Source organism: Rhipicephalus sanguineus, chromosome 10 (genome assembly GCF_013339695.2).
Source record: "Rhipicephalus sanguineus isolate Rsan-2018 chromosome 10, BIME_Rsan_1.4, whole genome shotgun sequence".
In the NCBI taxonomy this organism is placed as follows: Eukaryota; Metazoa; Arthropoda; class Arachnida; order Ixodida; family Ixodidae; genus Rhipicephalus; species Rhipicephalus sanguineus.
The window spans coordinates 24,845,323-24,917,053 of record NC_051185.1 but is presented as its reverse complement, the minus strand read 5'-3'; the positions used below and the strand labels follow the sequence as shown (position 1 = coordinate 24,917,053).

At 49.2% G+C, this 71,731-nt stretch overlaps 2 protein-coding genes across 2 annotated transcripts; both read left to right on the top strand.

Moving 5' to 3' along the window:
- Positions 1 to 18,610: 18,610 nt before the first annotated feature.
- On the top strand, positions 18,611 to 40,767 carry LOC125756138 (microtubule-associated serine/threonine-protein kinase 2-like). The gene is made up of 6 exons (XM_037674163.2): positions 18,611 to 18,870; positions 21,222 to 21,489; positions 23,350 to 23,515; positions 27,569 to 27,741; positions 31,373 to 31,443; positions 40,268 to 40,767. The coding sequence occupies exons 1-6, from the start codon at positions 18,627 to 18,629 to the stop codon at positions 40,765 to 40,767; spliced, it is 1,422 nt and encodes a 473-aa protein (XP_037530091.2). The 5' UTR covers positions 18,611 to 18,626.
- Positions 40,768 to 44,674: 3,907 nt separating this feature from the next.
- On the top strand, positions 44,675 to 53,188 carry LOC119407273 (uncharacterized). Its single transcript, XM_049419951.1, has 5 exons — positions 44,675 to 44,799; positions 47,733 to 47,859; positions 48,235 to 48,383; positions 50,708 to 51,058; positions 52,823 to 53,188. The coding sequence occupies exons 1-5, from the start codon at positions 44,722 to 44,724 to the stop codon at positions 53,171 to 53,173; spliced, it is 1,056 nt and encodes a 351-aa protein (XP_049275908.1). The 5' UTR covers positions 44,675 to 44,721; the 3' UTR covers positions 53,174 to 53,188.
- The last annotated feature ends 18,543 nt before the right edge of the window (positions 53,189 to 71,731 follow it).

Below are 71,731 nucleotides of genomic sequence, written 5' to 3'. Positions count from 1 at the left end.
GAGATAAAGAACGAGGTACCGTACATACTCGCGTAATGTCCGCAGGTTTTAAGGCGAAATTAACGCCTTACATGCGTCATCAAACGCGAAAATTAACCGGCGTCCCACGTCTGCAGCGTCGCGCCAACACGAGTGATGCAAAAAAAAAAAAAAAAACCCTCACGTGATGGCGTCACCATATGAAGTCGTCATGACGTCACGGACAGCCAAAATTTGTGACGTCATTATGACTTCACTATGTCATCATGATGACGTCATTGCATGACACCGTCGCTCGGTCAAAGGTGGGCCGATCACGGAGGCAGTACATAAACCAGGTGAGGTGCAGAAAGCTTGCAATGCCTCCGATCTTGGAGGCAGCGGATACTTCTGCACGTTAGGTGCAGAAATATCTCGGAGGGGGGCGGGGGAGGATCAATACATCTACTGAGAAGAAAAAGAAGATGGCTTTCGCCTTCGAGTCGTCTGTGAGTTTTTTAAGGGGGACTTCTTTAACAAAGTTCTGGGTGCTGCTTTTACATGGGTGCGGCCATTGCGCGAGTGTATACGGCATACATATAGTTCAATGCAAGGAACCTTCGCAGAACGGCGCGCTGTGTTTGTCCTCGCCTAATTCGCGCGATCGCCTTAATGAACAAACGCTCTCGCTTGCATCTCCTTTCGACTTGAGGCAATTTGTTCACACTGCCCCACGGTTATATAGCTTATATGCGGCGGTATCTCGTTCATCTAACTATATAAACGGTTATCGCGCGGTAGTATACACACCATCAAAGAGCGGATGTCTTATGTGGCTGTGTTTGCGTTTTGCGGCCTGTGTAATCAAAGCAATCTTAGGGCGCGCGGTTTTGTAGTAGAGGGAGGCCTGCGCACCTATAGTTGTCTATTCAATCTCCATGATATTTCATATCGTACAACGCCGTGGTGCGCATTCGTTCATTCTTCAGATAGCGCGATATGCAAGCGACAACCGCGCAGTTCTTTCTGCACGTTTTTCGCTTCCGAGAAATTTAATCTGAAGTATATACCTACAGTTTAATGATAAATGAACGCTGTGAACAAATCTATCTTACAGTAATACAATGTATGCAAGATGCGCTTTTTTTTTTATTGACATGATGTAAGGAGATGTTGGAGTACAAATGAGGCCCCGGCTACTCCTTAGCTGTTAGAGGTGTCGGACATAGATCATATGTGGTCCAAAGTTTCTGGACATGGCAAATCCGCAGCACATACAGTATACAACTTGAAGAACTCCATGACACTATGACGCTGGTGTTTTGCCATAAGATACAGTGTTGAAGCCAGGCGGGTCTTCTTTTTCTCATGAGATTGACTGCTTCGAAAATACTGTCGGACAGCAATCTTTGTTCAGTGGGGATCTTATAGCAGGCAGTCTACCTCATCCCCCCCCCCCCCCCCCATTTGGTGTCGCAATCTCGCATTTACGCTTCTTACCTTCATAGACAATGAAGATCACGGGCGTAGCCAGAAATATTTTCCGGGGGGGGGGGGTGTTTAACAGCACTTTGTGCATGCTCGTGCGCGTGTTTGTATGTGGCGTGTGCATATACACATGCAAACTTGACAAGTCGAGGTGGGAGCCGACGGATGGAACACAAAGTGCGGATAGGTTAAATAAGCAGGAGAAAGTGCCTCAGACAGGCTGGCCGACGTTACGATAGGAGGACATACCTTTGTCAAAGGCGCCTTGTCATCCTTGGTCTGTTACCTTTAAGCGGGTTAATTGTTGGTGTCATGTCTCGTGGTGTGTAATCGCCGTCTCGAAAGAAGAAACCAGTAATCTGCTTTCCACTTTCTTTCCTTCAGAAAGAAATGAAGAAAGACCCGCGCACAGAGGAAGTGCACGAAGAAAGTGGCACCTCCAACTCACTTTACGGGACTGCATCAGAGCCGCTCCACTCCCTGAGAAAGACCGAAACGGGAACCACACTTTACTTTTTACGACGTCGTTACTCATTCCAAGGCAGTGCTGCGCCTTCGCACTCCCATCTTATGTCTCCGCGTTTCCGTCTCAGCTTTGCCTGTATTCTCATTTCGGTGGTCCGCACGCGGTGCTACAGTGGTTACGGCGCTCGTCTGCTGATCTGAAGGTCTTGGATTCGATCCCGGCAGAAGCGGTCGCATTTCGAAGGAGACGAAATGCAAGAGGCCCGTGTACTGTGCGATGTCAGTGCACGTTAAGGAACCCCAGACGGTCGAAATTTCCGGAGCCATCCACTACGGCGTGCTTCGAAATCATATCTTGGTTCTGGCATGCGAAACCCTAGAAATACTTCTGAGTGTAGTCTCAATTTATGTTTATCCGTCTTGAAGGTTATCCTGAGGATTAATAAATGCTTAATTAGATACAAAGGCGTGCAAGTCTTCATCGCTCAAAGACTACCGCTAGTAGAGTACCGAACTAATCGTAAGTAAATTAAGTGCTCAGGAACCCGATAATCAAAACAGGTAACGCCAGAACGTTCGGGAGGACGCGAGCCGGTTACAACGTAGCGTATACTCTCGCGACTGCAGGCAAATATTAAACAACCTATATGCCTATTCTCGCTGCGGAAACTATGTTTTTCAGGCCGACTATCCAGCGCTCCGCGGTGCGGCTAGCTATATTTACGTATGACACTGTAATTAACTCTTGTCTGACCAGTGTGCAATGTGTTTCCTGCCTTGCACTGCCATGTACACAAGGGATATGGGAGCTTTGTCAAGCTGCTTTCTAGCAGCTTTTACTCCAATATGCCTCACACATGTATGTAAACATGCTTGTTCGAAAACTAAACTAAACTAAACCAAACGCTGACGACTGAAATCAAGAACCGTGTCATTTGCACTTGTCTGACGCGCCAGACTACATACGAGAATCTGGGAGGGCATGTTACGTAACCACTACGCTAGTGCACAAAGAAAAAAAAAACAAAAAAAACAGCCTCACACTTCCCACACACGACTCGCTACCTGGATGCCATTTCAAGCAGGGGCTGCAATGCTGCTCTCAAGACACCCCCCCCTCCCTCCTCTTTCGTTTTGTAGCCCCTTCTAAACAAATCCGCCCCCCCCCCCACACACACACACATCTAGCACCGACTGTACTCCACCCCCGGCCACACCACGCCCCTCTAACCACCCCCCTCCCACACACACACACACACACACACACACACACACACACACACACACACACACACACACACACACACACACACACCACACACACACACACACCACACACACACACACACACACACACACACACACACACACACACACACACACACACACACACACACACACACACACACACACACACACACACACACACACACACACACACACACACACACACACACACACACACACACACACACACACACACATCTAGCACCGACTGTACTTCACCCTCCGGCCACCCCACGCCGCCGTCATCAATCCCCTGCCCTCCAGCGCAGCATCAAAAAAAGATGCAGGAATCTCCCCAGCAGCCCGCAACCGAAACGGTCGTATGAGAGACCGACGCTACTGGCGTACATAGCCGTTCTGCTGCTGTATTCATGGTAAGGGGCGAGCGAGACACGGAATCTTACGAGACAGCTGGGCCCATGGCGGCGGCGGCGTCTGTGGAGGTTCGCGTTGTTCAGGTGGCCAGGGACTCAGGGAGAGAGAGCGGGCGGTACGGAATAGTTGGCATATCTCGTCGCGCGTGGCAGAATGGGACTCTGAAGCAGACCAGGAGGAAGGGGAGAGGAAGAAGAGAGAGAGGGTGAGGCGCCACTTCTGTATGCTGCTGCGGTGGAAGGTGATGCCGAGTTTGGAATGTGTGAACTCTGGCCGCGACGTTGCATCCCTGTGAGAAAGTGTGGCTCTTACAGAGAGAGGAAGCCACGCGTTGGCTTTTGCCGCCTTTCGGAAGAATACGGCTGAGGAGAACCCGACCATTTAATAGACGCCGCCACCACCCCTCCTCCCCGCCTCTTCTTCTTCTCGTACTCATTCAAGTGCCCGTAAGGAGGAAGAAGAACGGGTCGGTCATTCAGTTCTTTTTTTTTTTCCTGCATGGCTGTCCCGCCAGGGGCTACACGTGAGAGAGCAGTCGCCCACAGTGAGATACTTTCGGGGAATGCTTTCACAGTGAGAATCGTAACGCGAAAGTGGCTAAAGGCCGTGTCACACGCAGGGGTGGCACGGTGGCATTTCTTGGCACGGAGCAGGGGATTATTGAGAATTTCGATTGCTTGGTGGTGGTTGAGCGGGGGTGGTAGTGGTGGTTGTGGTGGTGGTGGTGGTGGTGGTGGTGGTGGTGGTGGTGGTGGTGGTGGGGGGGGGGGGGGGGGTGTTGGTTTGGAATAACTTTTTGGTGCGTGTGCAAATCTTTCAGGGATAGAGGTTAAAGGGATGTTGGAAGTGGGGTGTATAAATCCCTGGCACGGAGGTCGCGATTTCGATTTCCTACCGCATACCGATAGGACGCAGTTTTATAACACTCGTTCGCTTATAAACAAGACAGAAATTCAAGACGGAAGCTTGAACGGGCGTCAGAAACAGACCGCGAAGAATGTGTTGAGTCTGTCCATCGGCGTTCACGACTGCAACCCGCTTAATCCGAAGGCGGAAGCTGTCAGCAATGCATGCCTGCTTTCCACCGCGTAGGGTGCCTCGATGCGCGGAGCGCGTGGTCATTCAGGCACCCTACCACCGCGTTGCCTGCAGCGCCACCACTGCCTAAAAGCGGCCACCCATGAGCAACCGGAAGACGAAATGTCCGAGCTAATAAACGACAGTGGGACAACCCCCCAAGGGAACATCTGTTTCCGATCAGCTTGTAACAAGAAACAGACCTTGGGCTACAATCTGCGTCGATTACGGTCGCAGAGACGAATTGAAAACGGGAGCGCCCGAAGAAGCGGGGAAGGCGCGGTAGAAGGGGGGTTATTTCGCCTAAAGAGCGTGACAATCAGCGACAGGCCAGCTAGGCGACCGAGGGGCCACCATGATGGCGGGACCCGGCAGGCTGTAGCTGTGCTTATTTTTTTTAACACTCCGCGAGAACATCGTGTTTTCACTCCCAGCGTCGTTGTTGGTTGTTGACGCGTTCCTATCCCCCCCTGGCGGCAAGGTTCGAAAGTTCGATAACGACAGGGTCGCGGTTCACGGCCGAGTTTGCGAATAACGACCGGAGCTTGGAGGCGGGAGGGAGGTGGGGGTCAGAGTTCACCGGTTGTTCCTGTTTGAGTTCGCGACACGGCCTCCCTGTTATCTTATCGCAACCCGAGTGCCTTGCAGAAGTTTCAGTTAGATAAAGGCGCGGAACAGGAAGCGGGGAGGAGGGAAGCTGTAGACACCATCAGCAGAGTGTAGAGGCACGGCCGCTGGATGGAAATGCGTTTCCATTCAGCGGCCGTGGTAGAGGCGACGCGGTTTTTGTTGTTGTGGTTTAGGTGTATGCTGTACGAATTTCGCGTGCTCCCGGGAAACCGAAACCGGGTGTCAGTGGAAGTAGCAGCTGGAAGTCCTGCGCGCGCACTGCTTCCGTCCTGTGGGTCTTCGTGACTGTGTGCGTGCTTTGCTTTGTTTTTAAATCCGTTTTTATATCCTGCGGGTTATGAATCAGAGAGTTCAGATAACGGCAGCGTGGCGTGAGAACTGGTGATAGTGCAGCTCCCCGCGAAAGGAGGAGCGTAGTAGCAGTAGTAGTAGAAACTATATCAAAACGACTCCCCTAAGTGTGTCGTTGAGTGGCCCCTTGAAACGGTACAAAAGCCCACATGACCTACGTCACTGATGACGTCATCATGTGACGACATAATGACGTCACAATTCGCATAAATTTGAGACGTCATTACATGACGTCAACGCATTGCATCGCCGCTTGGTCAAAAGTGCGCCGATCCCGGAGGTCGTTCCATATATACCACGTGAGGGGAAGACATTTCTGCGCCTTATAGGGACCCTGCAACACTTTTTCATCATGGTCAGAAAACGCTGCCGATCGGTAGTCGAGGCTCCTCAGAACACGCCAGCCAAACGTCACAGCGAAGCACGCGGCCTGAAATTTGCAATTAATTCTCAAAATCAGCGAGAAATCGTTCCCTTGTCTCTCGACAAATGACGCCATAAACCGAAATGAGGGCGCCATAAACCCAAATTCCACGGCCACTGGCTGATTTGAGCATAGTGAGATGCTTAGTTACCGTGGCCCCCGCGGGATGCCGCCACGTACCAGCGCAAGCGCTCATGATCACACTCAAAGTAAGCCACGCGTTCGAAGAATAAAAAAAAAAGAAAGAAAGTGCTCAAGTTCATGACGGGCGCTGAAGAAGGTACGCATCTTCTTTACCCCTTGTCATCCCTCTCCCTGCGTAGCTTTCAGTGCTCTCGCTGGTGCGAAAGGAGAGAGAAAGCGCGTGAAGCGTGCGACAAATCGCGGTGACTCCGCTCGTACTTGACGGATTCTAAAAAAAGTTTTGCGGCAGTCGATTCGTGAAGCAGTAAGCTCTTTTGATAAAGCCACTCGACGATTACTTCGAAAAGTGTTGCGGGCCCCTTTTTTAAGCGTCAGATGGTGAAGAACAATGCACTCGACTGAGAAATTGAAGGTAATGTAATGCGTGTGTCTCACAGTGCGGCTCATTACGCCTTGCAAGACGTCTGGTCCACAGTTGTAATGCATTACGAAGTGTGCAAAAGGCTTTCGCCTTCAGGGGTTACAGAGTGTAACGTCCCGCAGAACTTTGGGGTATTAGGACAAGGGTCGGTCGTGTTCGAAGATAAACGTGCGTACTAGATGTGTACAAAACGTACCATGTAGTTGCTATACGTTAAGAAATACAGGCCGCATATATTCTCATGCGTCATATTGGTCGATTAAGGCAAATTTTAAAATCTTGCTCATCGAAAGAACGGAACGTTGTAAACAGCACCGAATGCTAGAGACAGGCATCATCAGCATCATCCTTCTCAGCCTGCTTTAGTCCACTGCCAGCCGAGAGCCTCTGCCAATGATCTGCAGTTTATTCTATCCTGTGCGAGCCGATTCCATTCTATTCCTGCGGAATTCTTAATTTCGTCACTTCATCGAACTCTCAGCCTTCCTCGACTGCGTTTGACATCGCTTGATAATCATTCTATTGCTCTTACTGTCCACTGGCTATCTGTTCTACGCATTACATGACCCATCGTTAATTCAAGATTCGTGAGTCGTTTTAGGGCGTTAAACCTCACATACTAACCTGCTACTACTACCACTACTACTACTACTACTACTACTACTACTACTACTACTACTACTACTACTACTACTACTACTACTACTACTGCTACAACGACGACAACGGCAGTAACAGCGCGACAAACAGCACAATGATTGTACTACGCGAAGGTAGAAAATTACTGCTTACTTCCTCTTAACTGTGGACCTTGATCGCTTAGTTTCATTGCTCCGAGCATTCAAGGAGGTGGTTAATCGCGCGCCCCATGCGCTTACTTATCGGGGCACAGGCTCAAACAATAGGGGGACTAACTACGTAATGTCGGGCAGCATTTAACCGCGCTTCAGGCCCTGCATCGATCATTTTTTGCCGTGCTGCAGGCGATTACCTCCGGCTTCTTCTTCCGCTCTAGAACACAATCAACCCCCGCCTTCTTTCAACCATCGCACTGTACACGACGCACTCGCGTGCGCATTAAAAGCTCGCTTCGGCATTGCTCTCAATCACACTCGCTCGAGTCCCACCCCTTGCCCACAGCGGTCGTACGCGTTCTCGTTACGATAGCCTCCGGCTACAGGGTCCCGGAAAAAGGCACGCAGCCACTGAGCATTGATTGCCGCCGACTAAACTACGCGTCACTCCTCTTCCCCCCCCCCCCCTCACCCCCCATTTTTTTTTAAAACAGCGAAGCTCTATACGATTTTACGTAAGAGATATAGGCGGCGCCACCTTGGGCTGCTAAACGAATGTTTTCTTTTTGTTATACACCGTGGCGTGAATTAATAAGGGTGCATATGGGCTTCATTTTCATCTGGACATGCAGTACACTGCACTGCTTAAGTGAACCAATCGCGTAGTGGGGTCAAAACTGAGAGGAGGGGGGGGGGGGTTGAACTCGACCGTCAATTTTGACGTATGTAAATATACGCACGAACATATATGAAGGGTCGCCCCCCATCACCCTCCTTCCTCTAGAGTACTTTTCTGGCTACGCCCGGTACTGACCTTACGCAAACTTTCCAAGTTTAGATCACAACAACGGCATACTTATTCTGTGTAGCTTCCTCAATTCGCAGTTAGTCCAGCACAGGAAGGTGGACTCAGAACGGAAGAAAACTTGTGTTTGACAAAAACTTGTCTGATTGGAGATTATAGCGGTTGAAAATAGAAGACACCAACCTCCAAGAAAAGTTTTCTTTATCGTGGTGAGCTCCGTTATCCTTTACCAGCTAGTGATGCATTATTTGGGTGCATTGACATTTCACCTTAAAAAATGTAATCATTAAATAGAATTCAATTATGCGATGACAGTAATGACAGAATGCATCGGATATGGTCGTCTATTCAAATGAAGGCAACTGAACCATTGCGATTGCCAACGTCAGTAACGGCACGCTTCCCTGGTAATCGTACTTGGCGTCATTCAATAATTTTGTATCATGTCTTTCATTATGTTAGCTCATTTAACACCGATTTCACGTTTCTGCCGCATTCACCGTGTAGTTACAGGCTCCAGCCACTTCCGCATGCACGAAGGTGCAGTATTGCTGCGCCATCTATCTGCGTCCAGCGAAGACACCACATTGAACAAGGGAACAGTCAACCATACCGAAGAAAGCATAAAGAAGAAAGTTATAGGTGTGGTTATGAAAGCAAATGTTGCTGAGGTCTCACCTCTTTCCACTAATTAGGTCTTAGATCTAATCAGATAATGAGACCGCTTTGCCGAACGCGATCTAATTAAATGGTCTTAGAAAGGTTGCTTTACCAAAACTTATTTTGATCGCTTAGAACAGAACTAAGTTAGACTAGAACAAAATAGACTTAGGGAGCTTAACTTAAAATGGAATAAACTAGTTTAGAACGAGGTAAACTTAATTAGATCACTCTGCGGAAACTGATGCGGTCTAGACTGCCAAAGCCGCTCTAATTCACAAACATCAGCCAGTATACCTGTAGTTACAGTGACAGTCTATTTGCACCTCAATAGCTCGTGGTCACGTGACCTGATCATCTACGTCACATGTGACGTCAGCGGTTGAGCGGCACGTCACTTTCGACTTTGGCAGTGGTGATGCTGGCCTAAAGGAGTACTGACACGAAATTCAAATATTTTCTGGCTGTTGCTCTAAATAAAAACACGGGTATTGAGAACCATAAAAAACAGTGTCGTAGTGCTTGGGAATGCATTGAACATATTTTTAATGCCGCTACCTCACAAAATCAATTTCGGTTTCGGTATCGATGGGGCGGCATCGCAGCGACGCGTCGACACAAGTTTGACGTCACGGGAAGACTTCAACTCGTGACATACGAGTAACAGCTGCCAGATTGCTGTCAGTCGCACGCGGTTCACGTAAGCAACGACATCGTCCAGAGACTCTGACAGCGATTTCTGCGATTTAGGCTACATGCAGGACGCAGATTTGGCAAACCCAGTGGACTGTGTTGACTTGTCGTGATAATACCCATTGCGATGGGGCTGGCTTGCAGATGCTGGGCGACGAAAACTTTAAAATCAAAGTAAAATATTTTATACGTATTGTCTGGCCGCGGTTGGTGGAGAGCGTTGATAGTGCATACCATAGTGAAGGACTATGTGCATACTAAGGAAACGAAAAATGTCCCTCTTGGGGTGCGTGAAAATCGTGTCAGTACTCGTTTAAAACAATGAGAACCGCGAAGCCGCACGGCGTAGGTCATTGGCCCTCCTTAGCGACACAGGCCAACCAGTGACGCTGGTAGAATCGCGACACTTATGCAGTGCCAGGCAGAACCGTCTCCTTTCATTCAGGTTGTGCGGCGGTGGTATGAACGTGACGTTCCTACTCTGGTCACGTGACCCCGAGCTGTGGAGGTGGAAAGAGTTACACGATACCTCATGCATTTGCCCAACATGACTCGAAGGCGAATGCCATCTTCTTTTCATTCTTTTAAGTGTGTACCACTTTAGGGGCCCGGCTTGTCGTCCATCCGTAGATCTCACGTGGGTTGATGACGCTCACAATGGAGTGGTCAATACGGACCTAAAAACAAGGCTAGCAATGCTCAAAACTGGGTTCGAATAAACGAACAAGGTCTAATATAATGTAATTGACAGAAATAACCAAGAAGTAATCACAATGATTAACTTAAAATACCTAAGAATGCTTCGGCAACATAAGGCTGACACCGAGCCGCGCAAGAAAGGGCGCCACCGCTTCAGCAAGCGCGCGATTGCTCCTCCTACCGGCGCTTCTCCGGCGCTACATCCGAAAGGAGAAACAACCTAACGGAACTCGCTGCAGACGACACGTATCTCAACTGCCGTCACAATCAGGAAGTCAATAAAGCGCAGCAAAAAGTAGCGCGCGCATGTCGCACACCGCGCTTGCGAATCTCCCTAACAAGATTCTACTCGTGCTGGGAAAATCCTACGTGCTTACCTCAAACGTTGACGTCATCGACGGTTTGGTAAACGGAGCACTGGGAACTCTACGAACGGGAATCGCTGGGTTTCCGTTCTACGCACTTCCTCAGGTTTCACAGTAGAGGAGCCGCCTTTAGCACAGGATTTAGAACTACGTCAGTCGCTGCCCAATTTTTTTATTCTTTCTTTCCAGTCGATTATACTGATCCACCCTCCTCTCCTGATAGCATTTGCACTACCTTCGGGATTGGAGCTTTTGGAAGTTTTTGTGCACGTCACTTGATTTTGCAGTGGCCCCGGGATCGGCCCACATTTTACCAAGCGACGATGACATGTGATGAAGTCACCATGTGGCGTCCCGCTATGTATACGTTACATTGACGCATGATGACGTCACAAGTTTTGGAGACCTGTGAAGCCATAATAGCGTCAGAAGGTGACGTCATCACATGATGATAGTTCGAATCACTTGGTGTTGACGCCGACGCCGCCGACGGTCACCTTCCACGTTTGTCGAGGCATTCAAATAGACTGTCCCGTATTTCCACCTCAACCCCGCGTCGATCTCTCCCAGTCGGCGGGTTGTAGATGCGACGGGGCCCTTGCAATATCTCTGTAAAACGCGTAGGCAAAGCGGGCGCATTAATGACACCCAGAATTGTTGCTCACGGGCCTCGCGCTTTCCAACCAACGATGGGTGTGTTCCGCTCGGTCAGTGCCTAGGATCATTAGTATTGGCTTCCCTCGCCGTTTCCGCAGTCGCTGCTACCTACCTGGTGGCCCTTCTCGCAGTTCTCGGTCATACGGGGCGTGTACCCACACCCGCAAAAACCTACAGGGTATCGGTTACAGAAGGCGTTCGGCTTTCGTGCGGTAGCTGGAGGCACAGAGCGCGGTCTCTCCTTGACACCTTGTGGATGACAGGCAGAGGCCAGAAGAAGGAGGAGAGGTATTACCGCAAACATCTGCACATTGAAAGCGTGTTTATAATGGGTAATCGGGATGTAAGACAGCCTGGGTTTAATCTCCGATGTGAATAAAGATCGCACGTGGTTAAAGCCGTAAACCATAGGTTGGTTTGTTGGTATAGGTTTACGGTAGTTAACGTCCCCAATGCGACTCAGGCTATGGGAGACGCAGTAGCGGATGGCTAAGGATAATTACGAATACCTGAGTTTACTTAACATGTACCGACATGGCGCACTGACCTTCTTTTTCCCTTTTTTCGCTGAAGGACTTTATGCGAATCAAACAAACGTGTCTATAATTGTGGTTGCACGAAGTGTCATGAGATATCGACACCATCGTCCGGTAACCCGGTATTCCGAAAAGCCCTTAGCGTATACCGGAACACCGGACAATATGATATAAAAACATCTATTACGGTATACCCATGGCGTTGCACGCGAATACGCGTAAACAAACGCGACCCTGAACCCTCGTAAAGGAGCACTCCTTTAACGGAACTCCCTTTTCACTCCTCTTCTTTTAAGGCGACAGCCTTAAACGCTTCACCAAACGCGAAAATTTGACCGTCGGCGTCGGCGTCCCGCGGCGCCGGGAACGAGTGACGCAAAAAATCATCATGCGATGACGTCACCATATGGCGTCATCATGACGTCCAGGATCGCCAAAACTTGCGACGTCATCATAAAGTCACAAACCTCGGCGTGACGTCACGTGAGGCGACGTCACATGATGCCGTCATCACATGACGTCGTAGCTTGGTTTCAAAAGTGGGCAGATCACGGAGGCAGTGCAAAACCGGGGGGGGGGGGGGGCGTTGCCTCCGATCCTGGAGTCAATGCAAAACCATGCTAGGTGCGCAAAGCTTTCTGAGGGTGGAGGGGCAGGATCAATACATGGACTGAAAAGAAGAAGGAGATGGCTTTCGCCTTCGAGTCGTCGCAAGTGAATGCATAAGGAATCCTGCGAGTTTTTGATTCTTCCTTTATCTGGCTGTGGGCGAAGGCAGCGATAGCCAGTCTCTCTGACGCGTTTGTGTGGTTGTATTGTTTTGTTTATTTGTTTCTAGACGAAACGCCTCGACCGACATACGGGCGTACAGGGTCACGAGGAGTTCTCTTTCGCTCGCGAGCCGCTTGTGTTTTTACGTCAGTGAGTCGTGTGTACGTGCCCGCCTTATTATTATTGTTATTTCTTTCGTGAGGAAAGTAGCCGGGTCTGACCGTACTTGACACCGTTTTGTCAGAATATCAGTCACACAGTTTCCTCGATCTCACGCTTGCAAGAAGGCCCCCGCCGTATACAGGCATCTACGATGAAAGATGGCGGGAGGTGCGAAATAGAAAATAATAATAATATCTGGGGTTCTACGAGCCAATAGCTCGATATGGTTATGATGCAGGCCGTTGTTAGTGGTGCGTGTTGTATTGGACTGTCTTGACTCATCCATATACCCGGCCAATCTCCACCGTAGTGGGTGCGAGTCTTTCGATCAGTAAGGAAAACAAACAAGAACAATGCTTAAGCTAACATTTAAAATTTAAACGTTCCATGATCACTTTCTTTGGAGGCCTCGGCCCTCGAGCCCAGCGACAGGGTTGCAGCAGCCTCTTGTATAATCAAACGGATTTAGACTATGGAATCAGACTCCACTTTCTCCTTTTTCTTCTAGCAAAATTGTATATTTCTATTTTAATTGATTTCTTTTCGTAAATGTATTTATGCGACCTATTTATCCATTCCATGATTCCCAAGTTCAACGTTCATTTTATTTCATTACACTTCGGCTTTCGTAGTATTTACGTCCTGTGCTAAAAAATGTCGTAGAGACCGCCCCCCCCCCTCCTCCTTGTTTGTTACTTGCCACTCACCTTCCTTTATTTGTATGCAGTAAAGGAAATGCCTCACTTTCCCTGCAGAATGCTACACAAGCTGCTTTGCAATATTTGAATGCAATTGAGGTACACTTAAGCCAGTTGCCCTACACTGCACTCTGCATGTGACGCTTGAGTCATCCTCATATACATGCTTTCCTTCTGTCTCACTCCCCTCCTCGTTCCCGTCCCCACATGGAGTGTAGGAAACCGGAGAAGGCCTTGTTAACGTCCCTGCCCTTCCTTCATCCTCATCTCTGACAAGCCATCGGGATGGCAGACCAACAGGACATCTCGGCATACGTCGTCTTGAACACCCAGGCGGCGTGTCACAGGTACGCCCGCGAGCAAAAGTATACGCGGACCACGGTAGCGCTGAAATTGCCGCCTGCGCCGTCTAGCGGCGAGTCGTCTGCTGTTGAGAGCATTGCGCTGTCGAGGGCATTGCTCTGGCTAATACGGCCTGAACAATACTCTCAACAGTAGGTGGCTGGTCATGGCTGGCCACTAGACGGCGCAGGCGGCAATTTCGGCCCTGCCGTGGTCCGTTACTTTTGCTCACGGGTGTACCTTAGAGGACCATCACCGACGAAGTCAGCCGGAATTCCGGGACCTGAACTAAGCCTAAATCTAGGCCTGTTCTGGCGCCCAACCTATACAGGCCAGGAGAACAATGAACTTGCCCATTCCTTAGCTCGAGAACTTACCGGCCGAGCTCTGCACCCATGGGCCACAGGCGATATACACACTCCTTGGAGATCCTGCCTACAGAAGAGGGGACACGACAACCTAGAGAAACAGCGCCTGAACCGCAGAACTGTATATGACAATGCCTCATGACAAAACTCACTAAGCGAAAAGCGTCGTACTGAGGTCAATTACCGACCAAGACATATTCTCACTTGCACAAACTTCACAAGACATACCCAGACATATACATGGACGTATGCCCCCCATGCGGAGGAACACTACTGCATATAACGTATATCTGCTCGGAGATACCAATCTTGGTCGACTCTGGGAATACACAATAAATACGAACGTGGTCGCGGGAGGCGCGACTTGCCGATCTGACCCAGGGAAGACAGCTGGCAACCTTGTGTCAGGCCCGGCGAGCTGCTGTGGCCAGCGGGGCCCAGGAAGAGTGCCCCCGCCAACGGTGATTCACTTATCAACTACCAACTATCCTAACAACTGTCTACATACCAACTGGTCTAGCTTACGACTCTTTCGATCCACGTACTGCTGTGTTTCATTAAAGTTTATGCGCTCTCTGTCTGTCTCTCTCTCTCTCCCGCTCTCTTCATAAAGCTACGCATTCCTTGCGACTCGTGCTCCTGTGTGTGCGTGTCATTAGTTTCTGAACTCTACACATCTACAGACTGGTACCGCCCGACACTCTGCAATGTTTAACTCTTTGAGATACGCAAGAAAACAAGAGACTTCCCACCTGCGTCAGAAACGGCGCTTCCGGTGAAATTTGCAAGGCATTGATGCCGACAAATATACAATGTTCTGCTAAAGCTAGCTTAAACGAGTCACATGTGCAAGTTATACGTCCCTCGACGAGGTAGTTCTTTAGATACACCTGATTTGGTCATGGCTATTCATAGGGACATATGTACCCCGTGTACCTCAAGGAGTTAAAGAACGAATTGACTCTCGGCTCATCCCTTTAGTGGGTACGCGCCACAACTCTGCCTTAGCATCATCATCATCCTCGTCAGAGAGCTGTCGACCGCGGAGGCAGCGCGGCAGCCATCGAGGCGCGCTCCGTGCCGATTCCCGTGCTTGGCCCGCCGTCGGTTTCCCGAGCCATCGGGGCCTCCGCGGTCTCGAGACCGGCACGGTGCACCGTGGCACCGCCGGAAAGGGTCAGCACCCTCGAGCATCGTCGTTGAGAGGCGGCGCGACCTGCCCGGGCCGAAATCATGGCTGCTTCCGCCGCGAAGTCCCCGCCCGTTGCAGCGACCCCGGCCGCGGCCGCGGTTCCCGAGGGTGAGTGGGTCTGCCCCGAGGGCGCTAATTGCCGTTGGTGCATGATGACGTCGACAATCTTTAGACTCACTCTGCGAAGAGAACCTAATGAAACCAACAGAAAATGAATCTAAGGAACGTATGGGGAGGCTTCGCTTTTATGTTTTAACTGTGATAAAGCTTAGAATAACAAAAAGCTGAGCTAATCCGGAAACAGGGGGTGGGTGCTCGAGCCGACGTTTCGAGAAGTCCACTTGTCGAAACGTCGGCTCGAGCACCCACCCCCTGTTTACAAATTTTTTCATCGCAAGCAATGAAAAACGCACTGCGGTTTCATGGACGGAGCATAACGTTTCTTAAGTCGTAAACCGATTGGATCGTGCTTGTAACTCCTTGTCGTTAACAACTCATGTCCAAGTCAGAAAATGCCTCTCGATGAGCCACTCTTAAAGGGCACTGACAAAAATTTTAGTGTGGTGTTTTGTTCTTTTTTTTTTTTGCTCCAGTATGTTGCTGGAGGCCTATTAGCCATAATACGGCACATCGCTTGCAGAAGCGCGCTGCAGATAATTGATTGCAGTCTGTTTATTACCGACCAGTTTCGGTTTGGGAGAGCTCCGAGATCGACAATCCTCCCTGAGCAACTAACGCCATCTAGCGTGTGAAACGGCACACAACTGGGACGCACCTCCGCGCTGCCTGCATGGTCTTTCGCATGCATCATGTGCAGCGCGATGTCGTTGCCGTCACCGCCATGATCGTCACCTGGTGGCAAAAACTTTCTTGAGGCTTCCAAACGTTCGCCGCGGGCACGGACTCGCAAGCAGCCGCCGAATAGTGGCCTTCTGGCGCAAACGCGGCAAAAGCGCAATGGCGACTATGACGTCATGATTTAGCTGGACACCTCGGAGCTCGGCCGCATTGGTGACGTCGCGGAAGTATTGGGGTCCCCTTCAGGTCGCTTTGTGTTATGGCAATGTCGCGAGGTGCGGCGTGCAGCGTTAGATCGGGCATGCGAACTTCGAAATTCATATAAATTACCTTCCAAGCTGTAAGGCGGAGGTCAAAACTCGCGCCTCTGATCAATAAATGTATGAACGCTAGTGCGCTGAAGTATGTGTCAGCAGACGTAATTAGATGCGAGTATAAAAGTGAGCTGACCTAAGGCTCAAAATAATCCTGAGGTTGAGAAGACAGGACCATAGGTCGGCCAAAAATTCGGAGCTCACTCAAACTCACTCAAGAAATATATTTTGCGATTAGGGTTCACTAGGACTCAGACTCACCAAGATATTTTCTCAACCGGACTCACTCGGACAGAAACTCACCAGAATGTCACTCAGGTCGACTGACCTACACTCAGAATCGCGGCTCGATCTGAGCCTGAGAGAGCCTGACAGAGTCGACTTATGAGTGAGTTTTCCGACCTATGGTCAGTACCCCTTTAAGAATTCACACTTGGAAAACCAGCGCGAAAACAACGGACGCTTAGAAAGCACACAGGACGAGCACTCGTCCTGCGTCCTTTTTCTGTGTCTCCGTTGTTTTCGCGATCGTTTTCCAAGTATGCATTCGTAAGGATACAAGACGAGGGCTCGTCCTGTGGCCTTTTTTCTGTGTCTCCGTTGTTTTCGCGATCGTTTTCCAAGTATGCATTCGTAAGGACACAGGACGAGCGCTCGTCCTGTGGCCTTTTTTCTGTGTCTCCCTTGTTTTCGCGCTTGTTCTTCAAGTATACATTCGTAAGGACGCAGCACGAGCGCTCGTCCTGTGTCCTTTTTTCTGTGCGTCTCCGTCGTTTTAGCGTAAGTATGCATCGATTCCAACTCGCCGACCTTTCTACATTACTCCTCTTAAAAGGATATACTGACACGAATTTTAAATATTTTTGTATTGTTGCGCTAAATAAAAGCACTGGTGCCAAGAACCTTAAAAAGAGTTGTGTGGTGTCTGGCAATGCATCAAATATTTTTTAATACCGCTACATTAAAAAAAAAAAAACTCTTTCGGTTTCGATATCGAAGGGGCGGCTTCTCAGTGACGTGTCATTGAAGCATGACGTCATGGGGAGACAGCAACTCGCGACGTACTAGCGGCAGATCTGTCATTTGTTCGTGATGCACGTTAGCAAAAATGAGTGAATTGTCATCCAGTGACCCCCAGAGTGACTTCTGTGGTCTAGGCTGCATGCAGGACGCAAAGTTCGCAAACTCAGCGGACCTACGTTGACTCGTCGGGATAATGTCCATTGCGGTTGGGCTGGCTTGCAGATGTCCAGCGACCTGGATCCCTGACACCAAAATTGAAACTTCAAGACGTCTGTGTTGTTTGATTGTTCCGTATACGTGGGCACTTCTGACCGATTATTAGTGGCGGGCGTTGCCTTTAAGATACTTTAATTTGATTTTAAAGCGTGAGTGCTCATCTCAGTTGGCCGTACCTCGCGACATCGCCACTGGTATGACGTAGACCGAGGCCGCGCGTGACGTTCCATGAGTAAAGCGAGTATTGTCGACGTCAGAGATTTGTGGGGCGCGCACAAAACCACGACTGGCACCCGGCTAGGAATATTGTTCGTCACCGCTCTCGCTGTGTTGTGGGGCTGCTCTCAATGTTGTCCTGGCTGCTTCGGCGAGGAATGTTTTTTTTTTTTCTGGGGAGGCGGGGAGTGGGGGGGGGGGGGGACATGCGCTTAACAATGCCGAAGCACTCGCATCGTTTTATTCTTTACAGCACGCGGGACCCCGATTTGAAAACTGCGCTTTCAACGACACCAAAACTTGAGTGCACGTGATTTTAGGCTATCTCCCGCTGTGGGGCGCTAGTTTCTTATCGCATTTAGGCGGGCGTTTCGAACTGACGCAAAATAGTTCTCAATTAACAACGCTAGCAGTAATTATACGATATGTTAGGGCATTTGCGATCCATTTTCGGGATTACCAGACACAGGGCTACAAATTACAGTAAAAAAGTCGCAAACAAAACTTTCGCTGTCAGGGGTCCTTTAAAATCGAAGTGAAATATTTTATACGTGTTGTCTGACTCCGGTGTGTGGATAGCGTTGACACTGCGGGCCAAGGAAATGAAAAAAAAAGTCCCTTTTTCGATATCTCAAAATCGTGTCAGTACGCCTTTAAAAAAGTACGTGTCTCTGTACGCGCTGCCACAGTCGACGCCATGGAGGAAAAGAAGCGTACGGCGGCCAAGATCGTCACCTCGCTGTTCCCGCGCATCCCGAAGGTTACCACAGTGCTGCTGCAGTTCTACATCACGCGGGAGGGCCAGCTCGCACTGGATCAAGAGCCGCTCATGTTCTTCTGCCGGGAACAGGTGCTGCTCGCCGCGCAGGAGATCCTTGACAAGCTGAACAAGCAGGTGATCACGTACCAGGACGTGCGAGACATCGCCGAGAACCTCATAGGTATCCTATGAAGCTTGTCCTGCAGTAGACGGCAGCGTCGGAACAGATAGCCTAGCGCGTGCTCTAAAGGTCGACCCACGTGGAGCGATTTCCCAGCGAAAAAGCAATTCAGCCAAAGTTCCACGCTGTCGGGCAGCGAAGCTGAAAGCGCGCGATTGTATGCGATTGGCTAGAGAGATCGCGTGGTGTCGTAAATCCGCCGCTAGATTTAAAATGCGCGCGCGTATACTTGATTGGGTAAGGTGAAATCACGTGATCTGCGAGCTCGGGCAATGGTTCTCTGCAGACGCCGACTACTACTGCAGCTACTACTACTACTACTACTACTACTACTACTACTACTACTACTACTACTACTACTCCTCCTACCACTACTACTACTACTACTACTACTACTACTACTACTACTACTACTACCATAGGTGTGCGCAAGGTTCCCCTTCACGGGGGGCGAAAGCGGGCGAAGGTTCATCGCAGTCAATTTATGGGACAGGCTTTGCCCCCCCCCCCCCTCTTAGGTGACTAGGGGGGGCGGCCGCCCCTCTGCCCTCCTCCCCCCCCCCCCCGGCGCACGCCTATGACTACTACTGCTGCTGCTGCTACTACTACTACTACTACTACTACTACTACTACTACTACTACTACTACTACTACTACTACTACTACTACTGCTGCTACTACTACTACTACTACTACTACTACTACTACTACTACTACTACTACTCCTACTACTACTGCAGTAAAAGCTCATTAATTCGGAAAATCGCATAATTCGGACGGGTTCCCTGGTCCCGGCCAGCATACGCGTTGTTTAATGGCATCAAACTCTCGTTAATTCGCTCACATTCGGCCGCAACCCGGTTGATTCGGACGATCGTCGGAGCACGCCTAGTGCGAAGCGACGCAAAGGAACGAAAACGGCGACCGCCGAAACGGTCGTGGGCTTTGTGAAAGGCGTCGTCGCCGTCCACTATCCCGTTCTCGGCACGTATATTAAGACATGGGTTCAGAGCCCGTTTCGGCTTAAGACACGGGGGTCTTGAGCTGCGGTCACACTGGGAAATCGCGAATGACGAAGATTGCGGCTTACGCTGCTCTTTCGCGAAATAGACCCTGTATTTACGTATTCCCCAAGAAAATGAAAGTGCACTGATGTTAAAGTCCTTTATTGTTACTTGATACTTTTAATCACTGGGCATTCGGTTTATTCGGAAAGTCTTCCCGGTCCCGTGAAATTTGAATTAAACAGCTTTTACTGTACGATCGACACAGGCTAGCCTAAGACAGTTTCGATGTAAAATACACGTTCAAGCAGTTGTCCGAAGTTTTGCGTATGAGGGTTTTCTTTTCTTCTCTTTTTTTTCTTTTTATTAACAGCGAAGTTAAAGGGACACTAAAGAGAAACAATGAATCGGTTTAGATCGATAAATTGTGCTCTGAGAACTCTAATGTCGTTAATTTCGCCATCATAGGTTTATTATAGAGAAGATCAAGGTCAAAGTTTCATTTCTAAATTTCGCGCCGAAATCTTCCTGCGTGACGTCACGGATTTCAAAGTGTATTTATCGTAATTCGGCGCCATTGGCTCAACAAAATTACCCCAAAACTTGGTATGTTAAGTCTATGGCCCCCTCAGAGGACAATGTATACTTCATTTTTACCGATTAGGAACTACGCAGTCCCTAGTAGGCACCGTCAATCAAAACATGTTACGTAATGGCAAATCGTGTGCAAACTTCAAAGTGGCGTCGCCACCCACATTTTGTTTTTGTGCGTTTTCCCGCTTACTAAACGTCTTCTCGCAGCATGCGTAGTGTTTTTGGGGTTGTGAAAGAGTACTTTACTAATATGAGAAAAAATCATTTTGCTCTTTAGTGTCCCTTTAAGCTTTTCGTTTGTCCGCGTGGACCGTACAGAAAACTCGGGCGGCTATGCGCCACAGCAATTTGGGCAAGCCCCACTCCCGAGTACAAGCATTTATAGGAACCACATGAATGCGCTGCTGGTAAGAAAGGGAAGTGGGGCTGGGGAGGAGGGAAAGGAGTGGGAGAGGGTTAAACATAGCATAGCCATACATAGCATAGCGACAGGCGGGAAAGGAAAGTGAGGAAGAGAAGAAGTGATGTGAGAGAGATAGGAGGAGGAGGGCAGATGGTGAAGCATAGGATATATACTTGTTAGTACAGTACAGAAACATGGTAGGAAAGGGAAACGACGATGAGGAGGAGAAAAAGGAGGAGGGGAAGACCACCAGTTCCGCTGTCTCCTCCGTCTTCGCACCACAATAGAGCGCAGTTGCCCCAATTTTTTTTCGGTTCTAAAATGAACACATCTCGCTGATGCATGGACAGGGTTGCACAACCTGGCCTACAAGAAGAGTCCCGAGATCGCCAAGGTGACTGGCGACAACATTCGCAAGCTGATGATCATCGTGGGCGAGCTGGCCACCTCGCTGGAGAAGGTGTCCGAGGTGCCGCCCACGGACTGGATGGGCATCGGCGACACGGTCGTGGCCAAGACCGCGACGCTGAACATGGCTGAGGTGGCGCCCTTCTACACGTACATTCCAAAGATCAAGGACTTTCTTTCAGTCAAATTGCTCGGTGCCGGCGGATTCGGGTAAAACACTTCTCCTGGTCCCGTCCTCCACTCGCGCTCGCATTAATTTCTTTACGGGTATATCAGGCCACCCAAACTCACCTCAGCTAGCTGTCCGCAGTCACGAAATTTTCTCCCGATGGTCCGGTATGATGAAGGTTAGAGCGGGGGGGGGGGGGGCGATTTTAGCATAAGTGTCAGCGCTAATGTTACCATTTGACAGAGGGACTTTCCCATGCCTCATATATGGGTAATTACTGAAGAGGATTTGAGGTCGGGTTGCGAGAAACGTGCCGACACTGATCTCGAGAATGACTGAAATCTGCAAATCTAGACGCCGATCCTGAATTATAGAGTTCTGTTCCACGGTTGTGTTTTAGCACATGGTGATGGGATCGGGTGCCTCACGAAAATAAATGCTTTAGACGAGTCGCGTCTGTGTAGGTCATGAAAATACTTATTGCGAAAAATGATACGTAAATAGTCATGTGCGGAACTGGTCGCCAGTGAAAGATTCGCGGGCTGAGTGTTTGAGATCCCTCATCTATATCATAATTGGCTACACTGCAGTTAACGACTATATTCTTTAAATGCAGATATTGTAGTGAAAACGGACACTTGTATACAAATGTTCGCTTTCACTGACCTTCGTTACACCTCAACAAAATGTTTCTGTCTGATATTGTTCATTGTTTGAATCGTAACTACCCGTGCGTACTGCATTGAAATGCGCAATCTGTTTTATTTGGCTGCTATGAAGCCGTCCGTTGTGTAAAGGTGGCCAGGGTCACCTCAAGCTGCTAACTGCAGCTTTTATTGCCTGGTCATCCTCTCAACTCAGTGGCAAATATATTCTATTCAATTACATTCAATAATGTCCCCTATATACCTGCCTCGACTCCATTGTATGTCGGATTCAACAGGTTAAACCATAGGCCTGCGTAAGGTTCTGCATTAGTGGGGAGGGAGGGGGGGAGGATGTCTTATATGACAGCCTCCTCTGAAGCTACTAGCTCCTCGTGTTCGTGTAACATTTCCCATCATGCTCCTGTTTCATTTTCTTTTTTGCTACGCTCATGGCAAAAAATAAAAAAAGTAAACAAGAAGTGACAAGCGCGCGCCTAGCGTCCACAAGCCAACCTCCTCGGACCCCACCATGGCCTCCGAGATGGCGGGCGCGCGGCTCGCCCGCCATCTCGGAGGCCATGACCCGCACTCTTCCTCACTCTCCATGCGCTGGTCACAATTCCCAGCATGCTTCTTTTTCATACTTTATGGCTGCGCCTCAAAATTTGCACCTGACGCTCCCTCCAACTTTTTTTGCCTGCGTGCCTGAGACGCTTGATAGGCCTGATTGTATTATTGAGTTCTCATCGGAGGTAATAAAATTGAGGTCGCGTAAAGTACGTTTGCAAAGACGTGTTAACGGAGAGTGCAGATGACGACGCACTGTATAGTTCACAAAACGAACAATCCGACGCGATCTCGAACTCGGAGTGGATATGGTGGCGCCATCTAGCAAAAGCGCGTTAAGACGCTTCTTGCTGCAACCACGAGTCCCGCGCGCAGTAAATTACCCGAATAGCCTTGAAGCCCTCAAAATGCTTCGTATAAACATCAAACCCCGGTCGCACGTATCTCATGCGTAAAAGCGCCCGTGTTTGATTTATGTTTACAGTATTACTAGGGGTGGATAGCGCTAATTTTAGCCGTTCTGTAAATAATTGCACAGGCAACAATGACAGCGGTAGTGTAATGGCGGTGTTCCGGCCTGGCTTTTCTTTTAGAGTCTATGCTAACTCTATGGCTACTATGGCTGCACGCCCTCCCGGAGGCCGTGCCCGATATGCGCTAATGCTTTGGGACGATCATCCGTCGCAGCGCTGTGTACAAGGTGACCTACAAGCCGACCAACCTGGTCTGCTCGATGAAGCTGGTGCCGTGCGACAAGTTCCAAAGGCACAAGCAGGCCTGTATCGACAAGGTGTGCGCGTCCGTCATCGGGAACCCGTTCCTTGTGAAGTACTACTGCTGCTTCGCTACCCGCGTAAGTACACGTCACAGGGACCCCTGTACAAAGCCCCGTAGAAGCCCTGCAACAAGCCCTGCAGAAAGCCCTGTACAAAGCCCTGTAAAAAGCCCTTAAAAATCCATGTAAAAACCATGTAAAAGCCCTGCAAAAAGCCTGTAAAAAGCCACGCGAAACACGAAATACAGGGTCTGTTCGTAAAGTAATGAGACTTGGCCTGGTAAAAAGAATCCATTAACTCCTTAGATGCCTCATCGAACGCGAAAATTGACCGTCGGCGGCGTCAGCGTCCCGCGGCGTCGGCGTCAACACGACTGATGCAAAAAAAATCACGTGATGGCGTCACCATATGACTTCATAATGATGTCACAGATCGCCAAAATACGACATTTTGGCGTCATGGCGTCACTATGACGTCACATGATGACGTCATCACAATACATCATCGCTTGATCAAAGGTGGGCCGATCACGGAGGCTGTGCGACAACCGCAAGAGGCGCAGAAAGCTCTCGGAAGGTGGCCGGTGAAGATCGGTATATCAGCTATATCGACTGAGAAGAAAAGGATCGTTTTCGCATTCGTGTCGTCTTGCGCGAATCCATAAGGGACGCTGGGTTTTGATCCGACAAGTACATATGTAAATTCTTAAAATTGTTTTCTTGGGCGTCGATACATCGATTACGACGCGGTTACCGGCTGCAAAGACCCCCTGAAAGCCAACTGCCATGCTCGCAGACTCTATGACAGCCCATTTGGATGGCGGGGGCACCGTCGAAATCATGACCTTTCTGGCTTCTGTTGAGCTTTGAAAACAGGAAGAAAGTTAACATGAGTGCTGATGCAGTCCTGATACAGCCCTTTTTATAGGCACTTAGGACTTGGCCTTTCACTTCACGCAAAGCAAAAAAAAAAAACAAAAAAACTGATATATCATGTCACTAATATTCAAAAGGACACTAAAGTGAAACAATGAATCACTCTAAACATAAATTTTTCTTTGAGAACTCTATTATCGTTAATTTCGCCTTCATAGGTTCATCAATACAAGTTAAAATAAAGCTCATATGTTCATTTTTAAGTTTCACTCCGAAATCTGCCCGTGAGAGTGTCAACGTGACGTCACGGATTTCGAAGTGTTTTTACGTGGCGAAGACGCGTAAAATTTGGTGAAACTTGGCACATTAAGTCGCTGGCCCCATCAGAGGACAAGGTACCACATTTTTGCTGATTAGCAATAATATGTAGGCTTAGGCGACGCCGTCACAATCTACGACGTAACGGCGGGGTTCGTGCAAGAACTTCAATGTCGTGACACCACATTCCACGCTTTCTCGCTGACCGCGTTTCTTTCGCGTTTTCTCGCTGAGCGAGCGCATCTTTCCGGTAAGTGCTGAGATTACGTTATTTGGAAAAGGTAACTTACGAATAAGGAAAAAGAAAATGAAGACGCTTGCACTCGACCGCGCAAGACTTGATAAGCGAAGCTGGTCGATTATATTAGGAGGCTCTATCGGCTAATGCTATATAGGTCACCTGGCTAAGGCCCGCGGTTTCAAATTTGGTTTAAGCAAGGTCATTTTTCAGCTTTTTATGGCTCTTGGATCGACCACCTTCACAGTTACCAAGTTTTGCGCGGCCGAGTGCAAGCTTCTTTATTTTTTAACACGAAAGTGTTTTATGCCAGGGTCCACCAAGTACTTCCGTTACAGGATATGACGATCATGAACGGACGCCGAGGGGTGAGAAAGAAAAAAACCAAGAAAAAGATCCGCCGCTGGGAATCGAACCCACGACGTTGCGACCGCGACGGTAAGCGCTCGACGCTAAACCAACTAAGCTACCTGGACACTTCACGAACGCGCCTTATATCTTTCACACATTCTTTCTCGCACGGTGCTCTCCGTTGGCGGTGTAGGTAGGCGGGGCGGAGCGGGGCGGTACCGCCGTCCGTGAGAGGTGAAAAGAAGTAATGCGTCACGATCGACACTTACTTGCGCTCACTCCGAGACTGCGCGCGATATCGGAGGTCATGGTTAAAGCGTCTAGATACCAACAAGGGACACTGGCCGCGCTGGGGTCGCCGAGGCACCCCAGACGCAGTTACGTTCTTTGCCTTTCGTTTCGTGTCAGCGTGCGCCGGCTCATCGGAGTAGCGCAGCTTCCACATGCACCAACGGGATTTCTCCGCCGCCGACTACTTCGATTGCGAGAGCACCGACTAACAAAACTGCTGCAATACGCGTTGCAGAAAGGACACGATTTCGACGGGCGAATGTCGCGCCTTGGTGGAGCGAGACAGAGGCCAGCGGGACGCACGCGTTTGCGGCTCAAGCTAAAAACCTCTACCAACTATGTGTCAACATGGGTGCATCCACGCCAATCGGTGCTATAGCTGCCAAACACGAATAGACTTTGTACAAGCTCTCATATATCACTACATGATAAGCACTACTACTGTGTAGACACGTTTCACTTTCGTGTTATACCGATTCCTATACAGAGGGATCAGCCATGTTTTTTTTTTAATACTCGGCGCGGTTATACTTAGTCATTTCGGTAGCTTCGACGCGGCTCCTCCGCAGCTGTTACTCTAGCACTTGCGCGGCTTGGCATGACGCCACATCAGCTGTCGTGGCAGCTAGGTGCAGCGGGTTCCTTTGAGAGATCGGCTTGGAGGTGGCTTCTCCGTTGCTACTGCTTCGGCGCTCGCGCGGCTTGGCATGACGTCACACCAGCTGGCGCGGTAGCGAGACGAGGCGAGGCCAGGTGGTGCGCAGCTGTGGCGTCGGAGGTTGCTAGGCAACAGCGCGACGAGGTTTCTTGCGGGGAACAGCCGTTTCTACGCCGTGCTTTTTCGCTGTTACAATTGCTTTCCTCCTTAGTGTCCCCTTAAAGCAACACTAAAGGCAAATAACAGTTTATCTCGGAGTGAAATGTGAATGTTCGAGAACGTATAAAACGTCGATGTTATGTACAGCAGCGCTTCAGAAATCGAGAACAGTAAGCGTACGACACTATACGCGCCACCAGTGGAACATTCTGGAACGCAAGTTCGGTGACGGTAGCAGGCCCTCAGTACAATCAATCGCAAGTACTCAAGTTACCCGGGACAAGAAGGAACATCGCAGTGCACTGAACTGCAAGACGGAATAAAATGCAACTTGGTCATTTCAGCCTGATTCAGGCAAAAAAAAAATTACTTCATGACGGTAACCCCTAAGAACGACGCAAGTTCCGCTTTCGCCGCGCTGTGCTCTGAAGCGCCGGCTATAGGGCAGTAAAGGGTGGGAGCATGGCGACAGTCGCGTCAGAACACCGTTCTCGCAGGTGGGTGGTTTGAATAGCGCTTTGTGCAGTACATTAAAACGTGATTTTCTTTCAAACTGGGCATTTCCTTAGCCCGAAAACAAGCACTACGAGGTTTCTGCAACGCTTTGCCTTCAGTGTCTAATACGCCGTTCAAACTGGAAAATTTAGTGTCATTTTGAGCGAGCGCGATGTATCTTATGGCGGAGTTCAATCCGGTGTTGGTGGCGGTGGTGTGCGGCGCGACCACCATGACTGCGCATGCGCAAACCCTCTCTCCTACCCCTCCCCTTCGTAACGCCGCGATGAGCGCCAGCGCATGCGCGTCCCCTCCCCCTCTCTCCTCTCCTACGCTCCCCTTCTCGCGCGTCTATCGACTGCGTTCCCCGCTCGCCCTGTGAGAATTAACGGCCAGGCTAGAGGGAAGACACGACGCGCGTAGCGTTCCTCTTCACGACGCCCCGGTGCGTGCACCCTCCTCTAGCGGAAAAGTCGTGAAACGTCTTCTCATCTTAGAGGCTTTGCTTCTGGCAATACCGGTTCTCCCGGCACCTGCCAAAACGGCAGAGGGCAGCACAGGAAAATGAAAGAGGCGGATTATGGCGACAACTGAGAATTTCATCTCAGATTTGATGCGCGATGTATCGCTGCTGGGGAGTCGGTGTTCCAAGTGGCTCTCCACTCCCCCGCCGCCGTTGTCGATATAATGTCTGCAGTATAGCGGTATTTAGGAGAAGATATAACGTGAGGTTTTTCCCAACCAGGACGCCTACGCCACCGTGATGGAGTACATTTGCGGCGCCGACATGATGCGAGTGTGCGACAAGGCGGTGTACCTGCCAACCAATGAGTGCCGCATCGTCATGGCGCAGCTTATCCTTGCCATCGAGCACATGCATCTCAGGGGTCTGCTGCATCGAGACATCAAGGTATCCAAGTGAGTCTCTCACGCCCCTCGCTTCCGCGCCGTTGACATCAAGCTTTAAGGCCGAGACAGACGGTACGATTTTACATGCGATGTGCCGGCCGACGCGGCGTTGGGGGAGAGGGAATGGTGGCTTTCCGATGCTATGAAAGGTCACCATTCCGGTTTCCCCACCGCCGTGTCGGACGTCGCATCGCATAGAAAATCGTACCGTCTGTCTCGGCCTTTACACCGTTCCGCTTATGTAAGGGGCAAATTTTACATAGGGGTCGCAACCTTTGAGCTTAAAGGGCCCCTACACCACCCATAGGTCAAAATTTATCTGTGGTGTTGCAGTTGTGCACGAGTCATCAACAAACACGCAGCCGTGAGAATTTTTCGAAACGGTGCCGTAATAGCGGTGTTACACGCGTTTGATGATACAAAAGAGGCCCTCGCTCGTTTCGCTCTTTCCTTCACTACGCTCCGTTCGTCGGCTCGTCTCTCCTGCTGGTCGAGTGCTCCTCCTAGCCTTGCAGGGGCGTAGCCAGAAATTTTTTTTCGGGGGGGGGGGGGGGGCACCTCCTTGATCTGAAATGGGGGTTGGGCAGGCAGATGTGATCGAGTGTCATTGCGTGCTCTCTATGCCATGGCAAAAAAAATTCGAGGGGAGGGGGGGCACGGTCCCGGTGTGCCCCCCCGCCCTGGCTAGGCCACTGTAGCTTTGTGATGAGAAGAACGCCTAGAGCGCGTATCTACGAGCAGACAATGTGGATGACATGACCAGACGCGAATGGTGACGTCACGGCCAAGGCTGCGGTTACAGAAAGGCCCGGATAGGACAAGGTATTGTTTCTCGGGCACGGTCCCAGTGTGCCCCCCCGCCCTGGCTAGGCCACTGTAGCTTTGTGATGAGAAGAACGCCTAGAGCGCGTATCTGCGAGCAGACAATGTGGATGACATGGCCAGACGCGAATGGTGACGTCACGGCCAAGGCTGCGGTTACAGAAAGGCCCGGATAGGACAAGGTATTGTTTCTCGGAACTTGTTGCGCGCCCGCGGCTCGTAGCGCTGCCTCGTAGGACATTGCTGATAGTGACGCCATTCTGAACACAATGCGCACGTTTGCTTGATATGTTAAAAAATTATCCTAGGCGGCTTAGGGGCCCTTTAAACTGATACTGGAGCAAATTTTTGTCGCCGTGATTTCCAGCCACACTGAAATATTGTATCCTGAAATCAGTAGACGCAATCTTCATTTCAGGGAGAAACTAGCGGAAAATAATGAATTTAATTGCGTTTTCCGCAAGCTGCCGCGTCTAGCGGCCGTGTCGAGAACAAGAGGAGGTTACGTTTGGTTGACGTTTAACGTTCCCGGAAATGGGCGTGTCAGTCTTTTTAGGAAAAGAAACATGTGACTCTGTCACGGTGTAAGAATATACTCAGCTGATGACACTGTTCCCCCAACGCATGGGAAACCGCAATCCACGCGCGTCCAGATAATGTTCGGGTTCTTATCAGATGACTTGCAGTTTCATCGGCGCCGTCTTAGAGGGCGCTACGAAAAGCGGGGCAGTCGTCTCCGTAGCAACGCGCATGCTGCTGATAACGTGAATTTTTTCTTTGCCTTTTGCTGGATAATGTGCATCCGCCAAGCGGCGTCGAGGGGCGAAATCGAGAGAGTAACAGGAGAGGGCACGGCGAGCGCGGCGGCGATGACGCAGCACCACCGTGGTTCGGCTACTCGCGGGCGCTCTCCGCCTCTAGCCATTAGATGGCGCACCGCTCAACGGACCCATGACCGAACATTATCTGGCCGCTTAGGCGCCCGCAGTGTCAACACCTGAATATTCGTACACCGTGGTCTCTGTGAACCTTCACTCGCCCTCCACGAAAAAGAGATTAGGTTTTTGAGCTGTTAACCTGGGACTTTTCGACTCGTGGCGGAATTTACTTGCATTTCATCATTTTGCGCACGTGATGCTTGTTTTGTTTTGTTTCTTTTAGTTACGTTTCTCAGCTATATCTTCCGGTGCAATAAACTTACCCACAGTTAGTTGTTCGTCAGCGCTTGTGTTGTGTGCTCACTTTTTCTTCGTCCCGTTTTTGCGCTGTTTCCCCTCTGCTTCATGTACCAACTGGCCCCTCAGAAAACCCTTCTGCAGTCTTTTTAGCCGTCGCCTGCGTCTCTCAATTCGCTCCGCTTCCACTACGGTTCTTCGAAGCACACGAACGGCAGCGGCAGCGAACAATGCCCCTGGGCGAGGCACGCCTCGGCGCCGTTGTGAAAGAGGGAGAGTAAAAGAGAGGTCGAGAAAGGGAAGTGGCAGGATCGGAAAAGATGCACCCTGAATCTGACACGGAGACAACTGACGTCACGGCCGTCGATGCGTAGCCGCCGGGCGCTGAAAATCCTTAAAAAAAAAAACACAGCCAATGGATCGAGAATATGTGAAATAACCTGTTTACTGAACAGATCCCGTCTTCTAGGAATTACGATGTTTTCATAATTTTTCCCCATTTTTTTGTTCAGAATCCCTGTAATGAACGAAACGAGTTAAAGGGGCGGATACTCCCACGGCATTTGGGCCGTCGGCGTCGGCGACGCCGGGAGGTTCTGTATAAAATCCAAATCGATAACATCTCACCGCGCGTCGTATGTTCCTTGTGCGAGTGAAAGCGTTCTAGGGCTACAGATGATAACGTTGCTCAACCGATGAAACGCGCCGGCACTCTCCGTCGCGCGAAAGGCGCGTGGCAGTGCCTTCGAGGTGGGGGTGGGTGACTTCGCATCTCCAGCACGAACTCCGTACATTTACCGGTAGGGGCGTGGTACGTCGCCCGCGCGCGCCGTATTTTGTAGCGTTAGCTACACTGCCCTAGCCGAGCCATTTTCGCGTGGCTCCTCAAGAGCAGTGCTGCGCATGCGCGAGGATCAGTGATCTCACACAGCTGGCGCATCGGAGCCGGCACCTCCCGCGCACTCCGCCGCTGCCGCCGGTCTGCGCTTTCCAGAGGAGTGACGTCGTAGCCGAGGTAGACGTACTGGCGCCGGCGCGCGCGCAGCTATTCGCCTTCGCTGTGCAGTCGCCGTCTGTCACTGCGCTGGAGCCGCTTGATAGCGCCTCTGACTGGCGTTTGCCAGTGTGGTTTAGCCATGGAGAAGGAGAGCGCAAATGCTGCTTAATGACACAGAAGAGCGGAGAAACTTAACTCATCGGATCCCGAAGTATTTGCCTGGCAAAATAAATATACATGTGCCACATAATATTTATACCATGTGTGTGTCATTGGAGCAGCAGTAAGCATGATAATCAAGTTAATCCTAGACAATCAGGAAAGCCAAGAACAATCAGCTGAACCTTTGCTAATGCTACATTATCCTGGCATAGCCGAGCTAAGCCGCTGCAACATTTTTTTTACAGGGAACAGCAGACGGCTCATACCTTTGTACATGTAGTAGTGTTCTCATCGCAAGGTTTGCATTGAAGAGGCAACACGAAGGTAGCTTCGCTCGCTGCAGCGGCCATGCTTCCTTACACCAGCGTTTTGTTGAGTTGCGCGACGTCGCATGCCAAGAAGGCCTTACTTAGCCTAATATTCCAATTCGTTGCTACTGCATTCATTACTTTGCCCTTGCAGCGAAACTCACTTTTTTTTTCAGCATGATGATCTTTCCTGGAGGGCGAGTGAAGGTGATTGACTTCGACACGAACAAAATCTGCGTCGGACACTGTAAGTCGTAACATTCGCATCTTATCATTGCTGAAACTTTCGAACGTTTAGAGCTTGCCACACTGTAAACCACTTTGCACCCTTAAGGCGGTTTCAAGTAAGCAAGACACCCTTTTGCCTAACCAGAATTTGCAAAAGTGAGGGTGTAAGCGTGTTTTCCTTTCCCAAATAGCCTTTAAGAGGTAATGTTTCTGCCTAAAACACCCTTTAGGAGCTAAGGGTTATCGAAACACCTGTGGCCCATAATACAGCGCGCCGGATGGTACCTGGGACTCGCTGATTAAAAAGTTGTTGGATATTAGGCGAGTTTATAATAAAAGATCTGTCCCTTTAGGGTTATCTACAAGCACACCATAAATTTACGCCTATTTTGTTAATGTTTAATGTTCATTTATACAGAACAGAAATATTCCCATTGGCACTACACGGCGGCTTAGCATACTGTGGCTCAGGCACGTAGCCAGGATTTTTTTTCGGGGGGGCCCAAGGCCTAATTGTTCGAAAGACAGTCTTTCCATGGCAAAAACAAAAATTAAGTTGCCTGGAAATATAGAGGGCTGGACAAATTTCGGGGGGGGGGGGGGCGGGCCCCCCGCTTCCCCCCCCCTTGCCTACGTGCCTGCTGTGGCTATATATACCAGATGGTCGGTGTAAGGCTGTGTAGTGCCAGTACTCCGTCCATGGGGTACTTTACACGATGTTATGTTGTGTGTATGGTTGGGCGCATACGTGCACCTTCTATGTTAATGTCATTGTAACTGCATGTTCCCTGACTGGTAGACTTTATTTTTTCACTGTTTTTCAGTGATAAGTGTGTTCAGGCCATTGGCAACACCCCGTGATAAGGGTGTTAGACCATGGTATGAGTGTTTTGATCCGTGTTTTTTTATCTGTGAAAATACCTTTTTCTTAAGGTGTCAGGGTGTTTGTTAAAGACCAGATAAAACCCCCTTAAGCGTTTAAACTGGTTTACTGTGTACCAGCAAAATGGAAATTGACCGAAATGACTGAAATTCAAAAATGGGCGCGCACTTCTTTTCGGGTAAAACAAATCCACCACGTGTCTTCGTAGCGGTATGTCTTAAAGGGGCACTGACACCAAAATTTTGCATCTTATTTTTTTTGTTGTTGCGATAAGTAGTTAACGACCCACTTATCACGGCGGGAAAGCTCGTTTGCTCGAGGGCGCAACCGTTAATTATTTGGAGACGGTTTTATAGCGCCAGTCGCAGTTTCGGTTTCAGAGAGCGCCGAGGAAGGCAGGACTTAGAGTGGTGGCTGTGTAAGCATAGCTGGCTACGTGAGCACACAAAACCGCGTGCACATGAGCACCGCGTCGACAACTCTTTTCAACGAAGGCTTCCTGGTGGTGCTACAATGTCCTCTGAGGCGTTGTAAATATGCGTGACCCCCCCGAGATGCACTGCCGAGGCTAGGACATCAGCCTTTGTACTCTCGTGCAACTCTCCCCTTGTTTCCGTTAAAAAGGTCTAGGAGTCAGTGGGAGAGAGCGCCCGCAACAATCGTGGCAGCCAACACAAACTCGTGACGCAGGTGGCCGTTGGTTGTTTACTAGGACACCGAAGGCGCGTTTCGCGTGGAGTGGGGCGACGCGCACTTTAAACGTGATTTTAAATATGTTCTAGGCTATATTATCCGTTGATATTTCGTAGATGATGCTTGTGTGTCCACATAAATCCATCACACGGGTTATCTCGCCTTCGAAATTTTGTGTCAGTGCTCCTTTAAACTATGCGCAGCAGAACGTCCTGGACAAACTGACAACTGTACTGAATTCATGGTTCATAGCAGGGATCATAGGCGTGCGCACAGAGGGTGCAGGGGGGCGCCCCCCCCCCCATTCACCTAAGAGGGGGGGGGGCGCAAAGTCAGCCCTACACATTGACATAATACGGAGGGGGGGCGCTGCGATTCGGGGCGGGGCGCAATGTCAGCAGCCCCATACATTGACATAATTGGGAGGGGTGGGGGGGGGGCGCTGCGACGATCCTTCGCCCCTCCTGAAGGGGAACCCTGCGCACGCCTATGGCAGGGATGGATGTACAGATCTGTGCGGTAACAGCCAGCAATATCATCTACGATGTACTTAAATAACTGCTTTATTTGTTCGCTTGCCCCCATTTCCCCGATAGGGCAGGGGCTCCTGAATTTTTTTCTTTCGCAGGACGGGAAATTGAAAATTCACAACCACCCGTTCGTAGTACGAAACCACAAGGAAATCCATGCTGATTTCTCATAAAGGAAAGGTTTTCAGTTCATGGAAAATCTGTCCTTGTCAGGTGATCGATCGAACTCGGGACCAACGCCTTTCTGGGGTGGGCGCTGTACCAACTGAGCTAACAAGAATGCTAGCAAGGGCTGACTTCTGGCCTTGTTGGTACGACATATCTGAAGTGTTTAGCGCAGAATTATTCTGTGCCAAACACTTCTCGTCCCGTCTTGATAATTCTGCGCTAAACACTTCAGATAAGAGTGCTAGCAGTTGACAGCCCGAGGTCGAACCACATGATTTTACTTACTCAATCTGTTCAGCTGAAATTTTCCGCGCATCAACTTACAAACACCTTGGTGTTTAGCTTTGTACTAATCTTGCATGGTGTGCTCACGTCGATAAGATATGCGCGAAAGCTAACAGAACTCTGGGATTCTCGCGTCATAATCTGCATCATTCCCCATCTACCATTCGGCAGCGGGCCTATCAAACGTTTGCACGCCCACAACTGGAATATGCTTCATCGATATGGTCTCCTCGTCAGCAATACCTAATAGATAAACTGGAATCTAAGATCGTGCAGCCCACTTCATAACTTCTAAGCGTATTCTTGATTATAGCATTACGCAAATCAAAAAGCGATGTAGCCCTTACTAACTTGGATTCACGCCACTCTGCTACCCTTCTATGCCTCTTTCATAAGTGCTACCAGTAAAAGTATTGAAGGACTCTGGTGCTACTATAACTCGTGGACCAGTCGTCTCTCGCTTGAAATTCCTTCGCCTACTCGCTTGAAATTCCTTCGCGTACATCTACACTGTAAACAAAAATTAGCCGAGATGGGAGCTTTTCCAGCACATGAGCCCCCAAAACCCCCATGTCCCAATCATTTACTCCGTGGTAGCGGAGTGAAGTCGGCACATGTCGTCGAAAAACGCCCCTTGCTTAATGAGGGAGTTTATGAACGACATGACCTTGTTAAACTCCCCACGGAGTTTTAGGTCACGTGGTTAGAAACTCCCTATGGGAGGTTTAAAAAGTGTTTTTGGTCGTGACGTGCGTGCCGTGGTTAAAAACTCCCTATGGGAGTTTTAAAAACCATTTTTGGTCGTGACGTGCGTGCGTGTGTGAATGTGCGTGTAGCACGCCGGTGTGAAGCTCCAGTGCCTTGTGTGGGTCGCCGTGTGAGCATTTGTCGACAGACAACGAAGTTATCAGTGCAGCGAGGATTTGCAACGGCCGGTTGGTTTGTGTAGACGTGTAGGACTATTTTCTCCACTGAACCGTTCTGGTCAGAGACAAGTTCAACTCGCGCCAGCGTCCGACCGCGAACACATCGAGCTGGCTGTCCCGTGTTTATTATCCCGTCAAGCGGCAATGCCCATGCACACGAGTGCAAGCCTCCGACACGCCACCGATACCTCGCTTCAATGTGCCGAGTTACGAAGAAGTGCGAAGAATAATTTCATCGGTAACAAAAGTAAGCTGTTGCGATCGTCAGCGGGTTGTTTCTGGAGTTTCACCGGCTAAAACATCGAAGCAGTAAGAAGTAGGCTTCGCGACGTCGTCGGCATCAAGCCGGCCGGCGGCCGGTGTGAGAGCTGCGCCGGCGACGCGCTCGCTCCGACCACCGGCAACGCTTGCTTCTCGGAGTGTCACCGAAACGATGTTTCACCGGCTGCAACTTCTAAGCGGTAAGAAGGCTTCGCTACGTCGTCGGTACCAAGCCGGCGACGTAGCAAACTCGCACCGCCACACCGGTCGCCGTGGTGAGTTCTACGAGCTCGCACCGGCCACCGGTGAAGCAAAGAATGTGTTTCACAGAAAATAAAAGCTGCTGGAATGAATAAGCTTAAATTGTCTCCTTTGCCCCATGTAACCACCGCTGTCAAACGTCTATCGAGAAGGCGAGCGCCTATACGAGACAGAATGAACCAACGTGCGACCGCCGATGTACTGCGAGCAACAGGAACCGCGACTACGAGCCGTCTCGTTCATTGTAAGTGCATCGCTCCGTAGCTTAACGCGGACAGCGGACTCGAATAGCGGCAGTGTGTGTAAAAAAAACGGCGACGAAAACTGTACAGCAGCAAGTATTTTGTGATCGCGAGCTGTCGTTCATCGTATAGCCGTGCCGTACTCCTGGGAGAGGCCTAGCGACGCCGTCGGCCACAACGCGGTATACCGGCGGGGCGACGCATTTCTTCGCCGGTGTTGCTCGTGAATGTGTGCCGCTGAAGCGTTCGTGCACGGCCGCTCGTGGTTCGTGCACGATTATATGCATTTTACAGACTCACGCACAGTACTGCTAAGGCGGATACATCCCATGCGACAGAGTGCCAGCTGATAATCAAAATTCGCTAATTAAGAAGGCGTTGAATGTTAGGCGGGTTTATAGTAAAAGGTAGGTGTGCCTCAGTGGTATCTATAAGCTCATCACAAATTTACACGTACGCCATGAATGTTTGTTGCTTAATTTCGGGGAAAAGAAGTGTCCCATCTGAGCCACATTGGAGGTCAAGATGTGGTGCCTATATATACTCGGTGACCAAAGTTTGGTTGTGAAGCGCTGGTGGTGAGTTGTTGTCAGTTTGAGTGTTGTATTACTTTGCGAACGTTATGTGCATGTTTGTGTACGTGTAATCCAGTTTGCGTGTTTCGATGCTAATTTAATTAAAGAGCGAAAAGCATTTTTTTCTCTTTGATGGTTATAAATATTTACTCCCATATTTACCTGGAAAAGCTCCCCTATGGATGTAAACAAAAACTCCCCTCTGTCCATCCAAAAACCCCGTCCTGTTGGGGAGTAAATTTTTTACTCCGTCCGGACGGTGTTTTTAAAACCCCCATCAGGGCGTGCGCTAGAGGACAAGCCATTTACTCCCATCTCGGCTTATTTTTGCTAACAGTGTAGTCGACTTCATAATCATCTCAGTTACAGACGCATTTTAAAGCGAAAGCTGTTACCAGATCACAACGGCAGTGCGGTTGTTGGCCGCCGCCGGTGTCCGTAACCCACGCGCCGTAACCACTATCGCGCGAAATTTTAAAAAATCCAGAATCGGATGGGATTTGAACCCAGGCCCTCTGCGTGGCACTCGGGTAGTCTACCACAGAGCCACGCTGGTGTTTGAGACTTATTTGCAAAAAGACCCTATACAGGCATCATGTCGGGCAAGGAATCGCGTTAGGCTATGTAATATAGCGTTGCAGGAGAGTAAAATAACAACCAGTCATCACACTATGCTCATTGCGCAGCGAGAGTGTGGTTTTTTAATGCTTCCCACCCACTGCAACATGATCAGCCATAATTCTTCATCGTCATCAGCCACATGCAGCATCAACAAAGTGCTCGTAATACTTTACAGATGTGTAGTGCACTGTAAACGAAAATTAGCCGAGATGGGAGCTTTTCCAGCATATGAGCCCCTAAAACCCCCATGCCCCAATCATTTACTCCGTGATAGCGGGGTGAAGTCGGCACATGTCGTCGTAAAACAGCCCTTGCTTAATGAGGGAGTTTATGAACGACATGACCTTGTTAAACTCCCCACGGAGTTTTAGATCACGTGGTTAGAAACTCCCTAAGGGAGGTTTAAAAAGTATTTTTGGTCGTGACGTGCGTGTCACGTGGTTAGAAACTCCCTATGGGAGTTTTAGAAACCATTTTTGGTCGTGATGTGCGTGCGTGTGTGTACGGGCATCTGTTTGCAGCGACGATTTGCAGCGAGGATTTGCAACGGCCGGTTGGTTTGTGTAGTCGTGTAGGACTATTCTCTCCACTGAACCGTTCTGGCCAGAGACAAGATCAACTCGCGCCAGCGTCCGACCGCGAACACATCGAGCTGGCTGTCCCGTGTTTATTCTCCCGTCAAGCGGCAATGTCCCATGCACACGAGTGCAAGCCTCCGACACGCCACGGATACCTCGCTTCAACGTGCCGAGTTACGAAGAAGTGCGAAGAATAATTTCATCGGTAACAAAAGTAAGCTGTTGCGATCGTCAGCGGGTTGTTTCTGGAGTTTCACCGGCTAAAACTTCGAAGCTGTAAGAAGTAGGCTTCGCTACGTCGTCGGCATCAAGCCGGCCGGCGGCCGGTGTGAGAGCTGCGCCGGCGACGCGCTCGCTCCGACCACCCGCAACGCTTGCTTCTCGGAGTGTCACCGAAACGATGTTTCACCGGCTGCAACTTCTAAGCAGTAAGAAGGCTGGTGCCGGCGACGTAGCGAACTCGCACCGCCACACCGGTCGCCGTGGTGAGTTCTACGAGCTCGCACCGGCCACCGGTGAAGCAAAGAATATGTCTCACAGAAAATAAAAGCTGCTGGAATGAATAAGCTTAAATTGTCTCTTTTGCGCCACGCAACCACCGCTGTCAAACGTCTAGCGAGAAGGCGAGCGCCGACACGAGACAGATTGAACCAACGTGCGACCGCCGATGTACTGCGAGCAACAGGAACCGCGACTACGAGCCGTCTCGTTCGTTGTAAGTGCATCGCTCCGTAGCTTAACGCGGACAGCGGACTCGGATAGCGGCAGTGTGTGTGTAAAAAAAAACGGCGACGAAAACTGTACAGCAGCAAGTATTTTGTGATCGCGAGCTGTCGTTCATCGTATAGCCGTGCCGTACTCCTGGGAGAGGCCTAGCGACGCCGTCGGCCACAACGCGGTATACCGGCGGGGCGACGCATTTCTTCGCCGGTGTTGCTCGTGAATGTGTGCCGCTGAAGCGTTCGTGCACGGCCGCTCGTGGTTCGTGTACGATTATGTGCATTTTACAGACTCACGCACAGTACTGCTAAGGCGGATACATCCCATGCGACAGAGTGCTAGCTGATAATCACATTTCGCTAATTAAGAAGGCGTTGAATGTTAGGCGGGTTTATAGTAAAAGATAGGTGTGCCTCAGTGGTATCTATAAGCTCATCACAAATTTACACGTACGCCATGAATGTTTGTTGCTTAATTTCGGGGAAAAGAAGTGTCCCATCTGAGCCACATTGGAGGTCAAGATGTGGTGCCTATATATACTCGGTGACCAAAGTTTGGTTGTGAAGCGCTGGTGGTGAGTTGTTGTCAGTGTGAGTGTTGTATTACTTTGCGAACGTTGTGTGCATGTTTGTGTACGTGTGATCCAGTTTGCGTGTTTCGATGCTAATTTAATTAAAGAACGAAGAGCATTTTTTTTTTGATGGTTATAAAAATTTACTCCCATATTTACCTGGAAAAGCTCCCCTATGGATGTAAACAAAAACTCCCCTCTGTCCATCCAAAAACCCCGTCCTGTCGGGGAGTAAATTTTTTACTCCGTCCGGACGGTGTTTTTAAAACCCCCATCAGGGCGTGCGCTAGAGGACAAGCCATTTACTCCCATCCCGGCTTATTTTTGCTTACAGTGTGGGTACCTCGCTTCTCCGCAGAAAGACGAATAATGGCACAATGGGTGCTTCCCTACTACATATAAATTATAATTTGTGGCGTAGTGGATACCTTGCATGTGTACTTGTATTACTTTCCCCAAGAGAATTTAAAACGAGCTCTAGAAAGGCCGCTCTTCCAGCTTTCGATTTGACTGTGCTGCGCGCTCAGCGCAGGCCCGGTGCTTTTTTTTTTCAACCGCACACAGTGATTCAATAATTCCGCATCGCCGCGCGCCATCGTATTATTGGAGTAACATTCCAGATGAAATTGTTTGCCTAAATGATTCTGCCAAACTTCGTTAGCAATTACAAGTTTATATGTTCACTTGACGTTCTATAAGGATGTTTTTTTCTTTTTTTTTTCGTTTTGTCTTTTGCTGCATTTGCTTATAGTGTGTTTTTTCCGTCCAATGTACAATTTTTTTTGTTTCACCTTCCATGCAGTTTCTTTTATGTTTTATTTATTGTCATTTTTCCGTAACCCCCTCTACTCAATGCTTCTCTGAGGCATGTAGGGTAATATGAATGAATGAATGAATGAATGAATGAATGAATGAATGAATGAATGAATGAATGAATGAATGACAGAGACGGACTAAGCGCTTTCTTAGAACCTTTGTAAGTGAAGCATACCCACCACCGCACAGACTAGACAGATCTCAAGAAGCACATTGAGAAGATTACAAATCGGAACCTTCCGAAACCAAGCGCATTTAAACAGAGAAAATTCCAGACAATACCCCGAAGCGAGCTGTAAGCTCTGCAAGCACGAACAAGCAGACATGGCCCATATCTTACGGAAATGCTCAGAGATAGTAGAAATATACAGAGAGGACTACACAGGACCGGACCTTCTCGAGGAGCGATGGCTCTGTGGCTAGCTCGGATCTACACGACCACCCGTGGGCAATCCAGCGGGCTCGGGCAGCGGTGAAAAGGCTATGCCTCCCGCACATAATGTGGGTGGCCTGATTGGCAGGCAACCTTGCAGGTGCTTTTATGAATAGTTTTCTTTCGTCCGTCCGCTGTAAGGGTTGTAAAAATGCGCTTGGTGCGTCTCTGTCCTGTTGTCCTGTGGTTCGCGCTGTTTCTATAGACACGTACCAACCGGCACAAATAAGCACTCTAGTGCAACCCATTCGCAATGTTTCTCTTTGCCGGGTTTGCGCAGTTGCTAAGCGCGTCCTCAAGGGCTACTTCACTAGGACGGCGTTCGAGTTTTACGACGGTGAGTCGGCGGGTACCATTCCGTACATGGCCCCCGAGATCCTGAAACGGAGGCCTTACGGACGCTCCTGCGATTGGTGGTCGGCGGGCGCCACGTTATACAAGATGATGACCGGCCGCGTGCCCTTCCGCGGCGAAACCAAGCAGGAGCTGACGGACAAAATCATCAACCAGCCGCTCAAGTGGCCCAAGGTCGAGGAGCACCCGCACTCGGCCACGCCCGAGGCGAAGGACATGTGCTTCAAGTTCCTCAAGAAGAACCCCGTCGAGCGGCTAGGATCGACCACGTACGCCGAGATCCGGGAGCACCCGTTCTACGCGGGCTTCAACTGGAAGAGGCTGCACACCACCAAGGATCTGTGCAACATCCCCGCCATCACCGAGTGCATGGCCAAGAGGAAGGACTCAAAAAACATGGAACATTTCAGTGAGTGCGATAGCTAGCGTGTCGCATCGTATTTGTAACGTGTCGCATCCACGTAAAAGGCGGTATGCCAGGCCAACGCCTCCTTTATGTACATACTTGGAACGTCGCTCCCCCTTTCTGTAGAGAGCCTTCTGCCGCAGCCAAACGCGGAAACCAGTGTCAGCGACTCGATCCGACATGACAACAGCAGGCGTGTCGCATTGTATTCGTTGCGTGCCGTATCCACGTAGAAGGCGTTAAGTCAGGCCAACGCCTCCTCTAAGTACATGCCTGGAACGTCGCTTCCCCTTTCCGTAAAAGCCCTCCTGCCGTTTAGTGAATAGACATGCTGCGGTCCCGCATGTTGGCGATGTTTTACAGTAATCACAGAGAAACACGCATGATACCTGCATTAGCTCCGTGAGCCGTTTCAGCCCTATGTCCAGAGTGCTCACGCGACAGAAGCGGTTTCTCTTTACAGGGAAGCACTATATGGATTGGTTGGGGCGGACCGCATCCGCGGACAAAATGGCGCGTTGGACTACAATTCTCTGCAACCCTCGCCACAGGTCACCTCCTCGCCACCACCGATGCTTCTTTCACAAGTGCCGCGATACTCGGCGGCGGCTCTTGAAACTCATTTGGGAAGCACATGGGAAGTGCCGCCACGATACTCGGCGGCGGCAATTCCGACCAATCGTAGCGCCCCTTTGTATCGTGACGTAAAGATCGCGCTAGTGTTATCAGCTGTTGCTCTTCGGGCTCGCGATTGGACGGACGCGTGTTGTTTGCTCGGAGGAAGATAAGCGGCAATTGAAGGATCGTCAACGCGAACAGAAGCGCGAATGGCGTGGAAACGACGCGAAGCCGCTGCCGCAGAACGTGCAGCCCCAGGCTTCGCTGGCTTTCACATTCGCAGTAGTGAAAGGTCTCTGAATCTTTCATCAAGCTTTACTCCGCAGCTCTCTTATACAACATATGTTGTACTTTCGCATCTTATAAACAAATGCGATAACATAACCGTCAAGAATGTTACCTAAACAATTCTTAGATGCTTCAAAAAAGGAAAGGCAATGTGCGAGCACCACCTTGCATAAGGGAGAGGGTCTTTCTCATATTCAGACGTGCCTTATAGCACGTGAGGAGTGCTCGAAATGTGAACATGCCCAACAGTTAGTTTTTCTACATGATAATTCGTAATTATACATTACCAAAAGTAGCTTCAATGTGCTGCAACCTAATGACATGCAGTTTAATTGCTCTATTTTGGAAGAGTAATGAAAGTTACTGTTACTCTCGCTTTAAAATACTTCTTAACAATACCCACGCGTTGAGGACGGCAAAGGGTTACGTGGCGCAACGAAATTAAGAGAAAACTCACGGGGCCCCTTATGTATTCGCCTAAGACGACTCGAAGGCAAAAGCCATTTTCTTCTTTTTCTTGCGTCATAGTGACGTCATGATAATGTCATATTGTGACGTCATCAAGTGATGATAATTTTTCGCATCACACGCGTGTTGACGCCGCCGACGCCGGAGGCCGACAGTCAATTTCCGCGTTTGTTGAGGTATCTAAGGCTTTCGGCTTAACGTGAATTGGCACCGACGACGCGACCTCGCAACGAAATGTGCTCCGCCGCCATTTTGTGACGGCAATGACACTGCATTTGACCCCTCTGACGGGCAGCTCTTGTCAACGCCGCTAACGTGGTTTCGATTTTACATTCGATGCTAACGCGCGTGCAATTTCCGGACTTGCTTGTTATCGGAAAGAGAGGTGCGCGTTAGATTCGAGTAAACACGGTATGTCGCTTTCACTCAAGCCTTTGCTCATGTCTTCGCTCAACTCTTAATAGCGTGTTGAGTCAAAGTGACGCTTTAAAGCAGGGGCGTAGCAAAGGGGGGGGGGGGTTCAAATCCCCCCCCCGAAATTTTTCAGTTTTGCTTGCGTATATAGGCACGCACACATACAAACGCACGCACGAACATACATGAGGTATGGTTGAACCCCCCCCCCCCCCGAAAAAAATTTCTGGCTACGCCCCTGCTTTAAAGGGACACTGAAATGAAACAGTAGGGTTGTGCTAATAGTGAAATTTACAATCGAATCGAATACGAATCGCGAATAGGGGTCATACCGAATCGAATACTATTCGAATACTAAGGCAACCGTTATGAAGAGAGGCCAACAATTCTACACATCTTTATTTCAAAGAAATACTCAAAAATTATAAGAAAGTAACATTACCGTTACATTTAACCGACAAAATAAATCCCTATTATGTAAACTGACGTAAGCTTGTATACACTAGCGACTAGAGCCTTCAAAGTATTTTTTAACTGTAGGATGAATACAGCAGTTACTTCAGTATTCTAGGTGGTACTTCGTCACCAGCTTTTAAGTCACACTAAGACCTAAACTTCTTATAATATTTCATGAATAAACATAATGAATCTTATGATAATGATATTGTTTTGAAGACACATTCACTTCGACGAAACTGCAGTTTAAAGCAAAAATTCCTTCATCCAGTGATGAGTAAAGCTTCGATAGACCCGCAAAAGCTTGAACTGTGTGTATTTTGGTAATTCGCTGATTAAAACAAGAAAAATTATACTTCGCTCTTCCAACCTGTTGTTTCTTGGGGTTTTCCCGTCGGTGCTGATTATTCGAAAAAAATATTCGGCAGTTCGAATATGCGCTATTGGAGCCTATTACCTAATCGATTCGAGTACCGAATCGGGTACCTTCGATTCGATTCATGCACCGAATCGAATAGAACGCGATTTCATTCGTTATCCAAAATTTTCGAATAATCGCACGCCACTATCCAGAAACAGCCAAACTAGTTTAGACTGGCAAATTATACTTTGAAAACTCTAGTGTTGGTAAATTCACCGCCCTAGGTTTATTAATAGATATGAAAATCAATGGAAAAGTTTCCCACCGAAATCTCCAACGGTGACGTCGCGGATTTCAAAGCGTTTTTTTTTTCGTATTTTGGTCACATTGGCTCAACGAAATTTCCTGAGACTTGGTATGTTCAGTCTCTCGCTGCCTCAGAAGACAATGTGCTTCATTTTTCTCGATTGAGACCTATACTTAGGTCATACTGGACAGCGTCAAAATCTATGACTTCACGGCGACTGGTGCGGGAACTTCACGGTGGGGTCGCCACCCGCATTTTCTTTTTAGATGCGAAGCATCTCTTGCTCGGGGGTATGTCCCGCGGCCTGGTAGTCCGCACTCACACTACGCATACGCAACTCTCATCCTTCCCTCTCTCCAACAGCTGCGCGTTACTCTCTCCACTTCTCTACCAGCACCTGCTTGCGCTTCTCCTGCGTTCTCGCTTCTGCTCTCGCGGCGCATGCGCTACTCTCCTCCTCTAGTCTCCTCTCCTTCAAGTGGTAGAGCGCTGCGCACGTTCAGTCCAGCGCTTGCTTCGGTTGATTCTCTGAAATGCGGGCTCGACATGCCGAAATTCTCTCCTGCGCAGCGCCGCGATGAGCGCCAGCGCATGCGCGCCCCCTCCCCCTCTTTCTCCTCTCCTATGCTGCCTCCCTCTCGTGCGCCTGTCGACCGCGTTCCCCGCTCACCCCGTGAGAATTAACGGCCAGGCTAGAGGGAAGACACGACGCGCGTAGTGTTCCTCTTCGCGTTCCACGACGCGAGGTCGGTAGCAAGCCCGAGGTCGGTAGCATGCCCAACGAACGCCAACGGAACGCGATCGTGCAAGTGCTCCGGCTTCGCATCGCCTCATGGTCCCCTTTAGCGGGAGATGGTGTAATTTTTCCGCGTTTTCTCGCTTATCAAGCTTGTTCTCGCTGCAAGCTTGGCGATTTTCGTATTATGAAAGAGTAATTTACCGATGCGAGCAAAAATCTATTTCTCTCTTTAGTGTCCCTTTAACTCCACTTATCGTTGGTCATTCGCAGCCATCAGCGCTACGAGCAACACCCTGAAGCGAAAGCTTGTCAAAGTGGAAGACATGGTGGACATCGACCCAAAATCGCAGGAATCTCTCTATACCTTCACCTCTCCGAGCTTCAAGAAGATGATAACCTTTGTGAGCACTCACTGATTCTTTCTTATGAGTTCGCTTTTTCTTCTGATATCAATAAATGTTATGTTTACACAGTGGTCCATGGTCGCGGATTGGAATTCTTTGCCACATAGCATAGAGATTCCTACGATTACCGAGAGGGGACACTGGCGCTGCGATCGTTCAGCCACCATGGGAATCATGGGTAGTACACGGATCTGCCTAATCTTCGTGCTTACGGCTTCGAACGCACTTGTGTCTTTGTTTATTGCTGTGTTTCGGCGTTCGTTTCGGATAAAAGAATGGACCGTTGTGAACTTCGTGACCAGATTTGAATTGATAAGCCTAAAGATGACAAAGTGGTGAAGTGGAACTGCTGACTTTTGCTGAACTGCGTCTTGCGACAAAGCGAATGCAGGCGATACGGAGCCAAACGGTGCCGAAAGAACGAAGTTTAGACAAATCCGTGTACTACCCATCATTCCCATGCTGATTGAAGCGCTATGCGTTGAAGCTCCCATAGACACTAGCGCCAGAGTTCCCTCTAGTGTATATATAGGAAACTCTATGCCACATAACCCATTCAGTCAGCTCCGATAACTTTGTTAGTGAAGTGCAATGTCATGTTTTGAACATCTAACGTTCTTCGTTCTCACCGCTTCTACTTATTGTGTTCCTACCATATGCATGTTTTGTTCCTTCCGTTTGATGGCCCTACCTGTAAAATGATTTTCATACTACATATTTTTATCGTCTGTTTTGTTTTCTGTGTTCACCTCTCGCGTTGTTTGTATATTTATTTTTGCACTGTACGGGACGCTCATCCTGCTTGAGCCAAATTATTAGAGAGTTTGAGAATTGGGGCCCCAAGGAGCTTGAGAGCCGCCAGGGCGCATGCGCAGAACCCAAGCCACTCTTGGGCTTTTGCACTCGCGTTGACCCAAGACGCAAAAATCGAAAATTAGCGCGGGGCCCCACGGCGTCTTGGGTCACCAGCGAGAAGACACAGACGCAGCGCGGGTCATGGCGCAGTCGGCCTGCGTCTCGCATGATTTTAAATTTCGTCACGCGTGGCGTTCCGTGCGCTTGACCCAGCGCAGCCTGCGTTGGCCCGCTTCTCAAACTCCGCTGATCATCCGAACGCAAGGGCAGGCTGCCCAACGCAGCTTGAGGGCCCAGCGTCTAGGGTCCCAAATTCTCAAACTCTCTATTGGCTTGGAGTATTTCAGAATAAACAAACGGAACATCGGAGCGCGCAATGCCACAGCCGTCCGGTGGCTGCAACAAGTTCCGCGCAGACGCAGTTGGCACTGCCGCTTGTGCCGAATTGTCGCGAAGCAGGCTGTTCACGCGACCAAAGAGCACAGCGCTCACTGCGCTTGCGGCAAAGGAAAGTCAGGTTGAGGAGGAGGGAAAAGAGGAGGGAAAAGAGGAGGGGAAGGGTAAAGCATAGCATAACCGTATATAGTATAGCAAGAGGGTGAAGAAGAGAAATGAGGAGGAGAGGGAAAGGAGGAGGAGGAGAAGAAGAGAGGGCGCCACTGCATCATAAATGAAGCTTTCCTTTCCCGTCATGGACGTTTGACTGTACGTTTGGAACGCCAGCGTCACTGCTCCGCAGAGCTTTCACGTTGAGTGCAACTGGGTAGACTTTTTAGACCTGAAGTATTCCTTCGCAATCCATTTTTCAAATAGTTCATATTATTCGCTGAAAACCGCACATTGTTAGGTGATCATGCCACCGTCCCTTTAAGAAGGCCCGAGTGGCCTCACCCAGATGGCCAAAGCGAGGCAGCCGATCGCCTCGGCGACTAAAAAATAGTTCCGCCTATGCACTCGGCAATGTTCTCCGAAGGAGGGGTTACCGGGTCTCTGGCTCATGACGTCAGTATGAAGTGCGCGCCCATTGGAGCAGCCTTGTGTGCATCCACCTACCAGCAGGAAATGTCGCAGACTTCTAAAGCTGTATCTGGCTGTAGAAATGGATGGAAGGGGACGAAAGGGTGGGAGGATGTAAGCCCCTCCTTCTCTTCCTCTCTCTACTGCGCGCACACGCACACACACACACACACACACACACACACACACACACACACACGCACACGCACACGCACACGCACACACACACACACACACACACTTTAAAGGGGTGGTGCCACCAAATTTGTAGCTTGCGCGTTCTTTGCTGTAAGCGTTTCCTATAGCTCCAGGAAGCATGATGCACGCGCCAAGATTCATGTATTCTCGCTAAATAATTTAATATCGCCTTTTGATGTGGACAACTTTCGGTTTCGGTTTCTGGGCGCCGAGGTTGTGCAGTGACGTAGAAGTGTAGGAAGCGTGGTCACGTGACCACACAAGGCTGTGACGCACTTAGCCAGGAAGCGATCGAAACTCGGCGAGTGATGTAGCAACCGATGCTTTGCCGATACTATAATGAACTAGAATATATTCTAGTTCACTACAGCCGGTACGTACGTTGCGGAAGTGGCGGAGGTCCGGTGGTCACTCACGTTACTACAGCAGATTTGGGTGTGACGTCACTACAACTTTCGTTGCCCATACTACAGATCTACGTCAGTGTTGGCGCGCTAGCGATGGGTTTTGATCGGGAGAATGGGCATTTAGGTACACTTTGGAGGTGAATTAAAATATATTCTAAACGTTTGCTGTGTCCGACCCTTCGTGTAAAGTGTCCTTGCATACAGAGGAAACCCACAACAGGCTTGTTATAGCATCGAAATTTGATGGCACCACCCCTTTAAAAAGACATCGGGAACCTCTGGTATTTGCAGCATATCTGAGTAATTTTTTTTTTTGCATATTGTAACAGGGTGTCACTTTACAACATCCTGCTATGGCGCACCCATCGGTGTACTCAAATGTCCATGTTTTTGCACATACTGTATTACGAAACAACATCAACAACCCCATATTCATGCTCGCACCACATGCAGGCGAAAACGGCCGCCGGTCCTGTGGAAGTGAATGCTTCCATGTTCAAGTCGTCCGGCCCGGAGTCAGAGACTCTAGACTACCACAAGGCATCGGACGTGGACGTCAAAAGCGGCATCAGACCCCTAAGTAAGCGCATAGATAGATAGATAGATAGATAGATAGATAGATAGATAGATAGATAGATAGATAGATAGATAGATAGATAGATAGATAGATAGATAGATAGATAGATAGATAGATAGATAGATAGATAGATAGATAGATAGATGAGCTGAGCCATTCCATTCTGTGAAGGAGGATTCACATGATGGAATGACCCATGGATTTTTGCCTGGCGACGAGTGCGTGACCGTTGCACTATCACTGATTGGGAGCCAAGCCCGCGACCTTGGACTAAGTCAGGGGTCATGTGTGATAATCCCTTCACCGCCTCAGTTCGGAAAAAAAAATGCACACGGAAAATATGCGCTAACACGCTCGTCTTCCGCTTTTCTTCCGTAGCCGCAGCCTCCACTGACAAGTCGATAACGGCGAAGGAAAAGATGGACATAATCATGTGGAGGACCAAGAGCCTCGGAAAATTTTGGAGTTTCGGCATCACCGTCGTCGAAGTCATGGGCGAGAACAGCAAGAAATTCTACATGATTGAGGTCAGTGTCTTGGACGGGCGCATTCGCTACGGCTCGTAAGTACAAAAAGATAGACTGGACGGACGAGAAAACTAAACTGTGGGCCTATACCTTCGTTTAGATAAGGCATGTCGCGGCAGAAAGACGCATGCTGTCTCAAATAGGAAACCTTAAAAAGGGGCCCTGCAACACTTTTGGAAGTGACCATTGAATGGCTTCATTAAAGTAGTACATCGCCTCGCGAATCAACCGCCACAAAAATATTTAGAATCCGTCAAGTACAAGACAAATGTTATAGCGCGAACTCAGGACGAGGACAAAAGGTACACGAAGACGTCTTCGTGTACCTTTCGTCCTCGTCCTGAGTTCACGCTATAATAATTGTCATGAGCTACCAACTAGCCCAAGCCGCCGCCCTTCTAAGTCAAGTACAAGCGGAGTTAGAGATTTGTAGCACGCTGTAATTGCCTTCTCTCGTCCCCACGAGAGCGACGGAAGCTAAGCAGGGAGGGATGGCACGGGGAAAAGAAGTTGCGTCACACGCATCATGACCTTTAGCACTTTTTCTTTATTTTCTTTTCTTCGAACGCACGACTTAGTTTCAGTGTGATCGCGAGCGCGCGCGCGGGCGGGCACGTGGCGATCTCGGTAACTATGCAGCACACGATGCTCAGATCAGCCAATGGCCGTGAATTTGGGTATATGGCGCAGTCATTTGGCCATATGGCATCATTTGTAGAAAGAATAGGGATTGTTTTTTAGCTGACTTTGAAAATTGATTGTAAATTCCAGGCTGCGTGCTGCGCTATAATGTTTGGCTCGCGTGTTCTCAGGAGCCTCGACTACCGATCGACAGCGTTTTCTGATGCATGCTGAAAATATGTTGCAGGGCCCCTTTAAAGCAGGACACGGTAAATTCAAAAAGAGACTTTCTGGACAGACATTGCGGATTTAGTCTGCAGGGTGTGTGATCGGCTACGGTTCGAATTTCTGTGTCACGTCCGCGTGGTGTGCTAAACAGTTTCCGTTGTTCATCCACCTTGACAGAGTATATAGACTAACACTCCTGAGTTTAAATGCACATATATGCTCCATAAAATGGACGGGAGGATGACTGCCGCCGTAGCTCAGTGGTAGAGCATCGGACGCGTTATTCGAAGGTCGCAGGTTCGTTCCCTGCCGGCGGCAAATTATCTTTTCATCCACTTTACTTTCTTCATATTTATATCCTAATTACTACAAATAACCTACCCTATACCTTCCTTGGCATTATTGTCTGTTAATTGTCATTAATATTGTGTCTAACAAAGAAAAACGAACCCTTAAAGTCACATTTCCTTCATTCAGAGAGTAGGGTGGTTTCTAGAAATATTTTTTCCTCTTTAGTGCGCCTTTAAAAGGCCCCTATACCACACCAAGTTCAAGAACGAGAAAGGGACTTACTTCCTACAGGCGATATCTCCTCCTCGCGTTGAGCCTATCAGGATTTCGCGCCTTTCGGATACACGCTGTTATCTCCCGTCGCGCAGTGGAAAATGCACAAAACGAAGTGAAATCGGTCGATCGCGCACTATAGTCAAGCGCGACAAAGCAGAAGGGGCGTGCGACCGCATGGCAAAGCAGTGTAGGAAACAAATCACAAACTGTTATCCGTCGTATATGGACCAGTCGAGAGCTTATGTCCTCATGACGTCAGGTGAACGGACTGCTGGCGTAACGAATTGTGTCGGGAAAATGGGAAACGTCAGGAACCAAAAAAAAAAAAAAGACTCGTAGGGCCCGTTAAGTTTCCGCCTAAGGCGACTCGAAGGCGAAAGCCAACATTTTTTTCCCCTTCTCATTCGACGTACATATCCTTCGTGTTAAAAAGACCGGGCGTGCAAACACGCACACAAGAAAGAAGTCAAGACACCACAAAGGCCGCCACGGTTGCGTCCGTGTTTGCACGCCCGGTCTCTTTACATTGAATACCTACCTACTATAGCTCAGCTCTGTTATTCTATGTACTGATCCTCTACCGCCCCCGGCCCTCCGAAACCTTTCTGCGCCTCACCTGATTTTGCACTGCCTCAGTGATCGGCACACCCTTGACCAAGCGACAATGTCATATGACGTCATCATGTGACGTTATGATAAGTCATGGCGATGTCACAAATTTTGCTGATCTGTGACGTTATGATGACGTCACATGGTGTCATCATCACGTGATTTTTTCGCATCACTTGCGTAGACGGCGCCGACGGTCAATTTTCGCGTTTGCTGAGGTATCTACGCTCATTCTCTGTATATTGAGAGGTTGTGTAGGTGCCCTCTAATATTCATTTCGTCCTGATGACCGCGCGCAGAAAGTCAAGACCGGCAGTCCCGCCGACGTGTCGCACGTGCTCGAAGGTGACGTCATCGTGGCGGTCAACAACCAGGACATCTCGGAGCTGCCCATCGCCGAGGTCAAGCGCCGCATGCAAGACTGCGGCGACCAGCTGGTCATCACGGTGCTGTCGTCGAGCGCCTTCCGGCTGCTCGAGTCTCGACGCGACTGGGACGAGATCCTCAAGGCGGCCGGGCAGGAGACCATCCAGGTGCGGGCCATCAGGACGGCATGCAGCGGCAGCGGCTACTACGGCTTCAAGGTGTTCGAGGCCAAGGCGTGGAACGAACAGAAGAAGGCCCTGGTCCACTGTCACGTCATCCAGAAGGTACACCGGTGATCGACGCAAGGGGGAGGGGGGGGAGAGGGGGGGCAATGCAACGAGATAGAAATCTGCGAATTGACAATAATGTTCAAGACTGGAATCGGAATCATGTTGACTTTCGGCACGCATGTCGTCGCAAAGTTGCAATATACAAACATAGGTTGCAGAAAAACAAGCAAAAAAAGCTCTTTCAATGTGACTTCTTGGTGCTGGACATTCTTATCCAACTTTCTTAGCCAAAGAAAGGAAGTGAACACGTTACCCGGGTGACTGTGAAGATGGGGAACAATGCCAACGGGAAGTGATCTTTCTTCGTTCCTGTCTAACCTCATTTGAGGTCAAAATCGCCAAGTCGGCCTTCAGATAAAAATTGACAAGGGGAGGGGGTGGGTTCTGACGTCGTGCCGGGAGCCGCATAATAGGGTCCCGCGAGCTGCAGGTTGCCGAACCCTGATCTAAAGCATTTGCATTAGGAGGAGCACAGCGCGAAGCCACACGCATTTAACAAAAATGCCCCACGCTCACTCATGCAATCCGCCTTTTCCATTTTCCTGTGCTGCCCTCTATCGGTTTGGTAGGGGCTTGGTAGGGGCAGGGATAACCGGTGTCGCTAGAATGAAAGCCTCCGAGATGAAGGGGAGTATCGCGACTTTTCCGCTAGGGGAAGGGCGCATGCGCCGTGGTATCGTGAAAGAGGCAGATTGCCTTAGACGACTGGGAGGCGAAAGCCATCCTCTTCTTCTTTTCCGTCGATTGTATTGATCCCTCCCTAAAGCATTTCGTCCCCAACGTGGTTTTGCGCTGCGGAAAGCTTTAGGTTTCCCGGTGGTATTGTGGAACCACTACAACATTTATACACCCCTCCAAAACGACCTACCTGTAGTACTGCAGCTAGCTGGGCGAGTCGGTACATCTGCATCTGTACATGCATGCGTGCTGGTATCTACATTACCCGCAGGGCGCATAAAGGCGCTACAAAGGTATAGAGCATCGGACGCGTTATTCGAAGGTTGCAGGTTCGGTCCCTGCCGGCGGCAAGTTCTCTTTCTTAATTTCTCCACTTTTATTTCTTCACATTTATATCGCAATTACTACAAATAACATCCCATATACTTTCCTTGGCTTGATTGCATGGCAGTTCTAATTAACTTTGTATCTCACAAAAAAAACGAGTCCTTAAAGGGGCCCTGCAACACTTTTTGAGCATGGTCAGGGAACGCTGCCGATCGGTAGAATTCTCAGTCAGCTAGAAATCGTTCCCTCTTCCTTCTAAAAATGATGCCATATACCCAAATTCACGGCCATTGGCTGATTTGAGCATCGTGAGCTGCACAGTTACCGCGGTCGCCGCAGGAGGCCGCCACGTGCCTGCGCGCGCCCTCGCGATCCCACCGAAAGTAAGCTGCGCGTTCGTGAAAAAGAAAAAAAAAGTGCTCAAGGCCATGACGCGAGCGTGACGTCACTTCTTTCCCCCGTGCCATCCCTCCCTGCTTAGCTTCCATCCAGCGCGCTCGTCGGGACGAGAGAAGAGAGAAAGAAATTACAGCGCGCGACAAATATTTAACTCGGCTCGTACTTGACGGCTTCTAAAAACTTTCGCGGAGGTCGATTCGTAAGGCGATAAACTCCTTTAATGAGGCCATTCTATGGTATCTAGGAAAATTGTTGCAGGGCCCCTTTAAGCACCCCCTTCGTTTGTACCACAACTGGTCCCATAGACCAACCGTTCACATCAATGGTGAAATATCTCTTCCCGGTGGCGTGCAGACCACCGACGTGCAAGTGGCGACGCCCAACAAGGCAATGTACCCGGGTGACGTGCTCGTCATGATTAATGGCGCGCCCACCGAGGGCATGGACCAGTACGGCATCAAGGCGGCCCTCGCTAAGGGTGCCAACGAGCTGAGCATCACCATAGCGCCCATGTCTCCGCTCAGGCTCAAGAGGCCTTCCTACACCCGTCTGCACGAGACGGTGATGACGGACGCCAACGTGCCCGAGCCTTCGGCCAAGGCTAACATCGAGAACGCACCGGGGGCCGCCTCTGCTCAACCCGCAGCTGCCGCCGGTGCTAAACCCGCAGCGGCACCGGCACCGGCAGCGCCGGCGAAGCGTTAAGCGCACCCAACGCCACGCTCCAGCAACCACTCGAAAACCGTGCTCGAGGGAAATATGTTTATGTGCGATCAAATTAAAACAAAAAAATTGCAGCCGTTACACGCTGTGAAGACAGTCGAGACGGCGAAGCTTTAAATCCACGATTGTACGATCGGTCATCATCATCATGAAGTTTCGTTTTAATTATTTCTTTATTCCCCCCCCCCCCCCTCTGGCCACGTGACCTGCGTGACGACTTCTACTGTTAACCCGCCGCGGTAGTCTAGAGGTTTTGGTGCTTGACTGTTGACCAGAAGGTCGCGGGATCAAACCCCGGACACGGTGGCCACCTTTCAATAGAGGCGAAATGTCACCGTACGCTTAGACTTAGGTGCACGTTAAAGAAGCCCAGGTGGTCGAAAATTTCCAGAGCCCTCCACCACGGCGTCTGTCGTAATCATGTCGCGGTTTTGGGACGTAGCACCCCCAACAGTTGTATCATTACAACTGAGCCATCGGCCGCGGACGATGTATCTGGTACTAGTTGGAGTTTGTTCTGGTAGTTAGGATAGCGCCGCCGGCCGCGGCCGGCGGTGCTGTTACGGCCGGCAGCGGCAGTGCCAGCGAACACGTGAGCGCGCTCAACGCCACGGTCCAGTTGAAGACGTTCGGCCGTTTTAGAGCGGTATATGTTTACGTGCGGGCATAATAAAGGAAGCGAATCGAAGAAACAGCAGTGCGAACAAAGAAAGTGCTGCAACATTTTCAGAAGTGTTGACCGCTTGAAGGGCTGCTGGCACGAAAATTTTCAGTTGTCATTTTTTTTACGTCAAATGAAAGGCCAGGCCCTCAAGAGCCCAGAAAAGGTAGTGATAAGCACGGATAAAGCCTGAAAAGGTAATTACAGTATGTTTTCTAAGTCAGTTTCGGTTCCTACTGTACCCTGACGTCACAACTCAGTGTGAGCTTCTCGTCACGTGCTCGCACAATATATAGACTTTTCCACGACCGCTCCATACCGTGGCTCCGTTGGTGACGCACAAGCGGCCATTTTGAATGTTTTGGTGACGCACAAGCAGCCATCTTGGAAGTTTTGGTACCTGACGTCACCACAACTAGCTAGACTGCTGCGTGAAGTCACCAGAATCAGTACTGTAGCCTGAAGTCAAGATAGTTAATTTCTGTAGGTGCAGCATGGAAAAATTGACTTTAATATCAAAATAAAATATCTTCTCAGCATTTGCTGAGCTTCAGACTTGCTCAGAGCCGTCTCTGCATACAAGAGATTTGTATGGCACAGTAAACTCGCCTTCGAAAAAAGGTGTCAGTACCCCTTTAACGAATTGTGATGGATGCGTTCTTTAAAATTGCCTAAAAACTCGAGGCCTCCGCGATTTGCTCCGGCAGCGTGCGACGGCGCGCTGCCGGAGCTAATCGCGGAGGCCACGCAAGAATGAACTGGATGATAGTGACGCGACAGACAATAGAGAGACTTATCTGCGATGTTTGCGTGACAACTGGTTTACTAGTTTAAGGTAGCGACGGCTTGAGTTGCATCAGCACTGTCACAAAAATTGTAATTCTGGGGTCTTACGTGCTGAAAGCACAATATTATTATAAGCTAGTACGCAGTGGAGGGGGGACTCTGCATTAATTTTTCACTATCGGATTTTTTCGCGGGCGCCTGTATCAGTGTACACGGGTCTTATTGCACTTCACCCTCTTCGATACGTATCCGCCGAGCCAGGGGATCGAACCGTGGTTCCAGGGGTGACGCCATGACAAGTGAGTTCCTTCTGGTGGCAGAGAGGCAGGGAATTCATTCGTTTTGTTTTGACCATGTTTGCTTTTAAGTGGGGGCTATAGGGGGTGGTGGCAGGCGAAAATGTAAGGAGGTAAGGGGTCAGCTGCCCCCTCGTGCCCTCCCCTGTAGCCGCCCCTGCCGGGTCTTCGAGGGGCGAATTTCGGCCTTGTTGGTGAGACATGAAACGATATTGAGCACAAGGTAACACAAGGACGAGTAAGGGAGGACACCACGCGCGCTAACTTTCAACAAAATGGCTTATTGCAACCGAAGCACGGTTATATACAGTGGTGATGTTCACACGCTGCACCCAGATGTCATGCGCACAGAAGTGCATTTTTGATGTTATTCTCTCTCGAGCCTTCGAGGTTATTATCATGGGAACTTGGCAGCGCAAACAAACGAGACACAAATAAGCGCATAATGAATTCATAATGAATCTATACCAACCAGCCCGCCTATCAACCATTCTGCAATTTATCTCTTCGAGGTTAGCAGCACCGACACATACACCTCCAAAGATACCACGGTAGGTGCCATCTCCACAAAGCGCTTCAGCGGTTGCCTCGCGGGATGTGTCCTCTGCGCTTGTTATTAAGAACCCCGCGCGAGAAGCTCGCAACGCAAAGTCACCGGACGTCGGATATCATTCCCTGCTCACAGCCAAAGTGTTCTCCCCTCCCCCGTATATACAGATATCGCTGTAATACAACACGCCGAGAGTGAAAGTATATGATGTCGATAAGCAAGTGGGGGTGAGGGGAGGGGGGGGTGGCCATGAAGGATGCAGCAGCGTCTGGTGTCGCGCCCTGTACAGCCGCACGCTGTTGAGACGCTGGCGCCTCGGATAAAGACGGCGCAAGCGATGACCTCGACTGGGCCGCAGCTTTATAGTGTGCGTGTGTGTATGTGTGTGTCTTTCCGGTCCACCGATAAGCGCGATAACTTGCATAGGCGCGCGCCTGGCGACGTTTGACCCACTGAACGCAGCAAGGCGGGCGGGCGCGCGCGTGCGTGCTCAGGAGCACGCGTGAAAGGTGTGCCGGTTGGTCGGTGGTCGCGGTTTCGTCAGTGGTGTTGGTGGTGTCTGCGACACTGCGGTAACTTAATGGTGCGTGGCTGGACTGGGGGCGTGGGCAGGGCCCCGCACGTGAGCGCACCCTATATGCTTCGTCTCGCGAAGATGCGTGCAGTACAGGCATAGGTCGGCAAACTCACTCATGAGTCGACTCACTCAGACTCAAACTATATAAAATGGGGCCGTGAGCCTTATTCTGAGTGAGTCCGGGAGAGCAATATTTTGGTGAGTTTAAGTCCGAATGTGTCTGGTTGAGAAAACATTTAGTGAGTCTCAGTCCGAGTGAGTCCGGTTGAGAAGACATTTAGTGAGTCTGAGTCCGAGTTAGTCGGGTTGAGAAAAATTTTGGTGATCCTGATTCCGAGTGAGTCCTAAACGCAACATATATTGCTTGAGTGAGTCTTGAGTGAGTTCCACTATCTTCTTTTTTTTTTTTTTGATCCGGCATAGGAGTACAGCGGAGGCTACACGGCTTGCGTCAGCTTATGAACGCGCTTAAGGAACTAGATCTTCACGTAGAGCTTAAGGAACAGACTGTCACGTAGAGCTTAAGGGGCTCTACGTGACAGTGAGACGCCACAGGGTAGCGTAACACGTGAGACGCCACAGGGTAGCGTAAGACGGTTTTTTGAAAAGAGAGAATGCATGCAATGGAAGAGAAATCAATCGTAAGTTTCACCACAGCGCCCTCCCCCCCCTCTTCCGAACCCCCCTCATACTCAGGTTCTTAGGATCAAAATGCACCGCTAACCTGCGACCTTCGAATAACGCGTCCGATGCTCGGACGCGTTATTCGAAGGTCGCAGGTTCGGTCCCTGCCCGCGGCAAGCTATCTTTTCGTCCACTTTTCTTTCTTCACATTTACATTACATTTACTACTAATAACGTCCCCTATACTTTCCTTGGCATTATTGTCTGTTAGTGCTCATTAATATTGTGTATAACAAAGAAAAACGAGCCCTTAAAATTGCCACAATTTTACATTTAGGGGCTTAGAAGCACTGAAGCTTGGGCGAGCTTGTAAGACATGATGGCATAACTTCACAGCACTGAAGAACGACGACACAGGAAAAGAGCAGATAATTATAACAGAGAGAAGTCATTCATTACGCAGGATGTTAACGTCTTAGTAATAAAAAACTTACAGGGTCCGTTATGCATTCACTGAAGGCTACTCGAACGCGAAAGCCATCTTCTTCTTCTCAGTCGATGATGTATTGATCCTGCCTCACCACCCTTCGAGAGCTTTCTGCACCTAACGTGGTTTTGCGTTGCCTTCAAGATTGGAGGCACCTCACCTGGTTGTGTATTGCCTCAGTAATTGGACCACCTTTGACCAAGCTGCGATGTCATGAGATGACGTCACTGTGACGTCATGAGTTTCGGCAATCAGTGACGTCATCATGACGTCATATGGTAGCGTCATCACGCGATGATTTTTGCATCACTCGTATGGACGCCGACGGGAAACGCCGACGCGGGACGCCGGTCAATTATCGCGTTTGATGAGGCATCTAAGGCTTTCGCCTTAATAAATATTGCCCAAAAGTATATTGCTGGACGCTTCTTCCTAGTTCTTTCCTTACGCATTCCGTGATTCAATAGCGCGTGTTGGATGAGTCACCGTCCGTGCTCAGAAGGCGCAGCCAGCGCTCGTTAATTAACGTCCCACACGAGTCGGGGCGTAGCCTTCGCTGCACCGAACAGAGCTGGCAAGGCTGCCGTGTGTACATAGGGTGTCGCGTGCGTCGCCGTCAGATTGTTGTGACGGGCGTTGGCTGAAGAGCGAAAGTGGTCTCGCCGGCGAAAGTCGAGGTCGTGCTCTCGTTGGCAGCGATTTCTGTGTGGTGCGTTTCACTTTTACCGCCTCGGGTAGTGCGCAGGACGCAGCCGCTACCCCTCGATACAAGGTGGAGGAGGGGGAGAATGATTTGTGTATAAACAAAGCGGCGCAATGCTCCGCGTAAGAGGCTCAGTAGAAGGAATATAGTGCTACAATGCATATAGGCATTTAAGGGACACTAAAGTGAAGCAACAGATTAGTTTAAGCTGATAAATTATGTTCTGTAAACTATAGTGTAGTTAATTTTAGCATCATATGTTAATAGATGAGAAAACTTCAGATCTCGAAAATATTCCTTTTAAATTTCCCGCCGCGATATCCGATGTTGACCTCACGGATTTCAACGTGTTTTTAACACGAAAGTGTTTTATGCCGGGGTCCATCGAGATTTTTCATGACGTATTTCCGTCACGGAAATACGTCAGCAAAATGAAAGCCATCAGTTGGCAAAGAGCAAAAAACTACAAGTTTTCGAATATTGTACACATTGGCTCAACGAGAATTTCTGAAACTTGGTACGTTAAGTCTCTGGCTCCCTCAGAAGACGATACACTTCATCTTTACTGATTAGGGACTTCGTAGCCCACTGTGGACGCCGCCAAAATCTATGACGTCATGGTGACTGATGGGAAGCTTCAAGGGGGCGTCGCCACCCGCATTGTCTTTTTTGCCCGTTTTCTCGTTTACCAAGCGTCTTATCGCAGCAAAGCGTGGTGTTCTTGGCGTCGTGAAAGAGTAACTAAGAAATACGAGAAAAATCGTTTTTCTCTCTTTAGTGTCTCTTTAATATGTGCATGGTTTTGATACTGATACAGAAACAACGCCGAGATATGCATATACTGATTACTGCGAGATTGTGTGAACAGCGTACAACACACACGCAAACACAGCGACAGATCAGCTCACTTTTTTTAGGGGCGAAGCTCCTTAAAGCGGCACCCATTCGTCCCTCGTAGTTATCGTAGTCGTAGTGCGTAACCAGTCGTAACGCTAGTACCAGATCTTGACCTCCAAGGTGGTGCCGGTGGGAGATTTTTCCTGTGCGTTGTTGAACAATAAAAAATTCGCAGCGTGCGCGTTAACTAAAAGCCGAATTCTTCTGTCTCTCATTCCCCATTAGCAGCCATTGGCATGTTCCAGTAGGAAACGTTAGTAGAAGTAGAAGTGTAAGTGTCAGCTAAAAGCCGACTTCTTCTGTCTCTCATTCCCATTAGCAGCCATTGTTTACCTCCAAGGTAGTGCCTGGTGAGATTTCTCCTGTGCGTGATTAAACAATAAAAATTTTGTTCAAAACGCCGTTGATTGATGAAATAAACCAACGAAAGACGCCAGATGTTTTCTAAAAGCAAAACGAAAGAACGCCAGATGTTTCTAAAGCAAAACGAAAAGACGCCAGCTGCTTAACGAAAGACGCCAGATGTTTTCTAAAGCAATGGTTTTCTAAACAATGAAAATTCACAGCGTACATGTAAAATTAAAGTGAGCTGCAAGTCGTCATAACTCATCGAACCTTTAGTATAAACGCGCCTGATCTCACGTCGGTGATGATGTACTGGGCAGAATTCACGGATGATTCATGGTTTACCGATGAACCTCCGCAGCTTCGCCCACTCATCATCATTCACTCCGTGGATATGCTGTGATTTTTTTAGCTATGAGTCCTATTAAAAAGTCCTACTAAAAGTCCTATTAAAATAGGTCCTATTATTAGTCCTATACATATTATTAAAAGTCATATTATTAAAAGTCCTATTAAAATAGTCCTATTAAGTCACTTTTTTACCCCTTTTTAGTCCTGTATGAGAGCCAGGCCCGTAGCCAGGAATTTTTTTCGGGGGTGGGGGGCACTTGCTGAAAACCTTGACTATTTGAGAAAAACACCTAATTTCATCATTTATTTTTGGTAAAAACACGCACTTCACCAAAATTTCGAAAGGGGGGGCGGGTCCCTAGCCCCCCCCCCCTTTCCCACCTGGCTACGGGCCTGATGGTAGCGTTCCATAAGAATTGTGCGGTAGTAATCTACTGGGGTTAGTAGGTTCATTTAATAAAAGAGCGGGCCAGTGTGACTTCCATAGAGAAGCTTGCAATGGCGCGAACTGCCCTTTTCTGCATTACATGCAAACAACATGTCGAAACGTTGGCTCGAGCGACACCCTGCGTTCAGGAATTTTTACATCTCTTCCAGCTGCCAACTTCCCCTGAACTTCTGCTTCATTTGGATTAAACCAACCTGTTAGTTTTATATGACTGTATCTAAAAAAGAACAAAAAAAAAATGGCCGCGTATCTGCGTGCTTCGCTGCAAATGTCGCCGAAAGACGATAGTCTTCTACCGGTCGTTTCTTTTCTGCCGGCCGTTTCTGCGCCGTTTCAGCGCAGCCTAAGAAACACTAGTGTCTTAAGAATTACGTATCTATGTATTTTCTAGTAAAGGAATACACCGCCTAATACTTACACATTGATGTTGCGCCTCAGATATGCGTAATATTTGCTTTTTGATCAACAATGTTAGCAAATATGAACGCCGCTACCAGTTCAAGATGGCTGGGCGTTCAGCAAGTGCTTAAACTTTGGCCGGGTGGTTGAATCGTGTGACAGACAGACCAAAATTTCTGCGTTGAAGTGTCCCAAGAAAGACTATCGTTAAAAAAAAAAAAACGGGCCCGTTGGTAGATTCCCCTTCCATATTATTTCATTCTGCCACCCCTGGGTCGCCTGTGCAGTGCAAGAGGCGTTTCACAATCACCCCTATTGGGGTGAGATTTCCTGGACTGATAGCACGGAGGGCAGGTTTGAAGATTCGTGGCGCGGATAAAGACGCCAGCCGACGCGTTACTCGGAAAGGCGACCGTTCATTTAATCGATGAACGAATATTATTTGTTGCGTAAATAATAGGCGTCGTATCAGTAGCAAAGGCGTACGCGGCATAAGCAGCCTGTGAAAAAAAATAAACACACAAAGCAGAGAAAGCATTTAATCCAAGAGAAAGCGCTCAATCTGGGGCACCCATAGCGAGTTATCCGTTACAGAAAAATATAAAGAAACTGTTGATACCGAGTCCAGAGGCCATGCAAAATGGAAAAGTCACACTGTCGCTTGTGAATTTACCCAAGACGGCTCTAAGGCGAAAGCCATCATATTTTTTTTAGTGAACTGTATTGAACCGGCGGGGAATCCGTCCGTTGGCGTAACCCTCGGGCATTTCATGCACGGCTGCAGCAGCGCTTGCAATGCTGGCTGCCTGCGTTCCAGCGCTGCCGTGATATAATGGTTTGAACCTAAGAAAAAAACGTCAGCTCCACCCAACCATTGCTCTCCCTCTCACAAAAAATTTGCGTAACAACTCCATCCAATAGAGCTTACTCATTTTCGTGACGTCAAGCGCTTCTCGTGTGTTTCAAATAGTTGTCTTTTCCATACAGACAATCGTCTGTGCCGCTGGTATTATAGGTCGAAAACTCGAAGGTCTTGGTAAATTTCGTCAATGATTCTGACATCGCTGTTGAGCTAAACGTAATGTTTCCGGTACTAACGGCGAACACCGAACCCTTAATATGCGTAGAATTTACATTAGCCGAGAGAAAGTACTAACGATTCGAGCGGAAACCAACTAGCACGACTGCCTTTCAAGGGCGGTTCTGTGGACAGTTTCGTAAGTTGTGACCTACCATGTAACTGAAAACACACCTTCCACTCCTTGGCTTCCACCGGATTGTGATCAGACAAGTTAGTAACGCTTGTAACGCAGTTAAGCTTTGCGCCATAAATACGTTTTAATACGATTGATTGCCCGACACAACGAATACTACACTACGTTTCTTTTTGCTGGTTAAGTTACTTCCTTTACTGCGCTACTGGTTAGTTACTTTTCTACTCTTTACAATTTAGAGTATTCTATTTTTGTATGACAGATACGGATGCCTCTGTCGGGTGTTGCGATGTGCCTTGGTATGGGCCCACCGTGGTGGCCCAGTCGTAACCGGGTGCTCCGCTGCTGACCAGAAAGTCGCAGGTTCGATCCCGGCCGCTCGATTTCGACAAAGGTCATGTGCCAGATGCCCGTGTACTAAAGAACCCCAGGTGGTGAAAATTCTCCGGAGCCCTGCACTACGGAGTCTCTCATAGCCGAGTCGCTTTGGGACGTTAAACACCACGAATTTAACCTACTACTAGTACAAACACTACTGCTATTATTACTGCTAGAACTACTACTATACTACGACTACGACTACGGCAGCAGCAGTGCGAGAAACAGCTATAGTATAATGAGCTAGCGTACTACGCGAAGGTAGAAAATTATTGCTTTCGTCCTCTCATACCAACTTACCTTGGTATAATTCAATGAAAGAAATAGGCATCTGAATCTAAATGACCGCGTTGATTACAGAGCACAATGGCGTAACCGGTGTTATAGCTGACGTATGGTGAATGTGCAAGCAGCGAGCAAGGATGCGAATTCTCACATTGCTCCGTCCCTACGATCACCCCTATGAATACATTCAAGCCCCCTCAGCAGGCGCAGTATACGCGTTAAATAAAGAAGGAAGCAAAATCGCGATAAGTACGCGTCCTTGGCTCTGAATGAAGCCATCGGTCTTTGTTGTTCTCTCGTGGATGGCAATACAGAGACCCCTCCCCACCCTGCCCCCGGCTGACTGAATGTGAAAGCGCTTGGATGACTCCATGGGCGCCGGCAGGGCGGTGCGAAAGGTGCAGTTGCCCCCTCTCCTCCCCCCCCCCCTTCCACCAAGCCACACCATCCTCCCCCCCCCCCCTCTCTTCCACACGCGATGCAACATGCGTTTGTACTCCGCAAGACAAAATCCTGCCGACTTCCACGGATGACTCAGAGGTTTCGCATGCCATGTTCCCACCTGAACCCTTGAACCTCCCGCGAGCATCGAGAAGAGCAAGCCTAGGTTAGCTTTCTTTTTTTTTCTTCTTCTTTTTTTGGTCTTATCGAGCAAAATGCAACACTTGCGAGTGAATGCGGATGGCACTAAACGTGGAGAGTTACACGCCTGTTGGGGAGTATAAAAGGTGGTGAGGAGGGTGGAGGTGGGGAGGTGTATACAGCTTAGAATACACCAGGGGCAGGCACCCATTGAGCAAACCCATCCGCTGGAAATCAACAATAGGGCGCAGAGGGGCGAAATTGTAGCAGCCAAAATGATGTTTTCTTTCTTCTTCTTTTTTTTGCGGCATTTCTGAGCATCAAGCAGACCTCACGGAAAGGCCATTGTAAGGCTCATTCATTTCAGTTTTGTAATTTCATTTTGTATTGCGAACCGCATCTATTTGTACATCGTTGCTTTTATACCCGGCTCATCCGCTCGTAATCAAATGCCTCTCGTTGGGTGCTGCTGGCAAAAATATAAGCGAGGTAAAATAACACCACCACCCAATCAATCTTTCATTTTTTATTTAAGGGAAGGTTTTATTTTCTATCGCAGTCCCTGCGAGCAATATGCAGGGTCGTTTCGCATGCGGCATTTATTTCACATGCGCATGAGCCTCTTGTGTGGCCTGTGCCGCCGAATAGCAACGGTATATGACATTGGATTTCGCTTCACCGTTTTTAGATATGTAAGCATTGCTATGCCGGCTCAACCACAAACATGTTTACACGTCCGTCCCTCTGTCGCGCAAGAAATGAGACAGTGTTTCACTTAAGCTTCATCGAGAGCAGGTGCAAAAAAAAAAAAAGAAATGTGAGCGGACAAACGAGGAACGAGGTGCAAGCGACCTAAAGAAAAAAAAAGAAAATTAAGGCAGCTTCGCCCTAGTGGTGCCTAACCTGAAGGATGTACGGAGCTGGATGGTTTGCCTTCTTTCTCTTTAGTTTTCTCTTTCTTTTTCCTTTCTTCTCCTTGTTTCCTATGTATTTTTTTCTCTGTTTATTCCTATTTATTTATTTCTCGCGGCTCAGCGGTAGAACACCCGCCTCTCTTTATATACCTACATATATATTTCTTTCTCTTTCTTGCAGTTTCTATCTTTCTTGCCCTTTCTGTCTGTCTTTCTCTTTGTTCCCTTTCTCTCTATCTCTTTCTCGCTTACTTCGTCTTCCTTTCTATATTTTTCTCTATATATAGTTCTTCCTATCTCTTTCTCGCTTGCTTCCTTTTTCTTTCTGTGTTTTTCTCTCTATATATATATTTCTTCCTATCTCTTTCTTTGATGATCTCTCTTTCTGCATTTCTTTCTCTACATTTCTCTCTTTCTCATTCTTTCTGTGTGGAGGAGCATAGCCTCCGCTGCTTTTGCGCCATGAAAAATCGAATTAACTTTGTGTGCTGTTCTACTCTCTCCCCTCCTCCTCTCCCTCACATGTCTCCTTCTCACCCTCACTTCCCTTTTCCATCCCTTGCTATATTATAATATACAAGGCTCTGATAGCGTGCCTGGATTGCTACGATGCTCGCCTTCGTATCGTGGGTACGCGGGTTCGAATCCCGCCTCGCCATGAAATTGCTTTCGTCAAGAATTTTTCTTTCTTTCTTTCTTTCTTTCTTTCTTTCTTTCTTTCTTTCTTTCTTTCTTTCTTTCTTTCTTTCTTTCTTTCTTTCTTCAATAGTTCTGTCGCCCATCAGAGTTATTGCATCCCACGCCGGACAAAGCGGCGCACGTGTTGTGGGAGCGAAGCAAAAGATGAAGAAGAGGACGAAGATAGCGCGTGCCGGTTCATGACGATGACCATTTCTGTTCATCCGTCACAGACCAACGGCGAGCTTAACCCTTTGTTTCCCACATACAGTCTGCGCAGTGCCCGCAAACGAAAGTGATATTTTCAGACAGTTTTCGTTCAATGTAATACCTGGAAAAAAAACTAAGAGCAATACATATACATTTTATAAGAATTTTATTACTGCCACATTTGTTGCAGTCATGAATGAGGGGTCGAAAATAGGGGATGATGCATTGAACCATCAAGGGCTTTCAAGAGGCATGAAAAATTTGAAAGCATTCGATTTTTTTTCTGTATGAATGCACAGGTAAGATGCGTTCTTCTCCACAATGTATCTTGAGATCCTTCTTCAACCAGTGCCACAATTCTTTTTTGTTCATCTTAGTCTATGTAAGTTCAACTTCATCATCACTGTCTGTGGAGCTTTCGCCATCCGTGCGTAGCAGTCTCTCCGACGAAATATACTCTCGTTTGCAATCTGAGCCTTCCAAGTTTTCATCTTCGCTTCTGCTTGAATATTAGTTTTGAAAGAAAATTTCTTGCATTTGCTCGTCTGTCAACTGTTGCCTCCAAAACAAAACAAAAAAAAAACCTTTTTAAGGCTTTGAGGTGCTTTAAAACTTCTTTTGCAGTAAATTAATGAAAAAGAAACAGAACTGCGATGCACTGCAAACTGCGGTACACTTTTCTGGCCCATCCAGAAGCTGGACTTCGTAGTCCTGAGTGCCACAAACGTGTATGCAAGCCTAAACTGCACATACAGTTGACAATAACCAATGATACAAAAATAGTACTAACTAGGTTCGTTCCGTAGGCTTCGCGAAAAAGAATATAGGCATTTATAAGCAGATATTACAAGTAATAAGCAAAGAGGAGCATGAACAAGCCAGGAGCTCGCCGTCTTTGCCAGCCGCATGTGGTGTCCATGTTTGCAATGAACGAAGCACTAAAGTGCGGTAGCTGTAGTGCCATCTATCAAGCGTAAGTGAAAGCTTGGACTTCCACGTTTGTGGCAGCAAGGAATCAGGGGTTCCTTAGTGAAATTTCGAGGCAAAAAAAAAATCAAACAAAACTGCCACAAATGTGGCACCTGGGATATAAAGGGTTAAGCAGCTCGGCTGTTTAAAAAAACAAAGTCACGCGATGCCATATGCGTTCGCCTAAGACGACGCTAAGGCGAAAGCCATCTTCTTCTTTTCTTTCTCAGTCGATGTACTGATCCTCCCCCGCCCCCAGCGAAAGCTTTCTGGACCTAACGTGGTTTTGCACTGCCTCCAAGATCGGAGGCACTGCAGGCTTTGTGCGCCTCACCTGGTTTCGCACTGCCTCCGTGATCAGCCCACCTTTGACCAAGCGACGATGTCATGTGACGACGACGTCACAAATTTTGGCGAAATGACGTTATGATGACGTCACGTGGTGACGCGTGATGATGATTTCTTGCATCGCTCATGTTGACACCTACGTCGCCGACGGCCAATTGTCGCGTTTGATGAGGCATCTAAGGCTTTCACCTTAAAATATATCGAACAAATGAGCAAACATTTTAAAGCCGGGAAAGCAAGATTCCACCCGTCACATCGACTCGACAAAAGTCTTTTTTCCCCCGCGGTGTCGGCAGGCGAGGGACTCCAAAAAAAAGGATTGCGCAACATGAAAGACGATATGTACTCGAAGAGAAGAAAGCACATTACATTTCTGCGCGCATTTCCATTCCTCCTTTCTTCCTTCACTCGTTCTCACCCCTGCAGCAAACGTGAGTCGAGTCAAACCAGACTGCGCGATTATTCGAATGCGCACAATGGGAAAGGAGAACCTGCAGCAAGTGCGCAGGGTGATTTCCACGGTGTTATACGTACCCTAGAGGGTAACATATGGCATCGAATCCAGGGGCTAAGTTATTCAAATGGCTTGAAGTGAGGGGAAGGGGAGGGGGGTAAATCTCCCCTGCATCCATGGCTGTGTTTCTCACGCGGGCAACTAGACTGCGCTCGGCGGCGGCGTTGTCCGGAGAAGACAATGAAGTTCCGAAGGGGCGGCCCAGCAGCCCGGAAAAAAAAAAAATCTATTGTGATGGCTACAGCCAGCCATTCGTGTGTTGTGTGTGCTGTACAATGCCACGGAGAGTCGAAGCTGCGGCGGCGTCGTCTCCCGTTCGCGTTTTCTTGGACCGATGGGATTGCGGGACGTATATCGTTCTGTTCCGAGGTTGTGTCGCGGTTTCTTGCATTTGCGTAACGTGAATCGTGTACGGGGCTTGTGTTTACCGCTTTTTCGCGCGTACAACGTAGCCAGTGATGTGACGTTAGTATTAGCTGTGAACACCCGGAAACGAGCAGAGGATAACCATACAGACAATTTTACGTGTGCGTTTCGGTGGCCCCATATTGGGCTGTTAACCTTGCCGCTCTGTATCTTTAACAACGCATACATACGAAAGCAGATGGGTTGGTGCATTCGATGTTTCATCAATCCCTTATTAACTCACGTCGCGATATGCAAACGTAAGAAAACATTCTTTCAGCAGCCCAAGGTGGCGACGCCAATATGTTTAAAGTAAGACCGTCTATGGCTAGAAAAAATACATGGCTAAGGACATATGCATTTAGATTTCGTAAAAGCACGTGGATATGACACCTGAGGCATGACACTCGTTAACGAAGAAAGTTAGGCTAGTTGCTTCCGATGCCCTTTTTGTGACATATATGGTTACTAGCACGTAAAACTTTAAGGGAAAAAAATGTGGGACTGAACAGAACACTAGACTGGCAAATTTAACTCAAATAACATGCGAAGAAGGTACCATATGCTCTCTCCTGTCCCACGCTTTTTTCTCTTAAGTTTTGCGCGCTAGTAACGATAAGTCACAGAAAACGCATGGCACTCAAGACATGAAACCTATGACACGTGTACTTGGCGGCATCACTCGGCGGTGCAAGCGGCACGCCCCGCCGTAACTGAATGGGGAAATCATAGGAGGAAGGAGGGAAACAGAAAGGGAGAAGGCAGGGAGGTTAACCAGGAAAACTTCCCGTTGGCTACCCTACACTGGAAATTGGGGAAAGGGAGTACAAAGATGAGAGAGAGAAAAGAAGAAAAAAAATGGCCGCGTATCTGCGTGGTTCGCTGCAAATGTCGTCGAAAGACGATAGGAGGCGCTGCGTGAGATATGGACGTCATCTGGTAATACGTCGGGAAACATGAGCTTGTGCAGATGGCCTGGAGGAAGGAAAGTTCCTTCCTCCGTGGCAGAGAGCTTTCGTCGGCGTGCATAGCTGGGCATTTTCAGCGCAGCCGCATTTTCAGCGCGGCTTAAGAAACTAGGGTCTTTAGAATTCGTATCTATGCATTTTCTAGTAAAGGAACACACCACCTTATACTTACCTAGTGATGTTGCGCCTCAGATATGCGCAATGTTTGCTTTTTTATCGACAATGTACACGAGTATGAACCTAGCCACCAGTTTAAGATGGTTGGGCGTTCGGCACGTGGTTCAACTTTTTCCGGGTGGCTGAATCGGGTGACAGACAGACAAACAGAAAGACAGGCAGACAGACCAAAATTTCTGTGTTTAGGTTCCCCAATAAAGACTATCGTCTTTAAAAAAGGAGAGAGGAAGTGAGTTCACTGCAGCGTGCGCGACTGCACCACAAGTCAGAGGCGTTCGCACAAGCCCGTCGTCCTCAAAAAGCACAACAGTGCTTTCGCTGCCATGTCGGCCGTCAAGAGATGTGGACGGTGCTGTCGTAGCACCTGCACGGAAAGTGGCTGATCATCCAGTCGCCGCAGCGGGTTGGAAAGTACTTGTCTCTTCGAGACCGAACGAGGGCAGTGGCGCAGCGAGTGTGTTCGTTGTTTTCTTCGGTACCGTAAACATCACATGCCGCACTGGCTGCAGAAATAAGCGTCTCTTCCCCTACATAACCACAAACAACAACATTCCGGGGGAAAGGCCGAGACAGACGGTACGATTTTCCATGCGATGTGCCGGCCGACGCGGCGGTGGGGGAGAGGAAATGGTGGCTGTCCGATGCTATGAAAGGTCACCCACGGCCACCTGGATCGGGGCGCGCGGCGGTGTTGCTCCGGCCGTCCCATTCGGACGGAGGAGGCGTAATTGCAGAAAGGGGCGTGACCGCTCCTTTCGCCGCACCGCGGCGCGCGCCTACTACCCCTCCATTCCTTTGCTATCTATGCGGGAAGGTTCGCGGCGCCTTGAAGATATCGCTGTATAGTAACCGTGGGTTAGCATAGCACCCCCCCCCCCAAAAAAAAAAAAAAAAAAACACACAAAAGGATGGATGGCAGCCATCGCTATTATTTTATTATATATATATATATATTTATTTATTTATTATTTTTTCCCCTTTTTTTGCGTGTGCGCCAGTCCCTGTCGTGATGATGGTGCCTGAAGCGATCACAACCATGATCCACTTTTCTAGAAAATTGTTTTGGTGTTCTTAAGTGCAGCATATCAGTAAAACATACACATGCGAGGCAGGCCCGTAGCCAGGAGGGGGGGCAGGGGGCCCGCCCCCGAAAAAAATTCTTGGCTACGGGCCTGATGCGAGGGAAACAACGAGATTTATTAAAAACGTCTTTTTTTTCTGAGTGCTTCCAGAATAGTGGAAACGAACCGAAGGTTGGTGCGCTGCTTAAAGGAGGTTGGCGGAGATCCCTTGTGATGCTGCGGCCTTGAGTGCGCGAGCTTTACCTGCTATGGCAGGTAAAGCTCGCGCATTGGCATTCCTTCTGTAGGAGGAATACCATTTCAGCGTCGAGGCAGCGCAATCTTTTTGTCACGAATCTATATTCCGTTAAACATTTGTTAATGGCCCTATCTTGATGAGGTGACTAAATGACAAAGTATGCTGCGGAAAGTGAAAAATAGGGTTAAACACTTGTGGAATTAAAGTCTGCCGTAGTGTCATGAGTAAAGGGGCACGGGGCGCGTGCCGGACAGCGCAAGGCGTCGATGGTGTGCGGGGAATGGAAAAGTACCCGATGGTGTGCACCCCCGCCACGTCGACGCAAGCCATTGGCCGGCGAAAGGCGCGTGCCACGCGACCCGAACTGAGGTGCGAAACCCCAGAGGAACAAGCAGGCATTGTTCGGTGGAGTCGTCGAGGAGCAAGGTGGTGCAGGCCAGCGTCGCGTCCGCGACGGGAACAGCAGGGCTGAGTTCTGGAGGCAGCGTTGTGCATGCCCCGGGAGGGTGGCCGTCGACCTCGGGGTCCACCGAGCGAGGCGTCCCGGGCTTGCGGCAGCCTCATCACGCAGTTCTCATGGCACCTGCGGCACTACCACAGCTCGGAAAGACGACGGCGACCCACCGACAATCACCGGACAGCCACGTCGGCAGTTGGATCCCGTGGCACTGAGGAGAGGCCGAGAGTAGGCCTAACTGGGAGAGACCGGGGTACTCGACAGAGAACGAGGCATCGGCGAGGAAGACGATCAGCGAGGCGTCTGATCAACGACGGCGGCCCGGAGACGTCGGCAGGAGCTGCGACGACAGGACTGGGCGTCGACTTTGGACTTGGATTGAGTCTGCGGACTCCACGAACGGAGTAAGAACGTTCTATGTGTAGCTCGATTAACTGAGAGGCCATAGTGGCCAGGCGCTCGAGTTGAAGGAGCTAGACAGCTCAAATGTTTTGTAGTGTTAGTGATTGCGCACTAACTCAGCATGTTTGCACTTGTTGATTTTTATTGTAAATTTTGCGTGCGTGTGTTTATTTTGGTTTGCCGTGGTGTGCGATAAAGTTCTGTTTGCAGTGCCACCACGGTCTCTCCCGAGTCTCGCCTCTCTCACTCTCCCAACTCCATCACACATTGCAAGCGCTCCCGAGATACGTGACACGTAGTCGTACACCTGTACACAGGCACGTAGCCAGGATTTTTTTTCGGGGGGGGCCCAAGGCCTAATTGTTCGAAAGACAGTCTTTCCATGTTAAAAACAAAAAAAAGTTGCCTAGAAATATAGAGGGCTGGAAAAATTTCGGGGGGGGGCCCGGGCCCCCCCGCCCCCCCCCCCCCCCTTGCCTACGTGCCTGCCTGTACATACGAATCCGCTGATGATTGTCTAATTTTGTACTTGCCATGTTTGTGTTGAAGCGGATTTGCAAGCATTACACGTTCACGATGCGTAGAATAGTTTATTTAAAACGAAAAACACAAAGCTCCTGCACATCCTCGGTGCTTCCTTCAAACGCACAATACCTTGCGGCTTATTTATTAGTTTTTTACGGTAATCCACTCTGTCTGTAATGGTTGTGGCAATATTTGACAATAGAGGTCTTATAAATTTGTTCGCAACTATTGAGCAAGTCACCGATGAATGATCATCTCTTTCTGGGCAAGCAAAAAGAGGACAGCTCAGTAAGAGAGATCAGAGCTCTCAACCTTTTGCACACATCTTCCTTGCCATTGTGTGGCAGTGCGATGTCAACGGCCTTTTTCACGTTAACCAAGACAGCAACAAACTCGGGCTTCGGGAACACTAAAGCACCTCTTGTCTGCTGACTAATGAGTCCCATCACAGTTGATCTAGACGGTCCTGATGTATGTAGGCTTGGGCAGGCGTTGCATGTCCGGCGTTCCCCGAAAGCCTTTGCAATAAAACCGGCAATGTGTGCTACTGCGGAATTTTCCACGGCAGGGGGTGGTTGTAGCACTGAAAAAAAGATGTTCATGTGAGATGCCTAATAAAGGCGCATAGTACCAATTATCAGTTTAAAAAAATCTGATCAGGCAAACATCGTTTAAATTAATGTGCTTGTGCGGAAATTGGGGGACTCTTAATGTGCGGAAATTAGGGAAATTAATGTGCGGAAATTGGGGGACCCTTAAGCTTCGCCTTTAAGAGTTAAACGCGACAGCGATATCCGCGCACGTACACACATACACACACGCACACACACACATTATCGCCTTCTCAATCGCTAGCGTGCCTTCGCTTCTCGGTGAACACCTATCCTTATTGCATCTACCTCGAATTTTCGCCAGACGCCGCCGCCGACACCGGAATTACTGCGAAACGAGCGCTTTAATAAGTGGTCATTGCACGACCGACCTTTCGCTAATTCGCAGGCGACAAGCGTCGCTCATCGCTGTCGCGTTCAGATTCGCCTACTTAAAGAAGAACGTCGCATTCGCATCAC

Bases quoted from the DNA above. Each gene is read 5' to 3' on its own strand.
- LOC125756138 (XM_037674163.2), top strand. From the start codon at position 18,627: ATGGAGGAAAAGAAGCGTACGGCGGCCAAGATCGTCACCTCGCTGTTC. The intron at 23,516-27,568 runs GTAAGTACACGT...TTTCCCAACCAG, and splicing joins ACTGCTGCTTCGCTACCCGC to GACGCCTACGCCACCGTGAT. The intron at 31,444-40,267 runs GTAAGTCGTAAC...GGGTTTGCGCAG, and splicing joins CAAAATCTGCGTCGGACACT to TTGCTAAGCGCGTCCTCAAG.
- LOC119407273 (XM_049419951.1), top strand. From the start codon at position 44,722: ATGGTGGACATCGACCCAAAATCGCAGGAATCTCTCTATACCTTCACC. The intron at 44,800-47,732 runs GTGAGCACTCAC...CACCACATGCAG, and splicing joins TCAAGAAGATGATAACCTTT to GCGAAAACGGCCGCCGGTCC. The intron at 47,860-48,234 runs GTAAGCGCATAG...TTTCTTCCGTAG, and splicing joins AAGCGGCATCAGACCCCTAA to CCGCAGCCTCCACTGACAAG.